The following is a 72,089-nucleotide window of genomic DNA, read 5'->3' as shown; positions in this document are numbered from 1 at the left end:
ATATAATCAACATGTATCAATTCACAGTCATCAAATGGATCATATGCTTAAAGTGTTACTAAACCCACAACAGTAATATCAGTCTGTATATGCAGTAAAGTATGCTTGTTATACTCACTGTGGAACCTAAGGGGTTAATCCTCCGCATTGTGTAAAAATGCTGTTTGAGCCTGACTTCTCTGCTCCTCCTCTTGTTCAAATGTCCATCTGATAAGACAGACTGAACCCCTAGCCACATGCACATGCTCAGTTTAGTGTGTATTGCTAGAGAGGATTTGTTTTCCCTTGGAGAGTGCATGTGATCAGCACAGGGCCAATCAGCACTGTTCAGACAGAGGGCAGGGGTTTTGCATCATCCTATAGCAGAAAGAAAACTCCTCCTACAAGTTTTAACCAGTGCTCTGCTGAACACTGGTAGAAGTTATAAGACTGCTCTAACTGCTGATGAGAAAAGGTATTTAACAGTTTATATTTACTAAAATAATTGCATTTCCATGTTCTGTGTACTGTGGGAGACCAGATATAGTGAATGCAGGGTCCGGGCAGAGCGGATATAGTGGATGCAGGGTCCGGGGAGAGCAGATATAGTGAATGTAGGGTCCAGGGAGACCAGATATAGTGAATGCAGGGTCTGGGGAGAGCAGATATAGTGAATGCAGGGTCCGGGGAGAGCAGATATAGTGAATGCAGGGTTCAGGGAGAGTGGATATAGTGAATGCAGGATTCGGGGAGAGCGGATATAGTGAATTCAGGGTCCAGGGAGAGCAGATATAGTGAATGCAGGGTTCGGGGAGAGCGGATATAGTGAATGCAAGGGTCCGGGGAGAGCAGATATAGTGAATGCAGGGTCCGGGGAGAGTGGATATAGTGAATGCAGGGTCCAGGGAGACCAGATATAGTGAATCCAGGGTCCTGGGAGACCAGAGGTTTTGCATCATCCTATAGCAGAAAGAAAACTCCTCCTACAAGTTTTAACCAGTGCTCTGCTGAACACTGATAGAAGTCACAAGACTGCTCTAACTGCTGATGAGAAAAGGTATTTAACAGTTTATATTTACTAAAATAATTGCATTTCCATGTTCTGTGTACTGTGGGAGACCAGATATAGTGAATGCAGGGTCCGGGCAGAGCGGATATAGTGGATGCAGGGTCCAGGGAGAGCAGATATAGTGAATGTAGGGTCCAGGGAGACCAGATATAGTGAATGCAGGGTCTGGGGAGAGCAGATATAGTGAATGCAGGGTCCGGGGAGACCAGATATAGTGAATGCAGGGTCTGGGGAGAGCAGATATAGTGAATGCAGGGTCCGGGGAGACCAGATATAGTAATGCAGGGTCCGGGGAGAGCGGATATAGTGCATGCAGGGTCCGGGGAGAGTGGATATATTGAATTCAGGGTCCGGGGTTTAGTAACACTTTAATCATATTCTTTATCAATTATAGTAAAATATACATTTTGTACAGCATTATTTTTTATTGAGAGCAAGTACAGTATAAAGACATTTAGATACAAAAATCTGTGGTCATAAATATATAGAAAAGAAGGTACTGGAATACTTTGGGCAGCAAAATTAGTAGCTTATCAGTTATAAAATAGATAACTTGTGTAAAAAAGTAAAAAGAGAAATGATACATAAGTAACAATATATATATATTGTAAATCAATAGTATATCCTGTAAGGCTCGGTTAACACTGCTGCAACCCCTTTGCCATGCGATTTCCAGTGTGACCATGCAGTTAGATTTGTGACATTTATTCGACTTGAGGACTCTATGGCATTCAAGACACATAAAAGTCGCATCAAAGTAGGGCAGGAACCTTTTTAAAAGTTGCTACGACTTGAGTCACATTGATTGGAATGGACGCAATTAAAACAAATGGGTTTTCAATTGTCATGCGACCAGGGGCAGACTGACAACTCCTGGGGCCCCCGGGCAATAGGGGATCATGGGGCCCCTGTGTCCTTGCCCAAACTCAAAAAAACCTATGAAAAAGGTACCAGGGGCATGTCATGGGGCCCCCTACTGACCCCGGGCCCTCGGGCAGTGCCCGAGTTTCCAAATGGTCAGTCCGACCCTGCATGCGACTTTATGTGTTTAATTACTTGCAGACCAGTCACATACCTGGTACATCCCCCGTCTTCAAGTGATTGTACTGCAGCTGCCGGAATCATCCCGGTACCATTATATAGTGCCAACGGTCGGCTTTCTTGTAATAGCTAACTAGCTGCTCGATCACTATTACAAGTAGCGGGAGGGGCAGGGGCAGACTGTCAACTCATGGGGCCCCCGGGCAGTAGGGGATCATGGGGCCCCTGTGTCCTTGCCCAAACTCAAAAAAGCCTATGAAAAAGGTACCAGGGGCATCTCATGGGGCCCCCTACTGACCCCGGGCCCTCGGGCAGTGCCCAAGTTTCCAAATGGTCAGTCCGCCCCTGGGGAGGGGATAACCCCCCCTCCCGCCACCTTTCACCGCTTTAACGGGATCTCTCAGCTTATCAGGAGTCCCAGTCGACCAAACAGTGCTGCCGCCGACTGATCATGGAGCCGAACAAAGCCGATCTGGCTCCATTAAATAGTAAACCAGAAGCATTGACCTGACATCACTTCTGGTTTACTCAGAAATACACGGCACCAATTTTTAAAAAATAAGAGCAATCAATCACCCATCTTGGTGTGATTGAATGCTTTTAAAGGCAGAGGAGAGATTTGGGGTCTTATTGACAGATTCCTCCATAAAGAGTACCTGTCACAGCCCTAATGCTGTCACGGGATGTTTACATTCTTTGTGACGGCAATAAAATTGTTGAAAAAATTTTTTTTTAAGTGACAATGTAAAAAAAAAAAGGCCTCCATCCGCCGTGCTTGAGCGTAGAGGCGAATGCACGCGTTCGTGTGTGTCACAAAACTTAAACAGCATTTTGTTTCTGGCAGGCAGTGCCTCCACCGAATGCAAGCAATGCAGGGCCACACTGCAACCACACCACAACTGCATGCAATGGCAACATGGTCATATGGCAATTATGAGGTTGAATCAGGTGGTGAGGAGATGACCTGTCACCTCCTCACTGCCTGTCAAACACCTCTGAAATGTGATCCAAGCATGGATTACTTTTCAGAAAAGTGTCAGTACCTGCTCCACACATGAAGGAGCCCTTAGGCTGCGCTCACACCTGTGCATAGCCAGAACTTGTGTTTCTGCTCATGTTTTGGAGCGTTTTCGCTTGTCGTTGAACAAATGCCCCAAAGAAGCTCCAAAACCTTTTTTTTAGGCAGAGTGTGGAATACTTTTTTCACTGTGCATTTTGGTCCTTTTGTAGCGTCTTTGCTGCATGACAAAACATGTGCCTGCTACCCACGCTTGGGGTGCCATTAACAATTAATGGCACTGCAAGTGGGACATGCGTTTGCAGAGCATTTCCGAAATGCATGACGAAGTTTTAGGCTGGGTTCACACCTGTTTATAATGGGAATATGTGTTCCAACTTGAGCTTTTTTTTTTTTGCATTGTCCACTGGAGCATTGCCCATTCACTTGAATGGGCTGCCATGTGGGTGGCAAATGCCCCAAAGTAGCTCCAAAACTTGTCTTTTCACTGCATGTTTTGGTGCTTTTGTAGTGCATTTTCTGCATGACAAAACACACAGCAAATATGCACCTGCTACCCATGTTTGGGGTGCTATTAACAATTCATGGCACCACAAGTGCGATGTTCATTAGCAGCTCATTTCTGAAACTCGTGACAAAGTTTAGGCTGGGTTCCCACCTGTGCATAACAGGAACTTGCATTCCTGCTCACATTTTATTTTTCTGAGTTTTGGAGCATTTCTGCTTGTCGGGCATAGGGCAGCCCATTCAAGTGAATGTGCACCTGCTGCCCACGCTTGGGGTTCCATTAACATTTTCCAGAAATGCCAAGTGTAAATGGAGCCTTAAAGTGTTACTAAACCCTGCACCCTGAATTCACTATATCTGGTCCCCCCACAGTACATAGAACATGGAAATGCAATTAGTTTAGTAAATATAAACTGCTAAATACTTTTTCTCATCAGTAGTTAGAGCAGTCGTGTGACTTCAGCAGAGCGCTAGTTAAAGCTTGTAGGAGGAGTTTTCTGTCTGCTCTAGGAGGATGCAGAACCCCTGACATTCTGTCTGGACAGTGATTGGCCCTGTGCTGATCACATGCACCCTCCCAAGAAAAAAAAAAACCTCTCTAGCAATACACATCTAACTGAGCATGTGCATGTGACTACGGGTTCAGTCTGCCTTATCAGATGGGCATTTTTGCAAGAGGAGAGGCAGAGAAGTCAGGATCAAATGGCCTTTTTACAAAATGCAGAGAATTAACCCCTTAGGTTCCACAGTGAGTATAACAAGCATGCTTTACTGCATATACAGACTGATTTTACTGTTGTGGGTTTAGTAACACTTCAACTAAAAAAAACTTAGATGTGAACTGAGTCTAAAATATAAAAGTTGTGACTTTACGTACAGTTTTACTGTTGTGGGTTTAGTAACTCTTTAACGCCCGTACCTGATTGATTGGGTTTACGGACACTTTAAAAATGTCTTGCTCCACCATCGCCTTGATCAGACGTGACGCATCCCTTACAACGTCCTATCCAGTGATGATGAACAATCCTCCTCCATTTGCATATACCTGAATTGCATTGTTTTGTTTTCCTATGACACAAGTTACAATGTTCCATTTGGCATGGCCATGCGCTTTTCAGTGCTAATTATTTTCCTATGTAAACAATTTGCCGTGAAGTCTTCGTAAGAACAAACAGGATGACTCCACGCTCTGATCGAGGCTTGTTCTACCAGCCTTGGATAATGGGGACACCCTAAGGTCATGTTCGCCATTAATCCTTTAATGCGAGCGTGGAAGGGGTTAATTGTACAACGTTGCTTTTATCAGCAGCCGGGATTATTTCCATTATTATAGAAGATCTCCTTTACCAATGCCCCCTTCCCCTACCCAACTCCCCCCCCCCCTCCTCACCCTCAATATAATCTCTATTTCCTTAGCTTGTCCTCTGATCCCAGATGTTAATAACCTCGACCCCTCCTCATTAGGCTCATGGCACACAGAACAGGCCCCGGCGGTGTATTTCATAAATCATAATTAGCTCTAAAATAGAGGGATTTATTTTTCCGAAAGACATTAGGCGTTGTAGATGGATCTATGGCGGCGTCTTCGGGGAAGGTATCGATTTCGACTTAAGATGTATGTATAGCTTTATGTAGCTCAGAAATAAATGTGAAAGAAACCCGGGCAGACCATTACTCTAAATATACACCTGTTGGCTGCATGAAGTGTCAGTCCCTGGAGAACGCCGATCAGACCTGAGAGAGAGGAAGAAAGAGAGAGAGAGAGAACCTTTCTCCGACCATTCATAATCCCCTCCTTTATTATCCCATTAGAACCTGGTGGAACGATTGTCACTCTTTATTTCCCTTTACAGGAGCAAAATGAATCCATAGGTCACATGCTGAGCCGGGGACGGACAATATAATACGCCGCCAGCGCCTAGAGGAGGACATGGACATGGTTATGCATTGGAACTGAGACCTTCTAAATGGAATTCCATTAAAGATAATTATATTTTATTTCTTAAATGTATAAACCCCCAAAATAAAAATGTAAACCAGAACTCCAGGATAATCAAATGTTGCCTAGATATGAGAGTCATATGTATTCTTCAATGATTCTTGGTGTGCTTTGTGTATTTCTTCCAGATCTGGGCAGGGATCCAGTGTGAAACATTTCCTTCCTGTAATAAAGACCGTTCTTTGCTGCTTTCTCTCCTTGTGCAGGGTGACTGGTCTTGGCTCCGCCCCTCCTGTAGTTTTCTGCAGGCAGCCTGTAGTGGGTGGGCTTGCTGAGCCCCTCCTACTCTCTTTTCTCTGCACAGGCTATGTATAGCAAAGTGATGATGTCACTGCTAATTTTACAAGGTAGAATCTGGGTTGGCAAAGGCATCTAGGGCAGACAAAGTGGATTTATATAATTTGTGACTATTGAAGAATATATTTAAATGACAGTTTTTGTGCACAAAGTTCAGCTTTAACAACTTGCTGACCTGCCGCAGTATGTTTACTGTGGCAGGCCGGCACGTACAGCCATAATCACAGCTTTTTTCCTGGTAAACAACACAGGGCTCTCTACAGACAGCAGCGATGTTCCATTTTTCTTCTCCCTGCAAAGCAAGGAGTAAAAACCAGCACAAGGTGCACACATCGGTAGGCACACATTTAACCCCTTGATTGCCCTAGATGCTAACCCCTTTCCAGCCAATGCCATTAGTACAGTGAAAGTGTGTATTATTAGCACTGATCACTGCATTAGTGACACTGGAGATGTCAGTGGCAGTTAGTCAGTTCCCCCCAGCATCAGTTAGTGTCAGATTGCCCTCCACACTATCACAGTCCTGCTATAAGTCACTGATCACCGCCATTACTAGTATAAAAAAAATGCAAACCAATTAATATACACTTATTCAGAATCTTTTATTACCAAAGACATGTAGCAGAATACATTTTGGCCAAACTTTATAAAGAAGCTTGATTTTTTTTATTGCATATGTTTTAGAGCCGAAAGTAGAAAATATTGGGAGGGGGGATTTCAAAATACCCAGGTGCTCAAATACCACAAAAAAAGCTCTATTTGTGGGAAAAAAAATAATAGAAATTTTGTTTGCATACAGCATTGCATGAGCGTGCAATTACCAGTTAAAGTAGCGCAGTGCTAAATAGCAAGAAATGGCCTGGTCATGAAGGGGGTAAAATCTTTTGTAGCTCAAGTGGTTGAAATGGTTCTAAGTCAAAATATTTTTTTTTTTGCATTCTCTGCATTAAAGTGGTTGTAAACCCTCACATATACCCAGTGAAGTGACTGGCCTCAGGTGATACATAGATAGAAACAAATCCTCACACATAAGTTGTACCTGTTTATTTGCAGCCTTCTGTACATTCGTTCAAAGTGCCAAATTTATACAGCTTGTCTAAGCTTTCACAGAGTGGAGGGCAGGGAGCTAAAGTTACACACTGCAGAGCTCATTGAGGAGAGCTGAGAGCTGATTGGAGGGAAAGAACACACCCTCCCTCACACAGCACACAGGAACAAAGCTGAGTCTGTCAATCACAGGCTGTGTGCCGGAGCTCCTTTCCCTGTCATCATTTTTTTCTTGGTGTCAGGAAAACTTGTCAGAAGGGATTCCTAAAGATATCAGAGGAATGGAGCAGTAGACAGAAAAGACACATTGGGGATTATTTACTAAAACTGGAGAGTGCAAAATCTAGTGCAGCTCTGCATGGAAACCAATCAGCTTCCAGATTTTATTGCCAAAGCTTAATTGAACAAGCTGAAGTTAGAAGCTGATTGGCTGCCATGCACAGATTCTGAGTGCTCCAGTTTTAGTCAATCTCCCCCTTTGTGCTCCTTATTCAGAGAAGTATACACTGTAGAGGGATATGCTTTGCTCATATTTCAAAAATATGAGCTATCAATCTTTCCCTCTGCCCTAAACGCTTTCCTCCTCTCACCGATCCCGAGGTGTCCCAACTGCAGCACCACTCTCCTCTATTACTGGCCCTTGTGTCTCACAGGAGACACAAAGGGCAATGGAGCCATTGGCTCCTACTGCTGTCAGTCAACTCCTATAAGGAGGGAGCAGAGGGATGTAGCTTACAGGCACTATGTGTATCTATGGGCACACACATCCCAGATTGGGAGCATGCTGGCACAGGTGCCCCCTTAGCACATGGATTGCTGGGGGGGGGGGTGCACTCGGAGGAAAACAGAGTAGACATCATCAAAGAGGAGGTAAGGGACCACTCTGTGCAACAATATTGCACAGAGTGGTCCCCTACCTCCTCTATGACGATGTCTACTCTGTTTTCCTCCGAGTGCACCCCCCCCCCCAGCAATCCATGTGCTAAGGGGGCACCTGTGCCAGCATGCTCCCAATCTGGGATGCAATATTGTTGCACAGAGCAGGTAAGTATAAGCTCTTTTTTATTTTAACACAAAAATGTAATTATACTATCACTTTAATATATTGCATCCCACCAGTCCATAGATGTGGTGGCTGTAATAGTTTTATTTTTTCAAGCTTTTCTTTCCCCATAATTTTCACCTGATCATCCTATCAATAACACAAATCCTGTCCTAGGGTGACAATTCTCACTCTCCATAGTCTATCTCCTAATGTGGACTACAACCCCCCCCCCTCCTTCTTCTCATCCATATTACATACAGGGCAGTTATTTTGTAGTTCACAGGGTACATATGGAAAGGCTATTAACACTGTTTGAGATTTGAATTCAGTGCACAGAAAGTGACAAGGACACAAGATTTCTAGAAGGATCAATAGGAATTATTCTGTATTTGCAAAAGATGTACTTGTCCTGAAAGAAAACATATGCAGCCATCACATCTAAGGCTCCATTTGTCCAGCACAGCCGGCCATGGTGTGGTTAGTATACTGTGGATATCTGTGGCCGGGAGCCCTGGTGTTTGTGGAGGGCTACAGCCAGGAAGCCTGTATAAGTCAAAGAGTATGACAGGAGCTGCGGCTGTCTGCCACTGCAAGTATGTATGCACACCGCAAGCACTGCCAGTTAGGCATAGTTCATCGGTCCTTGACAGAACTGTTTTCCGGGGCTGATCATGTGTGATTAGGGTGCATTTACACTATTACAGGCATGCATTTTTGTGTGCTGCATTAGGGCACATCTGCACCAAGACTTACAATGAAATAATACATCTGCACTGCTATTTTCAGTGCACCACAACCAGGGGTGGACTGACAACTCATGGGGCCCCCCGGGCAATAGGGGATCATGGGGCCCCTGTGTCCTTGCCCAAACTCAAAAAAGCCTATGAAAAAGGTACCAGGGGCATCTCATGGGGCCCCCTACTGACCCCGGGTCCTCGGGCAGTGCCCGAGTTTCCAAATGGTCAGTCCGCCCCTGACCACAACACACATAGGATTCACATCTGTGCATTGTGGAGCTCTTTAACGTAGAGGCATTTTTTATTACTGTTAATATGCATTGGTATATGTATATGCAGCAAAGCATGCTTGTTATACTCACTGTGGAACCTAAGGGATTAATCCTTCGCATTGTAAGGCTGTTTGATCCTGTCATCTCTGATCCTCCCCTTCTTCTACTGTCCCCAATCCATCTGCCATAGTACAGAGCTCTAGGAATCACTCTGCACATCCTCAGTTTTGTGTGTATTGCTAGAGAGTTATTTTTTTCTTGGGAGGGTGCATGTGATCAGCACAAGGCCAATCAGTGCTGTACAGACAGAGGGTCAGGGGTTATGCAGCCTCATAGGACAATCAAGGGAGAATGAAAACCCCTCCTACAAGCTTTAACCAATGCTCAGCCAGACACTAATATAAGTCACAAGACTGACACTGCTGATGAGAAAAGATATTTAAAAGTTTATACTTACTAAAATCATTGCATTTCCATGTTCTGTGTACTGTGGGAGACCGGATATAGTGACTGCAGGGTCCGGGGGAGACCGGATATAGTGAATGCAGGGTCCGGGGGAGACCGGATCTAGTGAATGCAGGGTCCGGGGGAGACCGGATATAGTGAATGCAGGGTCCTGGGTTTAGTAACACTTTAAAATGTATGTTTTGGCCTATGTCATCATCAGGCTGTGTGACAAATTCCTTGGCAGATAGATAGATATTCCATGAAGACTACTAATACACACTAAAGCATTTTATAGAGCATCAAGTTGACACCATCTATTTGCAGTAACGCATGGTAACACACACTGTATATGTTGGTGTGATATGGTGCCATTCATAATGAATGGCACTCCAACACAACAGTTGATGGACATGCATTGTGGTACAATGTAAAAAAATACTATATGTGCTGCAGTGCGTGTCCAACGGCAGGTCCCTGTTGGTGTGAGAATGAATGGCACCATATTAAACCATCGCACTGTGTTACTACAGATAGTGTGAACGAACCCTATGGGCTCTTTCACATGGGTGCTGTCAGGCAGCAAAGCCAGGTGATTGAGATTCGTTTTTGGGTCACCTCAGCCACCTGTCAAAACCAGTCAATGGCCACTGGACAGCCCCAAACACATTGCCATTCCAAAAAATAGGGAATATTACATTCAGCAGGCAACACCAAATACTGCATGGGAGCTCAACCTGTGGTCCTCCAGTTGTTGCAGAACTACAAGTCCCATAAAGCATTGCAAGCCACTTGTCAGCATGACTCCCAAAAGGAGTCTGCAACATCTGGAAGGTTTTAAAGCTCCTCAAATGCCTATGCAAATGATACTATGGACAGCACACAGTGCTGTTCACATTATCAAAACATGAAGCGTAAGCGTCACATCACCACTTCAAAATTGAAGCATCGCATTAAGTCTGGAGGAGTATAAAGCCTTTCAACTCCTCCCATTAAAGTCTATGGTGACACTCCACAAACATGCTGGCAGGCGTTTGCGGGGTATTTGCAGTGCGGTTGCGGCACGTTAATAACATTACAGTTTATTATAGGCATTTGTGGTGCGGTATTAACGCTTGTAAAACACTTATAAAATGAATCAAACTCATGCATAGGGAGTTTGGGGAGCATTTTTAATGCTTGTAAAATGCTAGTCTAATGCCTATACTAAAGCTCATTAATGTCTCTCTAACGCCCATACTAACCCTATAGAAGTGTTTGTTAGGAGTTGGAAATTTAGTCAAGTGCGAACAAGCCCTAAGTGTGAGGCCACTGCACCGAAAAGGTCCCAAAAATTTGGTGAGTCTCAAAATTTGTGAGCTGGGGTGGAAACGCATGTGCATTGCCACCTGTGGCATTACCCCGGTTCACATCTGTGCGGGTGGTACCACTGATCAGCACGAAAATCAGTGCAGCAGCACCGCCCACACAGAGGAATGTGGACCCGCGGGTGGGTGCCATTAACTCTAGTGCCACACTGCCCGCAATGGAAATCACAACTCTACTGGGAACCAAGGTTCCTGTGCGGGCTGCGTTTTGAGAAGAAGTGCAGGGACTTCTTTCCTGCATGTCCCGGGGCACGGGAGTCCATTCAAATGAATGGGCTCTCATGCCCGGCCCACAGGAATGCGGAGATGTGAACCTAGCCTTAATCTGCACAATGCAGTAGTGTAAATGGACCCTAAAGGGAACCTGTCACATTCCATGGCCACTTACTATCAGGTAGAAATTTTTGGACAGGACCTTACCCACAGTGAAGCTGAGTATGGGTAGGAAATGGGAGCAAATCTCCCCAATGGGGCCAAAAAGGGGGAAAAAAACTGCAACAGGTTCTACCCCTCCCCAGCACTACTTGGCTGGAGATAGAATTTGAGGGCCAACTTTACACTACAGTCATTAGTTACAGTGTGCTAATGCAAATGTGTTATTAACATTTGTTCTCTTAAGGTAAGCTATTTATTGTGAATCGGCTACAAAAGCATTACAGTGGATGAAAAAATGCACTTGACCCCCCTTTTTTTTTCAACCAGCATGCAATAACACATAGTATATGCAGTTGGGTGTGCTGCAGTGTGCTGCGCTCTACTGTACAATGCATAAGGGTGGCAATCACAATGAATGTTTTACCATGCATTGTGGCAATGCATGTTAATGTGTTCATTTGCTGCAACAAATGTGAATGTGACCCCAAAGATGTCATTTAGCAGGGTGATAATGGAGAAATCTCATATTGGGAGCTGTTGTTTGCAGATGATTCCAGGAAACCAACAACTGATCTGTTTGGAGGGAATTTACATTAAAAAAAAAAACCTCCTTAGGACCCATTCACACATGGAATGCACACTTTATTATGCGTTGCCCCAAAACATGGCAATGCACTTGTTCTAAGTGGGGTGTGTTCAGGGGCAGACTGACAACTCATGGGGCCCCCGGGCAATAGGAGATCATGGGGCCCCTGTGTCCTTGCCCAAACTCAAAATAAGCCTATGAAAAAGGTACCAGGGGCATCTCATGGGGCCCCCTACTGACCCCGGGCCCTCGGGCAGTGCCCGAGTTTCCAAATGGTCAGTCCGCCCCTGGGTGTGTTGCAGTGCCATTCATTGTCCACAACAGATGGGAAACCCATCGGGTTGATTTGCTAAAACTGGAGAGTGCAAAATCTGGTGCAGCTCTGCATAGAAACCAATCAGCTTCCAGGTTTTTTTTGTCAAACCTTAATTGAACAAACTGAAGGTAGAAGCCGATTGGCTACCATGAACAGCTGCACCAGATTTTGCACTCCCCAGTTTTAGTAAATCAACCTCCATGTGTTGATTTTTCTAGAGTCTGGGGCTTTAAATTGTGCCACCAAAGAGCTTCTGCAGCAGCTGGAAATACTGCAAACCAAGCGCACCTGCTTCCAGATAAGAAAGGTAAAATCAACAACGTGTTTGGTGAAATGAAAGCAATTTCATCTAAAAAATTCCATGGGGAAAACATCTGCATGCACAATAAAGGCTCTTTTAATATCAGAATGTCAGGCTCAGACCAATGCAAGGTTAAAGAGTAGATGAGAAGGAAGACATCTTGCATTAAAATGGAAATACAAAATGTGTGTTATGCACATGACAGGCACCCAGTAAAGTGTGACCGCTCTCCGTATTGGAGAACTATCTTGTTTAGAACACAATATGATTGACTGCTCTAATTACTAATCTCCTGCTCTCTCATTCATCTCCAGCACTTAGGGTCAGTGGCATGGGACGCTGGCTCAAACCTTCATCTTGACAATGCTCCAAAGCCTTGAAATTGCCATTTGGCAACCATTCAGTGTATTGAATTTCCAGTATGGGGGGGATGGGACATTAGGCCAGGGCACAGAGTGTACTCCATTGAAAATAATACATCCTCATGCAGTAATCTGGAGTGATCCTGGGAATTACTTAGACAAATATTGTGAAAACGTCTCCAGCAGCCCATAACACTGGAAGCCTTTTGTGTCTGGGAGTCCTGCCTTGACAGTGACAGCAAGCTCCAGGAACCATCATTAACACTTCATTTGCTGGGCAGCCTGGTGCTTTGGGTTGAAATCCGGACAGGCGATTCTCTCGGGGTATCTAGCCAAGAAATTCTACACCCTTATTCTGGAACCCCATGAACATGAAAAGCTGAACATATAGGCAGGGGTACTAGTGAATTGACCAACTGGACTGTCATTTGGTTGATGAGCAAATCCACTATTGACTGCATGTTTGACAACCTGGTGGTTTGTGTTGAAATCTGGAGAGGTGATTCTTCCACAGTGTCTAGCCAAAACATTCAGCGCCTTTATTCTGGATCCCCATATACATGGAAAACGGAACATATGAGCAGGGGTGTGCCTGAATGGACCAGCTGGTCCTTCATCTCCTTGATAGGCAAATCCACTATTGACTGCATGGTGGACTACCCAGTGGTTTGTGTTGAAATCTGGAGAGGTGATTCTTCCAGGGCATCTAGCCAACAAATTCTGCACCCTTATTCTGGATCCCCATATACATGGAAAACTGAACATATGAGCAGGGGTGTGCCTGAATGGACCAGCTGGTCCTACATCTCCTTGATAGGCAAATCCACTATTGACTGCATGGTGGACAACCCAGTGGTTTGTGTTGAAATCTGGAGAGGTGATTCTTCCACGGCATCTAGCCAACAAATTCTGCACCCTTATTCTGGATCCCCATATACATGGAAAGCTGAACATATAAGCAGGGGTGTGACTGAATGGACCAACTGGTCCTTCATCTGCTTGATAAGCAAATCCACTATTGATTGCATGTTGGTTAATCCCCTGATGGCCTTGTAGGTAAGGTTTTGGAGCACTAGGTTCTTTACATTCACCTCTGTTTTCTCAGATTAAAAAAAAAAAAAAAACCTGCCTATTAACAGCGTTGCTTAAGCACTTCTGTGGTTGATTTTTCGGTTGGTCGAATAAGACAAAAATTGGTGCAAAATCTCCGAACACAAACATTACTGAAGTCCTATGGGTTGTACATGCTGCCCTGTCAATGCTAAATGACAGATTCTGGCTGCGGCAATTTAAAGTGATTGTAAACCTCAGACATGAAATATGAGCAAACATATCACTCTATAGCAGCAATGGGCAAACTATGGCCCGCGGGCCGTATACGGCCCGGCGGACCTTTTAATCCGGCCCGCGGAGAGTGATACTGTCAGGATGGCTGTCAGGATGTGTGTAGGCGGGGCAGCGTGACAAACGTGAGGGGAGCTAGGCTCCTCTCACAGTCCGCCCTGAAGACCGGAACGGCGCGGGAACACGGCGAGAGGAACGCGCGGAGCAAAGGTAAGTAAATTGACACAGGGGGGACTTGGCTTACTACTTGGGGGGGAATAGTACTATGGGGGATGAAATACTATATGAGGGATGAATTAATATGGGGGATGAATTAATATGGGGAATTAATTACTATAGGGGGGATGAATTACTATAGGGGGGATGAATTACTATGGGGGATGAATTACTATATGGGGGATTAATTACTATGGGGGATGAATTACTATGGGGGATGAATTACTATGGGGGATGAATTACTATATGGGGGATTAATTACTATGGGGGATGAATTACTATGGGGGATGAATTACTATATGGGGGATTAATTACTATGAGGGATGAATTACTATGGGGGATGAATTACTATATGGGGGATTAATTACTATGCTTACTATGGGGGAATATTACTATACTTACTATGGATGACACATACACATCATTCATCTACTCTTGGTCCGGCCCCCGGGTCCAATATATGAACCCATTGCGGCCCTCAAGTCAAAACGTTTGCCCACCCCTGCTCTATAGTGTGTACTTGTCTCAATTAAGAGTACTAAGTATCATTTCTGTCTGCTGCTTTGTTCCTCTGCTATCTACATGAGTCACTTCTGACAAGTTTTCCTGACACCGAGAGAAAAATGGTGACAGAGGATGGGCTTCCATAAGATTGACAGCCTCATCTTTGGTCTTGTGAGCTGTGTGGAGGGGGGGGTGTCTCTTCCCTCCAATCAGCTGTCCTCACTGAGCTCTGCAGTGTGTAATTTCAGCTCCCTTCATCCTCTTTCTGACAGCTCAGACAAGATTTATAAATTCAGCACTTTGGACAGATGTAGAGAAGAGAATACTGTAGATAAACAGGTACAAGGTCGAAGGATTTGTTTCATCTCTGTGTATCCCTTAAGGATCATCACTTTATGGGGTATATGCAAGGGTTTACAGCCACTTTAAATTTATTTCCAGGAACCTCAGGTGATGTCATTGACCAGATTTGGTCAATATCACCTGGTATTTCCCATGGTAAATTTAAACTACTGTAGCCAGGAATCTCTCATTTAGCAGTGGGAGTGTGGTGCTTACAGATCGGCAGGTGACTGGTCAGCATGATTGATGTGGATCACATTGTTGGATGCTGTGACTGATGCTGGATTTACTTCTGGGGACAATACTAAGCTATATTTTAAAAGCCGTTAAGTATGTTTGATTTTTTTAATTAAATGTTTTTTATTATTTGTTTTTTTTAACTGTTTGTGTAAAATGGTAAGGTCTGTACTCATTTCCCTGGGAAGGGCTTCCAGATTTCACCAAAGGTCCCCCCTTTTCGGTTGGGCCAATGGAGGTGGGAAGAGGCCCTTGTTCCTCAACATTGCAAGAAGGGTACTTTGTGTGGGGGATGCTGAAATGCATGTGGCTTGGTATGTTAGAAGAAAGGAGCTGCACATTATTAAGTTTTCTTGCATGGCAAGACCACTTACTGTTATCTCACATATATATTCTTATTATTATAGCCAAATTTACCACCCTAACTCCTCCCACAGTTTTTACACTACATAGACAGTAATATACCAAAACGTGCAGATTGTTCCCGATTGGTGTGCTATTACTTTGTGGAACGTTTCGCCGAAGGGTTCACAAAATATCTGCGTTTTTGTGGTCAAATTGGTCCCTTAGGAATGAATGTTCAAAGCTAGAGTGTGAGCTGAAAAATCAGGACATGATTTCTAAACTGCCATCACTCCCTCATTTTCAAGCCCACCTACACAAATCTTATATCAAAACGTTCAGCTATCCCTGCTGCCACTAAAAATGCCCACAGCTAAGCCATAGTCCTGATAGTTTTCACAATATGACCATTTGTTTGCAACTCATGCCGCCCATTGACATTCATTGAAACTGCACTCTAGCCACCTCAAATTTGAAGGGCAATTTCTAAACTGCGACTGTACCTTCATTTTTAATATTTCAAAGACATACTATGCATCAAAATGTAGGTCTGGGTCTTGTGATTCTCACAATATAAAGCTCTTCGCTGTAGGATTTATAGTTTTTAAAACTATGACCATTTGAAGACGCCAGTGAAGTGAGCAATTTGGAGCAGTTTGTTTTTAACCGCTCTTCTCTGCCCCATTTGAAATCTAATTTTGAATTTGTGACAGTTTGGCCGGCTTCTGGTTAAAGGTTTGGAAATAAGTTTTCTACAGTAGAGAGTATTTGAGGTGATAATGTTGCTAATGTTTTTATAAATGTATGTTTTAACCTCCTTGGCGGTATTCCCGAGTGTAGCTCGGGGTAACATTTCAGTACCAAAAGCGGTAACCCCGAGCTACACTCGGGAATACCATGCGGCGCTGCTCCGGCATGTGTTCTTCACTTACCTTACCCTGCGCTCCCATGATGTGTCCCCTGCAGTGTCCCCGGCCATCTCCTCCGGCCGATGCCGGCATCCGGCTTCTGTGTCCTGTCCCTGTGACGTCGGGACGTACGGGCGCCGCCGCCGCCGGCGGCGGGAAATTTAAAAATTTTAAAAAATGTCTTTTTTTTTTTTTTTCATTTTACACAGTAAAACATTGCTGTTTCAACCAATTTCACATACATATTGTCCCGAGTGCTTTGTCCTGCGCCCTGCCTGCATTTTGTCTGTTCTTTCTGCCTGGAAACTGAGAAATGTCCATGGCGTCCAAAAAGTGTCCCTTTAGGTCAAAAGCGGTTTAGATCAGCTAGAGAACAGCGATAGTAAATCAGAACCACTTACAGAATTGAGTGATAATGATTCGTGGGGGAAATTCGTCATCAGAAACTGAAAACGATTTTGCGACTGAGCTCAGCAATGTGCTCAGCAATGAGCTCACCAATGTTCACATTTCAGTGTTTTTGGTTTGATTATATTATTGAATTAAATTTTTTATTATTTTTATATTATTTTTATGATTATTTATTAAATTATAATTTATGATTTTGTGTTTCAAATTTTATCATACCCGGGATGTTTACTAGACTCTTGTTCGGACAGATTTCAGTGAGTTTTTCCTAAAAATTACAGCCTACAATAAAAAAAATACATATTTCCATGCAAAAAAATGGTACCGCTTTCAGCACCAAAAATCTGAAATAATCATACCGCCAGGGAGGTTAATGTAACTGTGAAGCGCTTTGGCCAACAACATTGCAATTAAACGTGCTATATAAATAATTAAAAGTTGAAATGCATTTCTCACTCTATCAAGCTTGCCATGTGCACTTTTTAAATTTGATCAATAAATTGGTTAGTGCAATGTTTACTATCTTTACTCACTCCAAACAATCCATAAAGTTACTCTGCCCAGTCCAACCTTTTCAGTTACTCCAACCATACAACAGTTACTCAAGCCACTCCACCCAGTTACTCCGCCCACTCCAGTTGTAGACTACTGGTGGAGGCAAGAACACTTCACACAATTTCCCCAGAAATTGTAGCTTTTCTAGCTATTAATATTATTATATAGGATTTATATCTCGCCAACAGTTTGGGCAACACTTTACTATATAAAGGGAGACTGTACAATTACAATACAGTTCAACACAGACGGATTAGGAGGGCTCTGCTCATGGAGCTTACAATCTAAAATGCACATGTGCTACCCTCCCATTAGGGCTGGTTCACACTTTAGAAACGTGCCCAGATGCGTTCCAGGTGTGTTTCTGCATTCGCATTTTTTACACGTTTTTGATGCGTGCCAGTGTGTTTTTGATGTGGTTTTTATGCATTTCAGTTCATATTTTCCCCTTTCTTTTTCTTCAATTTAATTCTTTTTCTTCAATTTAAATAGGGACATGTGCCTTCCAGTGCATTTTTGGTGTGTTTTTGTGCGTTCAAGTACATTCCAGTGCTTTTTTTATGCATTTTACCACGTTCCAGTGCAGTTCTGTGTAGAAAAAATGCAGCTTGTTCTACTCTTTTTTCTGCAACCGGAACACACTGGAACTGCAAGCACTGATTTGAACTATGACTTTGACAACCATATAACCTACTTTCTGTGTGTTTTGGATGCAGAAAAAAAGCAACTGAAATGCATGTAGTGTGAATTAGCCCTTACTGTCTACTCAGGCTGCATGTCTATATGAGGATCAGGTGGAAATATTAAGAGGAACTCCATGCCTTTTTTTTTTAATAGATTTGTACTGCCAATTTATTTTTTAACATTATCTGACTGAAAATTCTAGGGAATCCCTGGCTGTAAATTTATGATGACTGATGGTATCACCTAGGGATCCCTAGATTCTCCAGAGTCGAATAAGGTTTTAAAAAATCATAGTTAATTAATAAATGACATTAAAACTGCCCATACACTGGTAACAATCTGGTTTTACAATCTTTTAGATCCACCAACAACAGTGCCTTTCTGTTTGGATAAGATTTAAACAAATGCTTAGACAGGCCCTCTACTGAAATAGGTTTGGTAAATTAAAAGGTGATCTGATTGTATTGTATATGGCCAGATTTAGTGTTTTCTGAAGCTGATGAATTGTTGCCAACAAAAAGATCGCTTGTTTGAGGTGTTAGGAAGCCGCTACAATCCTATTGTAACCTGTATGGCCAGATTTACACTTTAACAGCCCAATTACCGCAAGTCATTCTCCTACCGCTTACAAATATCAGACCTATGGTGGGGAGCCTTCTTTAACCCTATCATAAAATATTAATAGAAGTGAAGAGCTCATTCTCTGATCATGGTGTTCTTTTTATCTGTTGAAAATCAAGAATGTCTGTCTTACGTCTGAGGAAGAAGAGCGCTGTTTTTTATTATCATTGCCAAATAGCTATTTCCTTGAGTGCTGTCAGATTTTTTTCCTCCTAAATATCAGGAGGTTTGCTCTATTATCATTACACAAGAGCCACAATGTGCCAGTCCCAGCAGCTAGCAGGAATTGGACAGCTGGAACCCTACAAGGGGGCTGGAGCTAATACTCCACTCACAGGGAGAGGAGAGGGAGAGGGATTCCTCTTTATACCATTACACAATAATGTCTGGATGGGGCCACACATAACACAAGCCTATTTCAGGCACGCACAACAATTCTGGTTGCTTGGAAGAAAGACATCAGCAGGATTGTATCCTCACCCACATGGCTAATTATAGGATCCAAGCTGCATATGTGTGTGTACATGTTATGTAATATTGTTCTTTATGACTCAGGACCCTGAAAATGAAACAGGGTTACTTGGGTGTAAAGTCTTGGGGGGCAACCAGGTATGGGGCATTGGCTGCTGGGGCAACATCAAGGACAAGCATCTAGGGGAGTATGGGCAGGAGGTGACATTAGAAACTGACCTCACTAGCTGCTGCAGAACCTCTTGAGGGGGATGAGCTGGTTCTGGATTTGTAGCTGTGACCCATGGGAGGAAGAAGTAATATGTTTATATTATGGGGCTCACATGGCAATTGAGACCAATTAGTCCAAACTAATTATGTATCACATATACACACGATCCAAACACAAATAAATATCTATCTATCTATCTATCTATCTATCTATCTATCTATCTATCTATCTATCTGACAGGTTTATAGATACAGACATACACATAGATGACCTATATATATATGTCTGTGTGTGTGCAAGTATAGTACATATATACAGTGTATGATATATATATATATATATATATATATATATATATATATATATATATATATATATATTGTGTGTGTGTATTATCGGTTTACATATTCCACACAATACATCTCATTCAGGTCTGTGATGCCTGTTCACCTAACCCCCTAGCTGCTGCAGAACCTCTTGGGGAAGGAGAAGATGCGATTTCTTGGGTGTCTCCCAGCATGGGGCAATGACTACTGTGACTACTGGGGCCACTTCACGGACAGGCATCTGGGCAAGAAGGCGCAGGAGGTGCAATTCGAAACTGACAGCAGTAGCTGCTGCAGAACCTCTTGGAGATGGGGGGGGGGGTATATATTTCTGAATGTGTTGCTGTAATTTACAATAGGAATATGTAATCTACTGATGCTGTGGGACCTTATTACATCTCTGATCAATTAGTCCAAACTATATAATAATAATTATTATTAATATTATTATTATGAGTTAATGTTGACAGATATTATACAACATTAAAAGCTGTCAGATGACGTGTGTTTCAGGCTTACCCGGGTCTCTCCTGACATGACCCCTAGCTGCTGCAGAACCTCTTAGGGAGGACAATGAGCTGTCACAGGCTGTATATTATTGCTTGTGGAATTCCACGCTGGGGGTGGCCACTCGGCCCAATTTAGCGACTCATCCATACACATATACTGTATAGGTAGAATACATATCATCCATAGATAGGACAGAGGTGTGATCGCTCACACATCTGGGGGGTGGATACAATGTAACAATGATCCCTCTTGGGGGGACACTGAGCTGTCACTGGCTGGACTCCAGTCCCTATGGCGGTGTACACTACAGTGGAGGCAGATCAGCCCATCCAGTATCTCAGGCTCTCCCCCATACACATATAGAAGTGGACGTTCAGGTGACATGTCATCCTTTGTGACTGGTTACAATGTATCAATAGTAAGACAATCAGATCAGAGGTCACACATGACCCAGACACAGGGCAGACGTGTGATCGGATACAATTCTAGGATCAGGCAGAGATCTCCTGAGCCATACAGAGAAGTGATCGGATACAATGTAACAATTCCAGGATCAGGCAGAGATCTCCTGTGAACCATACAGAGAAGTGATCGGATACAATGTACTAATACAGAGGATCGCACACCAGCCCGGCCGGCTCCTGCCCCCCCCCCCCCCGGCTCTCACACTCTCCCCCGGTGCCCCCCCCCCATACACTCACACTATAGGAAGGCTCCACTCGGAGTGAGAACCCGACTCGCTTCCCACCTTAAACCCAGCTCATTGCTGTGACGTCACATCGGAAATTTACCAAAAGCCAGAACGGGCCAACTGCACGGAGTGAGCGGGCCGGGGCGCTCTGTGATTGGACGGCGGGGCGCTGACGTCGGCTGACGCTAGCCGCATGTAGTGTGATAGCAGTGGAATAGTCAGCCCACATAAACAAAGGCACATTGGAGAGGAGCTCAGAGCTCTGCAACTAGTACCAGGGACTTGTCTCCGCAGCGGGATGTACCGATCACCCCTGACTGCCTAGAGGAGCCTCTCCGCTCTGCACCGCCGGTAAGTGCACGCACCGGGAACACCATCATATACTGGATCTACACTGCTCCCATTCACTGCAAAAAGTACACCCGGCTCCACAATACACCCCATAGTACAAACACCCCAATACACCACATAGTACATAGACACCCCAATACACCCCATAGTACACAGACACCCCATAGTACACCCCCCCCCAATACACCCCATAGTACATAGACACCCCAATACACCCCATAGTACATAGACACCCCAATACACCCCATAGTACATAGACACCCCAATACACCCCATAGCACAAACACCCCAATACACCACATAGTACATATACACCCCAATACACCCCATAGTACATATACACCCCAATACACCCCATAGTACACAGACACCCCATAGTACACACACACCCCAATACACCCCATAGTACACAGACACCCCAGAGTACAGACACCCAAATACACCACATAGTACACACACACCCAATACACCCCATAGTACATAGACACCCCAATACACCACATAGTACACACACACCCCAATACACCCCATAGTACATAGACACCCCAATACACCACATAGTACACACACACACCATAGTACATAAACACCCTAATACACCCCATGGTACACACACACACCCCAATACACCACATAGTACACACACACAACCCAATACACCCCATAGTACAAATACACCCCATAGTACACCCCCCCCCCAATACACCATATAGTACATAGACACCCCATAGTACACACACACCCCAATACACCCTTTAGTTCATAGACACCCCAAAACACCCCATAGTACATAGACTTCCCAATATAGTACATATAATTCCCAATATAGTTCATAGACTCCCCAATACACCCCATAGTACAAAAAAATCCCATAAACATTCCAATATAGTACTTCCAATATACTCCAAACTACATAGACTGCCCAGTACACCCCATAATTCATAGACTCTCCAATACACCCCATAGTACACTGACTGCCTAGAAGTGTCACTGCACTGAGCAGATGGGACAAGCCATGGCTGCGCTCTGATCACCTACCTATCACTTACCTGGGGAGCCTGGAGCTGCTGGGTGTATGGAGGAAAGTTGTTGATGATATGATGAATTATAGAGAGTGAAAGCACATGTGTCATCTGCTGGGAGATACGTCTACAGATGTGTGATAGGGATAGACTGTATATATATACATAGATATACAATATGTATCCCTTTCTCTCAGTAGTTTTCTCTGTCTGCCTATTTATCTATCTTTCTTTCCATTTATCACCGATCTCTTTCATTTTCTTTATTACTCGATCTCTGGCAGTATTTCTCTTATATTATCTATCTATCTATCTATCTATCTATCTATCTATCTATCTATCTATCTATCCCTCGCTCCCTTTCTGTCTTCCCTTCTATCTACAGACATGATCATACACCGTGCTGTCTATGACTGCCCCCCTATCCATGTGGTTTGGGGTGACCTACCCTGCCCCCCTATCCATGTGGTTTGGGGTGACCTACCCTGCCCCCCTATCCATGTGGTTTGGGGTGACCTACCCTGCCCCCCTGTCCATGTGGTTTGGGGTGACCTACCCTGTCCCCCTATCCATGTGGTTTGGGGTGACCTACCCTGCCCACCTGTCCATGTGGTGTGGGGTGACCTACCCTGCCCCCTGTCCATGTGGTTTGGGGTTACCTACCCTGCCCCCCCCCCCAGGGCTCTCCATGTGACTTGTCTATAGCTGCCTATACATGCTGACTCTCTGGCCCCGCAGTGTCCTTGCCCCGGCTGGTTGGCCCAGGGGCTGATGTTGCGCCCTCCTGGCTCTCCTGATCGCTGTAGCTGTAGGAGATGATGCGAATCCATGGATCTGGAAGTGATCTTGCCTTGCTTGGACACCATGTAACTCACTAATAAGCAATATTGCAGGAAGCCCCCCCTCCCCCGGTGTCATGTAATCCTCAGAGGCTGCTCCTCTGGATGCTGGCAGAGGTGTCACCCAGACAGATGATACATAAAGTGCGCTGCTGTCTATGTTGGTGACATGTGGACAGGGCTCGTGTTGTACTTTTGGTAGGCAATGTTGGTTTCATTTATGGAATGAGATAAAAGTGATGTGAAGTGGTTTGTGAGCCTGGCTTGTTCCCAGGCCTCTGGCTGTGGATGCTGTAGTAGGGTGCTATCACAATGGAGGTACCTGTCATTGATTATTCGGGCACACTTATGGAGTGAACACCCACTCGGAGCCTCTAATGACTCAACCGTCTGCTGTGTTTACAGTCATTTCCACTATCCAGGGAAAGGGCTTCCTCCCTGACTCAGCCACAATCACCGCTACACATAGGATTCAGAATTCCATGTTCTCCATTCTGGAATGTACAGCCACACACCGCCTGTCATTTGTCATTGACGCCCATTAACGTCTCCTTTCTGCCCGCAGGAACCTATGCTGACCCCCTGGGTGCCCCTCCACTGACCCATTTACATTCTGGAAATTTGCCCCGACAAGAACTACAACACTGTCCTCCTTTACTTTCATCGAAAACGTCCGCAGCCCGGCTGAAGGTTTGTTTCTGTTGATTTTGGAAAGCAATAATAGGGTTTGGGGGGAAGGGGGGTGCAATTTTGGGATACCGAGTGCCAAGACAACCTATGGACGAAAAAATAGCATCTGTGAGCTTAGCATTGTCATAGCTTATAGAGTGATAACCGTAGAGTTGGGAATACATGGGCGTTTGGAAGCGTTTTTAAGCGTTTAGAAAGTGTTTTGAGAAATTTGAATGTCAGCCTTGCAGGTTGTGATAAGCTTTGGCTCTCCAGACCACCAGCTGAGACTTGTAGTCCCACAGCACTCATGAGAGGTCTGTTTTTTGGGGGGGTGGGGTGGGCATTTGATATTTTTTATGGGAGGGGGCGGCATGGATGAAACAATGGTCCAAAAAAAAGGGGGGGGGAAGAAGTATGCAGTTGAACAGCTTGGGTATCTATTTAATTGTCTCATTTACAGCCATGCCCTGTGTTCAGGCTCAGTATGGGTCGTCGCCACAAGGAGCCAGCCCAGCTTCCCAGAGCTACAATTACCACTCATCAGGAGAATACAGCTCCGATTTCTTAACTCCAGAGTTTGTCAAGTTTAGCATGGACCTGACCAACACTGAAATCACTGCCACCACTTCTCTCCCCAGCTTTAGTACCTTTATGGATAACTACAACTCCAGCTACGACGTCAAGCCACCTTGCTTGTACCAAATGCCAGTTCCTGGGCAGCAGTCCTCCATAAAAGTGGAAGATATTCAGATGCACGGCTACCAACAGCACAGCCACCTGGCCCCCCAATCAGAGGAGATGATGGCACATTCAGGCTCAGTCTACTACAAGCCTTCTTCACCCCCAACCTCCAACACCCCAGGCTTCCCAGTCCAGCACAGTCCAATGTGGGATGATCCTGGGAGCCTTCACAGCTTCCACCAGAACTATGTGGCCACCAGCCACATGTTAGACCAGAGGAAAGGTCCTGTCTCCAGACTGTCCTTGTTCTCTTTCAAGCAGTCCCCTCCTGGGACCCCGGTGTCTAGTTGTCAAATGAGGTTTGATGGCCACCACATCTCCATGAACGCCGAGACCTCTGGTGTCCACCATGTGGTGGATGGACAGACTTTTGCAGTTCCTAACCCCATCAGGAAACAGGCGGCCATGGGCTTCCCTGGACTTCAGCTTGGCCATGCCTCCCAGCTCATAGATAGCCAGGTCCCTTCACCCCCTTCCAGGGGGTCCCCATCTAACGAGGGGCTCTGTGCTGTGTGTGGAGACAATGCTGCTTGCCAACACTATGGAGTTCGCACGTGTGAAGGGTGCAAAGGGTTCTTCAAGGTGAGTAGAAGGCTTTACATGACACCATTTCAGGTCACAAGCCTTGTCATATATCAGTGAACATTCCATGGGAAATGCTTACAGAGTAGGAGGTGTATCATTAGCCATATCAACACATTAGCACATTGATACATTGTTACCAGGAACTATTTAGCATAATGTAAAGAAACTCCCTTGATACTTGGATACATTACATACAAATATTGATAGATCATTAACAATAGCACGACCCATACGAATGCACTCTGCCTATAGAACGTCAGTGCATTATGAACTTGACATGACAGTCTACATAAACTACATTTGTAAGATTGATACATTGTTATCAGGAACAAGGAAACAGTAGCACAATGTAAAAAAGACCTCCCTTGATACTTGGATACATTTCATTCTCACCTTGATAGATTATTAACAGTAGCAAGAACCATAAAAATCCACTCTTGCTATAAACCGTGTGAACTTGACACGATAGTCTATGTAAACTACATTGGCAAGATTGATACATTGTTATCAGGAGCAGTAAAACATCAGCACAATGTAAATAAACTCAATTGACACTTGGATACATTACATTCACACCTTTATAGATTATTTATTAACAGTAGCTTTAGCCACAGGAACCCACTCTGCCTATAGAATGTTAAAACATTATGAACTTGATATGGTAGTCTATATAAACTACATTTGCAAGATTGATACATTGTTATCAGGAACAATAAATGTAAAGAAACTACATACGGACCTTGATAGATTATTAACAATAGCATGATCCACAATTGTTATAGAACGTTGACACATTATGAACTTCACATGATAGGCTATATAAACTACCTTTGTAAGATTGATACATTGTTACCAGAAACAATACAACAGCAGCACAATGTAAAGAAACTCCTATGATATTAAGATACATGACATCCGTTAACAGATTATTAGCAATAAATAGCTTTATCTACAAAAACTCCCTCTGCCTATAGAAGGTTGATACAAACTTGATACGACATTCTTAACGAACCACCTTTGTAAAGGTGATACATTGTTATCAGGAACAGTAAAACAGCAGCACAATGTAAAGAAATTCCCTTCATACTTAGATATATTACATACATACGTTGATACATTATTAGCAGTATATAGCATGATCCATAGGAATCTACTCTGCCTAAAGGACGTTGATACATTGTGACTTTGATCTGATATTCTAAATAAGCCACTTTAGTAAAGCTGATACATTGTGAATTTGATCTGATATTCTATAATAACCACCTTGGTAAAGCTGATACATTGTGATTTTTTTCTGATATTCTAAATAAGCCAACTTGGTAAAGCTCATACATTGTGATTTTTTTCTGATATTCTAAATAAGCTACCTTGGTAAAGCTGATACATTGTGAATTTGATCTGATATTTTAAATAAGCTACATTGGTAAAGCTGATACATTGTGAATTTGATCTGATATCCTAAATAAACCACCTTGGTAAAGATGATAGATTGTGAAAAGGAAAGGCAAAGCAAACAAGAGTACAATTTAAATCGATTCGATTTAATGTTCTTACATTATTAACTATACATGTAAGCAACTCTACCTATAGCAGATCACTCTGCAACAGCTGTTAATAGAGTATTGATACATTGTTAACTATTGATACAATGCTAAAGTTTATGGAACAGCTAATAGTACAGTTTAAGGCAAGCCATTTGATACATTGATATACAGAAGTTGATGCATTACCATTCACAACAGTTCATTCTGAAACACCTAACTTCGGAATGTTGATACATTGTTAATAGATAATCTGCTCTCTATAGAACATCGATACGTTAAAAAGTTCAGTATATGTAACATCGTTTATAACATAGCATCCCAAAACATCTGATCCATGGCTGCAGAAAGTGTACTTAGCATCCCCCATAAGACCACCTATAAAACCGATACTTTGTTACACTGCTCTCAGCAGCACATCCTAATGAGGCTTATTCCAAAACCTTCACACTCCCTGTCATATTTATTCATGGAAGACAAATGCCATGAAAGCCTTGTCACATGAACAGCTATATCCCCAACAACACATTCCAATGCAAATGCCTTTAGATACATTGTTACAATGTCAGCAACATAATGATACATAATAACAAAGAGATTTAAAACTGTTTATATATATTTTTCCTGTTACTAGATGACTTTATAATGGTGACACAATAATTGCCAATGTATTTTATCACCAGCACCTGCTAAACAATAAACAATGTAAACCTTGTACTCGACTTTTTATACTAATGCCTTTAGATGGAATTTCATGTATTTTTATATCACTTGATCAAAGCTTTGAGTTATAGTAATCAGTGATAGGAAACATCTTGTCGTCAATAAGCTATAATACTACTAATAAAATACAATAATAATAATAATTCATCTTCTAAATGATTACAAGCGCAGGACAATTTTTTCAGTGCTGAGTATAATGAGGGCAATGAGTGTCATTTTAATTGGTCCCATTTTTGTCCCTAAGAAATTAATAATAGATGCAAGATGTGGAAGCAAAGCCTTAACACTTTAATAATCCTGAAAAGACAAGCCAGTGATGACATATATTGGGAACAATTAAATCGTGCCTGAACCCCTTCCAGCAGATCTTGCTGCATTTTTTTTGCTCTGCTTGTGTTTGGGTGAACACAGATCTGTTTTGCATGTGCTCCCAGCAGCCATCCCCCTTTTCAGATTTAAATTGCTTAGGACAGAGAACCGTGTCTGAACTAACCAAGTGGAACAGAATTCCCTATGGTGAAATTAAGTGATCTCTTTATTCCAGCGTCCTGATTGAATAATCTTATCATTTGAAATAGAGCCCTCTCTGAGGGATGTAAATAATATGAATGCTCACGGAATTGTATTTACTGATCGTCTGCTCCCTGTCTTGCTTGGCATAAGAGACGCAGCCAAGAGCTGCCAGGACGCCAGCGCACTTTTCTGCCTGGTAAATGCCCCGTGTGCACACACCGACCCCCCACAGAACAGGGACCCCGGCAATCACGCGAATGACCCCGATTTCTGGTGATGACGATGAAGCCGGTGAACTCATCGCACATTCTTCTTTCTCTTTTTTTTCCAGCGCACTGTCCAGAAAAATGCCAAATATGTTTGTTTAGCCAATAAAAACTGCCCGGTGGACAAAAGGCGGAGGAATAGATGTCAGTATTGCCGCTTCCAGAAGTGCCTAGTTGTTGGCATGGTCAAAGAAGGTACATCATTCAATCCGTACAGTGCCCGCACCGGTCTATGTGGGCGCCATGACTTTGAATGAATGCAGATTCATGTATTAAACTTTGTATGCAATTTCTGCTACTTTGTAACTGTGCTTGTATGGGGCATTTATTTGGATGGGTTTAACACAGGACTTTGCTTATAGTAGTGCAAATTATGTGCACAGAATAGATAGATAGATAGATAGATAGATAGATAGATAGAGATACACACTTTAAATAAATCAATTAAAAAATATATGCTATAAATAAATATATGCATATTCGGATAGATAGATAGATAGATAGATAGATAGATAGATAGATAGATAGATAGATAGATAGATAGATAGATATTTTTACATAGGTAGAAAGATACTTTTACTTAAAATGATAGGAAGATAGATTAATACTTTTATACAGATAGACAAACACAAGGACTGTATTATATATAATATTATATATTTATAATATAAATGCATACATATACACATGCATATTTTTGGAAAGAAAGAAAGAAAGAAATAGACCGGTCGAGATGAAAGAAAGAAAGAAAGAAAGAAAGAAAGAAAGAAAGAAAGAAAGAAAGAAAGAAAGAAAGAAAGAAAAAGAAAGAAAGAAAGACAAACTGGCAGACAGAATGACAAATCTTTTTACTTAGATGGTTAGGTAGATCGACAGATAGGAACATAGATAGGCAGGTAGATAGATACATACATGAAGATATGTAGATAGACAGACAGACAGACAGACAGGACAAATACTTTTGCTTACATAGTTACATACATACATAGAGACAGACAAAGACAGACAGATAGATAGATAGATAGATAGATAGATAGATAGATGATAGATAGATAGATAGATAGATAGATAGATAGATAGATAGATGATAAACAGACAGAGGGACAAATACTTTTACTTAGATACATACAGACAGACAGACGGATAGATAGATGGATAGATAGATGGGTGGATAGATAGATAGATAGATAGATAGATAGATAGATAGATAGATAGATAGATAGATAGATATATAGATAGATAGATAGATAGATAGATAGATAGATAGATAGATAGAAAGATAGATAGATAGATAGATAGATAGATAGATAGATAGATAGATAGATAGATAGATAGATAGATAAACAGACAGACAGAGGGACAAATACTTTTACTTAGATACATACAGACAGATAGATAAACAGATAGATAGATAGATAGATAGATAGATAGACAGCCAGTTTTGTACAGATAAATAATAGATGGGTCTATTAGGCACTTGTACCGATGAGATCACACACATACATTGGATGGAATGACCTCCTGATCGGTGGTGGGGTTGGGGAAAGCTCTGATTGTTTTGCAGTAGAAGAATATTTCTCGTGTGTGGGCAGCAGGGATGGCATCGGCCAGATTTCGGTCCTGAGCTCCAGTTGTATTGTTGTGAAGGGTGCCTTTGTGATGAGGCAGAGGGCACGGCGTGCCAAGGAATGTGAGTGGGCACCGACCGACTCCTGAGCCCTTCCATCACACTCTCCTCTCTTCTCTGGCAGTGGTCCGCACAGACAGTTTGAAAGGTCGGAGGGGTCGCTTGCCATCCAAGCCCAAGAGCCCTCAGGAGCCGTCGCCCCCCAGCCCCCCGGTGAGTTTGATCAGTGCCCTAGTGAGAGCCCACGTCGATTCCAATCCGGCAGTCAGCAGCCTGGACTATTCCAGGGTAAGTGGGCTGTACATGGCAGCCTTTATAGGGAACCCTTACATCTCACCCCTCTGTCTGCACCCCCTAAAGTGACCACGGGACGTTAAGTAGAGGCCTCCGCTGCTTTATTACACTTGGTGACACCACGTCTGACTTTATACTCTCACCATATGTCTGGCCGTGATCGTATACAACCGCCTTCACCTTAACTACTGCAAGCATATTGGTCTTTTCAGATGTTTGTCCCCTGTGAGGTCTGCAGGACACGCAGCGACTAAAAAGTCGCAGCGATTTATAGACAAACGTCAGAAGTCGTACTATGCTTCAGTCAGCAGGGACCTCATGTAGTTAATGACCATAGTACCTTTTATTTCATTTTGACAATACACTTTTTACAGGACGTTCAGGTTTTAGTTTGTAAAATATCAGACACTTTTGTAGGATGAAAATGGAATCTACAGAGGTAGCTCAGCCCGAAAATTGATTGCTGCTCTTGTGGTTCCTGTGATTGAGAGCCATGACTTCTATGCGGTAATATCCACATATATTGGGAAGAAAAGTGTTCTCCTGGCTGCAGGAATTTATAGACAGACTCAACATTTGAACCACAATCTGAGCTAAATTTTCTCTGGTGGCTTGTCATTCTCCATGTTCTCATGAAGTTTTATTTGTTCGTTATGAACTGGAGATACTCCTACAGATGTGTGGTGATAGGGATCGATTTCTATATCGATCCATCCCTCTATCTATCTATCTATCTATCTATCTATCTATCTATCTATCTATCCATCCATCCCTCTGTCTATCCATCCCTCTGTCTATCCATCCCTCTGTCTATCCATCCCTCTGTCTATCTATCCATCCATCCATCTATCTATCTATCTATCTATCTATCTATCTATCTATCTATCTATCTATCTATCTATCTATCTATCCCTCTATCTATCTATCTCTCTATTTATCCATCCCTCTACCTATCCATCCCTCTTTCTATCTATCTATCTATCTATCTATCTATCTATCTATCTATCTATCTATCTATCTATCTAATTCAAATAAGCTTTCTTGGCAGAATCAAATACATTTTTAGCATTGCCAAAAGCATAGCCATTTATCGATATGTATATACCCATAGATAGATAAATAGATAAAGTGAAAATTGGACTAGGACCTCAACCATTTTCTATGCCATCAAGCTTTTTTGGACTCAATGTCTGTAAACACTAATAGTGGTCATACATGCTTCCATAAATGACTAATTTTCTGATTGATCTTCCACAATAGGAATAATCAATAGTCGACAACCCCATTGATCATTTAATGGTGGCCATACATACATGCTTCCATAAATGACCAATTTCTCTTCAGATCAAAATTGTTCAATAGGAATAATCAATCTATAGTCAACAACCCAATCGATCATTAAATGGTGGCGATACATGCTTCCATAAATTACCAATTTATTTTCTGAATGATCTTCCCCAATAGGAATATTCAATCTATAGTCGACAACCCAATTGATCATTAAATGGTGGCCATACATGCTTCCATAAATGACCAATTTATTTTCTGAATGATCTTCCCCAATAGGAATATTCAATCTATAGTCGACAACCCAATTGATCATTTAATGGTGGCCATACATGCTTCCATAAATTACCAACTTTTCTTTAGATCGACCTTATCCAATAGGAATAATCATTCTATAGTCAACAACCCAATAAATAATTTAATGGCGGCCATACATGCTTCCATAAATGACCAATTTCTGTTTTGAATGATCTTCCCTAATAGGAATATTCAATCTATAGTTGGCAACCCAATTGATCATTTAATGGTGGCCATACGTGCTTCCATAAATGACCAATTTATTTTCTGACAGATCTCCCTCAATAGGAACAATCGATCTATAGTCAACAACCCAAATGATCATTTCATGGTGGCCTTACATGCTTCCATAAATTATAAATTTATTTGAATGATATTCCCCAAAAGGAATAATCAATTTGTAGTCGACAACCCAATTGATCATTTAATGGTGGCCATACATGCTTCCATAAATGACCAATTTCTTTCCTGATCGACCTTCCTCAATAGGAATAATTGATCTATGGTCAACAACCCAATTGATCATTTATTGGTGGCCATACATGTTTCCATAAATGACCAATTTCTCTACAGATCGATTTTATTCAATAGGAATAATCAATCTATAGTCGACAACCCAATTGATCATTTAATGGTGGCATCATAAATGATCAACTTCTTTCCGATGGATCTACCTCAATAGAATAAATCTTCTACAGTCGACAATCAAATCGACTATTATGCCACACACAAGGTGAGTGGATTTTGATCCATAGTTGGATTGCATGTTACCAACTGCATCTCTGTTTGCATTATGCAATATTTTGATTGATTGAAATACAATCAAATTCTTGACCAATGCATCTGGGTGCTGTCGATCAGTATGACACAATTGTTCATTTTCTGTTCGTCTCAGTTAGATCTTATTCGATGGATTGAAAGGGAAGTTATAGCTGTTGGAATGTTTGATCACTTTAATGGAATTGCATGCCAATTTGATAAAATCAAAGCTTGTATGGCCACTCTTCCAAGCAGAAACTAGGCTGATGAAGGCTTATAGTGCTGCCGTACCGTTGGTCAATGGCCTTGTTCAGTTCCTGTAATTGATTGCACATGTTTTCCGACATTCTGCACATCTCTACAGGGGCTCCCAGACACAGGTCACACGTCTTGTCACCATCCATGGTTAAATTAGCAGCGTTGGCCTCTTGTCCCTTGGTGGTCACAGATCTGAATTGTTCTTTACTTTGGCAATTACGCCTTATGTAATGGGGAAGCTCATTAATTTTTATCCTTTGTGTTGTTGTTTTTGTTTTTTTTTCAGTTTCAAGCTAATCCAGACTTCCAGTTGAATGGAGATGACACTCAACATATACAACAGTTTTATGATTTGCTGACCGGTTCTATGGAGATCATCAGAGGATGGGCTGAGAAGATCCCAGGCTTCTCTGAGCTCCACAAGCAGGACCAGGACCTTCTCTTTGAGTCGGCTTTCCTGGAACTCTTCGTCCTGCGGTTAGCATACAGGTAATTACCGAATTAGGTTTTAATTGTTATATAAGCAACCCTCTTTTCAAGGTCAATTGATTTGCATTTTATTGGCTCTGTGGTAATTAGGAGCCTTTTAATCGCCCATTTATTATTCTGATACTAATTAGTTTTTGTCTTTTTTTTCTGATTTTTTTTTTAATTAACTCCAGATCTAACCCAGCTGAGGGCAAACTCATCTTCTGTAATGGGGCAGTGCTGCACAGGTTACAATGCGTCCGTGGCTTTGGCGAATGGATCGACGCCATTGTCGAATTCTCCTCCAATTTACAGAGCATGAACATTGACATTTCAGCCTTTTCCTGTATTGCTGCTTTGGCCATGGTGACAGGTAAGCATTTTTTTTGCAAATATTTTAGTCTGCTTCTTTCCAGGGCTTCATGTTCTTGAGACACATTCTGCGCAGAATGGATTAATTTGCGACATTTTTTAATTTTTTATTTTTTTGTGCTTTTGCTTCTTCAGAGAGACACGGGCTTAAGGAACCCAAAAGGGTGGAGGAACTCCAGAACAAAATCATCAACTGCCTCAAGGACCACGTGACTTTTAACAATGGGGGCTTGAACCGCCCCAACTACCTTTCCAAACTTTTGGGGAAATTGCCTGAGCTCCGCACACTTTGCACACAGGGTCTCCAACGCATTTTCTACCTAAAACTAGAGGACTTGGTACCACCCCCGGCTATCATTGACAAACTTTTCTTGGACACTCTACCTTTTTAAAACAAACAAAAAAAAGACATTTCAATGGACTCTACAAATAACTTCAGACTAAAGGGACTCTACCTGTGAAAAAAAAATATATATGCAGTTTGGGTGCCAAATTGCCAACAGTGAACTTATGGTACATGTGCCGGTGTCAAGCAGCTAGCACTGCAGGATCCACAAAAGAAAAACGGACTCAACCTGCTGTCCTCATCACGTGACATCATTCCTACACATCTCTTAATTTCTTGCTAAGTGCATCAAAGAATGACCTCAGTCAAAAGTATTAAGGTGACCAATCGCATTGCCCCTCTCTAAAGACTTACAATATATGATTTTTTTTTATTATTTTATTTTTTATTTTTGTTGTTAAAAGAAAAACTGTAATATATTGTGAAAAAAAGAAAAACAGTTCAGTGGATGGCATGAAGGATACAAACGTTAAAAAAAAAGGCTTGTACATGTATAAAATACAATTTAGCTATTTTTAATCATTTTGTGCCTATTTATGAATAAATATTAAACCGATTCTACAAGCTGTGTTTGCAAAAAAAAATTATAAATATGAATAAAAAAAAATATTGCATAAAAGCATGTTTATACAGTACTAGATCGGAAAAAAAACCTTTATAGGCAATTGCTTCTTCAGTGATGTCTATATTATATAAATAGTATACAGACACTATGTAGTCTGCTAGATTTTATAAAGATTGGTAGTTATTCGAGCGTCAAAAAATAAAAACATTTTCTCAATTGTAAAATATGTAGGCACAAGTATTACAGAAATACCAAGACACAGGACACAGCATTGTTTGGAAGTGTCCAACATTCCTTGTTTGTAAGTGTTGTATGTACTGTTGATGTTAATACAAAATTTATACAGTATCTTCCTTTTTTTGTTGTCTAAATTAAAAACTTGCATGCAACAGCTTTTCAACGGTTTCCAAGGGTATCCTACAAGAGCCCAGCGGAAATGAATGAGCACTTTGATTTTTATTTTTTATTGTCTCCAAAAAAATGTCAGTTAATATATTATTTCATTGTTTGGAAGTAAAATTTGTAATACTGCCATCATCACCTCTAGTATGTTTGTTTTTACGGTCTTCTTCTGCTTTTCATCATAGAACGTTTGGAGCGTTTGCAGCGTTTTGTTATGAAGTGTTTGTACTGTAGAATAAGTATTTTAGAAAAATTACAGTTTGAGCTTTTCAGATCAGGGGGTGATACATGAATTCAGGTATTTGTATTTATTTATTACATAGATAGAATTTTATTTACAGATTGTCGGTTTTAGATCTGTGAGTTATCTAGTTGCAGTATTATGAGTAATATCAAGATGAAATTACAGGATGACATAGATCATTGATGAGAGTTTTAATAACCGTGTAAGTGACTGCTTATATATGATAAAACATTGAGAAAGCACACGTTTATTATATATTAAGAGGAATTTTAGGTTAGTGTATATTATTTTTCCATAAAATATTGCAAAAAATATGCTGTATAAAACCAGTATATAATAAAACTACTACAACTAATAAATAATAATAAAAATAAAATAATAATAATAATAACATTAATAATATGTTAGAACAGAAACGTATTAATTCAACACATAGATAAATATAAATGGCATCCATTCGGCATTAGGATTAGTACTGAACCATTTTGTATTTGATAATCCAAAAAGATTATAATGTCCTAAAAACAATATAAAATCTATTGCTTGCAAAAAAGGCTCATGGTCTTTTTTTATCACTTGCAAGCAAATAAAACCAGTATTCGCTGTGCTTTTTCTGTTTATTAAGTTTTATCAAAAGGAACAATAATGATGCCCTAGAAAAATAAAAAGCACATTATTAAAAAAAAAAAAAGCAAAAAAAAAAAGCTATATAAATGTAACCAGATTTTAATCCTGGTCGGATCTCTTTTCTTTTTATAAGTTTGTTCGTAATTTTTATGACGCCCTTTTTCTTTTTTTTTAAAAAGAGGAATAATTTTCTATTTATTATCAGCATTCAGCAAAACCGCTTGCCATCCGTTTCATCAAACGGCGGTTGCGTTATGTTAACGCTTGGGCTAACGTTTTCCTATTTTTTGTGTGTCAGGTGCATGACACCCCGATGGTTTAGGGATAGGATCGATGGAATAGTAATGTCAGTTTAGAAAAACGTTTCTAAAATCTGCAAGAAGGCAGTTACAGAATTGCTATTTGAGATTTTTTTTTTATTTTCTCATTTTGTTTTATATTACATTTATCTTATCGATCCATTTCCAGTTCTTGCCGCCTGCCCATTTCCTTCTTCATTTCTCCAGCTCTGAGCCCTCTCTATTTGGAAAGGAAGAGATCAATAGCCATGATTGAATACAAATATTTACCTGGGCGCCCCCCAGCCCCCGCAGAACTATTAAAGGGTCCAATTTAGGCTCTAATCCCCTTTGAGGACAAGTATATAAAACATCATGAATCAGTTTTATCCCCAGATTAAAGATTTTTTTTGTCTCTCCTTTGTACTCTGGGAAGATCCAGAGAGAATTTTAGAACTGAAGAAAACTTAGCATCCACTTACTACTGCAAAGCCCAAACTCCCCCCAAAAAAGCCATTTAACTCCAGCGATGTATGAAAGTCATTGCACTTGTTACAATCATTATTCTTTGCAGCTTGCACATTTGAAGAAAATATTAGTAAATACACACTTCTGCTGCTCTGTTCAAGATGAGCTTGAGCAGCTGGTGGTAAAATAGAACTTTTGACGCAACGGGTACGTTTTGACGCAAAAACTGAAAACTGGTGCAAGTTTGATAGCTATTAATAAAGCATAGCAGAGACGATTCTTTTTATGCAGTTAATTTCCGATGTGACATTAGAAAACAAACTCGTTTAAATGGACTCATTAGCTCCATAGGGCTGAATAGTTTTAAAGATCTATTAAACTCAAACACAAAAATGTAATACATTGCATCTTTCAAATCCTTTTATGTGGTGGCTGCTTTAGTTTTTTAAGCCTTTTCCCCCCCTTTACTTCCACATGGTGATCTGGCCAGTTACACACTATGGGGGTCATTTATTAAAATTGCGTGGTGCAGAATCTGGTGCAGCTCTGCATAGAAACCAATCAACTTCCAGGTTTTATTGACAAAGCAATTGAACCAGCTGAAGTCAGAAGATAATTGGTTATGATTCTGAGTGATCCAGTTTTAAGCCAGCTATACATGGGTCGCATTCCAAAAGAATTTTCTTCCAAAAATCTTTCCTAAGAATTTTCCTTCGAATTTTGCACCATTAGTGGGCCACAGCAACGGACAATTTTTGAGCGACCAATCGAATTTGAGTGATCGTGCATGTTGGAAATTTTTTGAAAAATTAACAAATTTCTAATCAATGATGTGAGATTTGTGCGATTAATGGAATCGAAAGGCTATGTTCACACTAGCCTTGTTAGCAAGCGGCAGACAGGCAATTGAGAAGCTTTTTTACTGTTTCCGAAACGCCTGTAAAAATTCTGCACATTGCAGCACATGGTGCTGTTCAAACGGGAGTGTTAGCTTCGTGTTGCGGCAAAATGGACGCCTCTGGTCGAGTCAGGAGGAGTTGAAGCCTCCTATTCAAGTCTATGGTGCCGGTTGCGACGCAGTTGCAACACGTTTGCGGAGCGTTAACACCATTCATTATAGCTGTTTGTGGGGCGTTTTTAGCATTTGTCAAATGCCTAGCAACCGCCGCTAAACCATGCATGCGGCATTTGCGCAGCCTTAAAAACACTCCGCAAACGCCGGACCAATGCTTGTCAAACGCTATAGGGGCATTTGGCAAGAGTTGGAAAAACAGTCAAGTGTGAATGAGCCCAAAGAGAAATGAGCATGAGCTGTGACCTGGAAAGAAAAGGAAATTCTTTGCCACAAAAATTCTTTTCTGTAGCAACATGAGGTGAAATTAAAGGCTTGATTGGTCGGTCGTATTTTGAAATCAATGGTGGCAACATTGGATTACAAAATGCATGAAATTTCCAATTTTTAAAGAAAATTTGTTCAGAATTTGACCCACGTATGGCTTGCATTAGGGAGTCTCCACTTTGGATGGAGGATCAACATGCCACCATTGGACAGTAGCTTTCTCAATCTGGGGGGAGGGGGGGGGATTGGAATAGATGGCCATACATGCTTGGATTTTTTTTACCTGATTAATGTGCAGTTGGATTAAGATGGAAAATTACCCATAAAAACTTGATGAAAATAATGTTCTTTAGAAAGAAACAAACAAATGAATATTTCTGATACCAAAATTAGTGTGTGCTGTAAATTGTCTCCAGCATTGCTCTTGTTTCTTCTTGCTGGAGGCTGCCATTTTGCTGAAGCCCAAAGCCCCTGAGCAGCAGTAAATCTTTAGTCTGTCAGCAGATCGGACTCTACAAATTCAGCACTGTGCCTAAAAATAGAGAGCAAGTGAGCATGTGCAGAGCAGGGTGAGACATTGTATTACTGGATTTTAAACAGTATAGATGCTTATTTTTAATCTTTTACATAGCTATACCTGCAAAAAGGGCCAATCTGAAGTGATCTAGTAGGACCTAATTTTATGTCTAAAGTTCCCCTTTAAAATGATTGAATTGGCTAACAATCGAAAAGTCATAACTTCCCTCTCAATTTATACTAGTTTTATATCCGACTGGATCAAATGGATTTGATTGTCCAGGAAAGAGAAATTATTGACTGCGTGGCATCGGTTGGCAATACTGAGATTATTTGATTATGAATTGGGATCGATCAGATTATTGCATGGTGAATATAGAAATGCGATCAATACCTTATGATCATATGCTATCTATTGGAATCCACTTCCCTGTATTTGAAATATCTATTAATTGTCAAGTATAGATTAATTAGTCCTATTGGCAGAGATTGATCAGAAAATAAACTGATCATTTATTGAAGAGTGTATGGCTACCATTAGATGGACTAACAAATTTAGATGGACTTGACTAACAAATTAAAGCTGAATTCCAACTACCACTTTATAAGCAGTTACAGGAAGAGTTTTTTTTCCTTTAGGGAGAAAGGCTTTACATAAGTAAACAAAAGCTGATCATTGTAAGCACCCCTGTCAGTGGTAATGGTTTGTCTCAACTCTTTAACTGCCATTTTTGCTGGACAACCTTGCTTTGTTAAAGGTAAGATTCAATATAACAGTTTTGTTATTGGATTTAAAGTGAGACTTAGGGCCCTTTTTGCACTGCTCTGTAGGAAAATCAGAGTAAAAATGCGTATGTGGTTTTGCCGTGATTTTGTTGTGTTTCAGATGCATTTCCAGTGCATTTCTGGTGGGTTTTTTTTATTTTGCTTGCACCTGTGAAAAATGGACTTGTGACTCAAAAATGCACCAAAAATGCTTTTTTGTTGTGTTTTTGACACATTTTCCATTCATTTCAATGGAGAGCTGTGTATTTGGTGTGGTTTTGAAAACCGCACCAAAGATGCAGTGTGCAGGAGTTTTCAAAAACCATTGCACTTGCAGCATATTGGTGGGAAGAATCCCATAGGATTTAAACATGTTGCCTGCGTTTTTAATTCAAGGTAAAAATGCAGGGAAACATATCAGTGTGCAAGGATATTCTAAATCTCTAGGAATAATCCATACACATCCACTATTTAAAGGCCCTGTAATCTATTTTTCATGATATAATTTCTCACGGTGTCTTTCTGCCTCCTTGTAACATCTCTGGCTTCAGGAGCTCCTGTGCCTCTCCATCACCCCGCACTTCCATTTGTTTGGAAGGAGGAGTGCACTTAGTTGCGGTCACATGCACTACTCTATACACACTACACATCAGAGAGTCCATTTTGGTAGAGAACAAGAGAGGGTGGCTACATCCCAACATACAGTGGGACCATGGAGAACAAATGTAGCTACCTTGTAAAAGGATGTTGAATCACAACAGCAAAGAAAAAAAAAAGAAAAAAAGTAATTTGGAGATTTGAATAAGGCTAAGAACAAAAGAAGGACCTTTTTGAGTTAAGATATACTAGAAAATAATTTGTTTTTTAACAAGAGTTTAAAGTATATGCAAACTCTCACTTTGTAAAAAACCCCCATTCAGATAAAAACCTCCCAAAACATTATAAATATCTTCCAGCCCTTTTTTTAATATAAGTAATCACATACTCTCTGTTCTCAGCTGCATAGCAAGGTGAGGGTGGCGAAACAGCAGTACACTGGTCTTCCCAGTGAATGGCTGTGTGGGGGGGTCAGCACAAGTCTGATCATTGGAGACGAGAGTTCCCAGCACAGCTAGAGAACTGACCACACTGTGCGTTCATGCCTAGTGTTGTCAGTTTTTAAATGGAAAGCAGGAACACCAGGGATTTCACACAAAGGAAGCAATACAAAGAGAACAGGACACTTTTCCATATAAATACACGGTACAGCAGGCACATATCAGGAAAATATTGGCTTTACATATTCTTTAATACTGCTTTAATAAAGAGGTAACATTTATATTGCTTATACAAAAATTGTGTTTAGTTAAAAAAAAAAAGAATACACAGTTTGTGTTTAAAGGAATCAATCACTACTATTTGGTTTTGCAGCAATCTAGACTGTGAAATCTTGTACCTGATTGGTTCTCACAGGCCCCACAGTCTCCTTTCATTAACCTTCTCCCTTTTCTGTATATTCTAGAGACTCATAACCTGTGTTGTATGATTATCTGGTGTCTGATTATCCCAAAGAGCTTACACTCAATCACTCCTGCAGCATGGATATACATCCTAGACAGCTCTGTTCTTGCTTCTATTACTCCAGGGTTGACAGTCTATTGTGTAACTTCCAGTTGAGTTCACCTATCAGTTTTTTTTTGTTTGCTTTTATCTAGCTGTATGTTTTAACTCCTTCACTTGAGTACAGAGTCAAACCACTGCCTGTTCAGACTTGTAGCTTCTGTGCAGTTGTATCTACATTCTACAACACAGTACAGACAGAAGAGGCTGAATCCTCAACTGTGCCTGCTTTGTGATAGGAAATCCTGATTGGGGTTCTCAAATGCTTTGTAGTTGATTTACTAAAACTGGAGAGAGCAAAATCTGGTGCAGCTCTGCATAGAAACCAGCTTCTAGGATTTTTTTTGTCAAAGCTTAATTAAAGAAGCTGAAGTTAGAAGCTGATTGGCTGCTGTGTGCAGCTGCACTAGATTTTGCGCTCTCCAGTTTTAGTAAATCAACCATTTTCTAAGTTAATTGCAAGTAGATCTGCTATATACGTGTAAGTAATTGCAAGTATATCTGATCACCTTTCCTTGAGGGATCATTCACATCAGTTGCGTTGAGCTGTGTTAATCAGCATTGATCAAAGCAGGATAAACGCAAAGGATGCAGAGAAAGCATTTGTTTTCTCTGTGCCTTGTTCAGGTGTGTTGGTGTGTACTGAGTAACAATGCAGCATGTCTGCATTGTTAAAGCAGAGCTCCACCCAAATGGGGAAGTTCCACTTTAAGCCTTTTTCCCCCACTTCCGATTAAGGATTGGCACCTTTGGGGAGTGGGGGGAGCGGGTACCTGAATTTGACAGGTACCCGCTCCCACTTCCACTGCAACTGCCTAGGCGATCGGAAGCAAAAGTTGTCCTCCCCCTTTCTCTCCCCGTAGTCTTCTGGGACATGTAACAGGTCACAGAAGACTACGGGGCCATTCAAAAAGTGCAGCACTTCTCGTGCATGCACAGTGGGCACCCGGTTGTGAAGCCGCAAGCTGTCACAGCCGATTGCCCAGACTGAAGATGCCCGTGCTGGGGAGAGAAGACGGCCGCTGAAACCAGCCGTGGAGAGGACACCGTGGGATCGTGGGACAGGTAAGTGTCTGTATTTTAAAAGTCAGCAGCTACAGGTTTTGTAGATACTTACTTTTATATATTTTTTTTCAGCTGCAACTCTGCTTTAAGTATTGCAACACACAGCATTGCATTACAAAGTAGAACAATGCACTTCAGCATGTGGCAATGCCAGGGGCTGACTGACAACTCATGGGGTCCTGAACAATAGGGGATCATGGGACCCCTGTGTCCTTGCCCAAACTCAAAAAAGCCTATGAAAAAGGTACCAGGGGCATCTCATGGGGCCCCCTACTGACCCTGGGCCCTCAGGCAGTGCCGAGTTTCCAAATGGTCAGTCCGCCCCTGGGCAATGCACTGTTATGGATAGAGCTGAATACAGTGTAATTCTGTGACATTTTAATAAAGTTAAAGAAAAAAGTAAAGAGTGGGATGCGGTGTAACATGGCATTGCATCGCTCTTCACAACACCCACCAGCACATGTGCATTATATGGAGCCTAACACATGCAGGCTGGTGTGAACAGGCCCTTTAAATAAAGCTGATCCCTAACTGGAAGACATTGGAGTTAGTTTCATAATTGTGCAATTTTCATGTGCACTCCTTGTTCCAAGTCCATTGGGCCAAAATGTTGTACCAAAAGAAGTGTCTTCACCTTTTTCCAAGTCACATTGAAGTGCATTGCATAGGTGTAAATGAGCCCTATAGACAATAATGGGATTCCTCTTGAGCATTGTTTTGTGATGACCAAAGCGCAACAAATCGCACAGGTTTGTTCCAGGGCTTAAAGTGGTTCTAAAGCCTTAAGGTTTTTTTACCTTAAGTCTAGGTTCATACCTATGCGTTTTCTACAGCATTTTTCGGAAACACACAGTAGTCCATTTAACATGATTTCCTATGGGAAAGGTTCACATCTCCATATTTTCACCCAGTGCTTTTTTTGGAAAGGGTCAGGGACTTTTTTAAATGTAAAAAGGTTACATTTTTGTTTCTGTTGACTTCAATGGAGACACTGCAGGAAAGCATGTGGTGCATTTTTTATGCGTTTTGAAATTTAATTTGCCCAGCAACATGCAAAACGCATCAAAAACACATAAAAAAAAGCATGTGTTAAAATGCAAAATGCACTGACAAATGCACTGCAGAAACAGATCAAATGCAAGCTGCATAGGTGTGAACCAAGATTAATGCATTCTATGCATTAAATGAAAAAAAATCTTCTGTGCCTGGGATACCCCCCAGCCCTCCTTTTTACTTACCTGAGCCCCATCGCAATCCAGTGCTGTGCATGAGAGAAGTGTGTCTCTCTGCTCTGTCTCCCCTCACAGGACAGATCACAGAGCAGATCCAGAGCAGTTGGAGCCATTGGCTCCCACTGCTGTCAATCAAACTCTGAGACAGGGAGAGGGGGGCACTTCTCCCCCGATTGCTAATTTTGGCCAGGCAACCAGCTCCGGAAAGAGTCCTGGTTATGCCAAACATCTTCCATTTGAGAGTTATGGAGGCCTCTATGCTCTTCAATGCAAAAGAGGTTTTTTTGTAGCCTTACCTAGGACTAGGCCTTGCAATAATCCTGTCTCTGAGCTCTGTAGACAGTTCCTTTGACCTCATGGCTTTGGCTCTGATACAGTATGCATTTACAGCTGTGAAGCCTTTTATAGAGAGGCATGTGCCTTTCCAAATCATGTTCAAGCAATTCAATTTACGACAGGGAGAGTCCAATCAAGGCTTAGAAACATCTCAGCAACAATAAAGAGAAATGGGTGGCACCTGAATTAAATTTCAAATGTTGCAAAGGGTCTGAATACTTATGTAGATGAGATATTTTTTCATAAATTTGAAAACATTTCTAAAAATCTGTTTTCACTTTGTCATTATGGGGTACTTAGTGTAGATTAATGAGAAAAAAAAAGAATTTAAACAACTCTAGTACCAGGCTGCAACATAACAAAATTGAAAAAAGTGAATGTACTCTATGTAGATAGTGTGTAAATATATGCATCCATAGATCCATATATATATATATATATCAGAAATAGCATTTACATATATGATGGTATCATATCCCCTGGACGAAGCCACGTGACCCTGTGGCGCAACGCGTTGGGAAGGGGCATTGATGTCACCACGTACCCGGACTCCTATGCACGGCGAGTACAGGAAGTGTGTGTCCACACGCCGTTCTGGCTGGACACATCACATACTAAAAGTGCTTTGATGTTTTTAAATCTGTAAGTGCAAAATTGGCACCAATAAATTCTTATGCTCACTAAGGATAAGGCACTATTCCTTTCTCTTTTTCCTCTGGCAATACGCTGAGTAACAGGGAGAAAGTATACAACAACTGTTGGAGGGAAGACCTTACCCAGGATCTATTTACAGCAGAATAGTAGGAGCAAAGAGGAGAACCATTCAGTTTTCTACTTATAGAAGAACACACTAAGTAACTAATTTCATTTTGAGCATTTTTATTTGGAATTATGTGAACAGTTAATTTTTTATTTTAAGTATATATATTTTTATTAATCAATTTTAATTATATATTTTTTTACTTTTGATTATTTTATTTATATAATTTGGATTTTTTTTTCACAATTGATGTATTATATACCTTTACAATAATGAGTTGCACATTTTATATTTTTATATTTTGACAAATTAAGGGCAATTATTTATTATTTAACTACTGAATTAATATTTGTTAAAAATTTATTTTATTTATTTATTCACAGTTATAATATAAGGGCGCGGCACCATTTTTATTTTTAAATTAGCATTTACATATAACTGAATGGTTGAACTGGATGGAATTTTTTCTTTTTTCAGCCAGACTAACTATGTATTCTACACTTAACAATGACTTTACAATTGTGGGTCTTCCAGCTGTTAACAACCCCTGCTACTATTCAGCCTATAGGTATCGCTGTCATGGGTAGCTGGTTATTTGGAACTACAAATCCCAACATCTCTTGCATCTGCAAGCTCAATCATTCCATCATGTTACTGTAGACTTGCAAGTTCCAGCATGGCCTATACCTACTGCTCATCTAAATTTGTCAGTGCCCTCTGTTGGAGCTGTGGAACTACACATCCCAGCATTCCCTCTCCCTATTTTGGAACCTGGCAGTGTATGCTGAGACAAGTAGTACCATAACAACTGAGATTCATAATTACATGTAGACTGTGGAAGATTCTGGCTACTGTCATTAAGCCTTTGAGATCTTTACATGCTCTGCAGATCCCAAGGCCAGATTATTCTTCTGGGGTGACCTGATTGGCTCGTTTGGAATTTCCTGGCTATATTATTACGATTATTTGTGCTAGTATTATTATTAATATTACTACTATTGTTATTAGTAGAACTACTACAATTATTATTGTTATTATTAATAATAGTACTGCTATTATAAATATCATTATTACTACTAATATTACTATTATTATTACTACTACCAACATTATTAATAATGCTATTATTATTACTACTACTATTATTACTTATTATTACCACTATTATTACTGTTGTTATTATTACTGCTACTACTAAAATTATTAACAACAATAATAATAATATTAATGTTATTATTACTACTAATATTACTATTATTATTACTACTGCTATGGGCAGCACAGTGGCTAAATGGTTAGCACTTCCGCCTGGCAGTACTAGGGTTGTTGGTTCAAATCCCAGCCACGGCACCTCCTGCATGGAGTTTGCATGTTCTCCCTGTGCCTGCATGGGTTTCCTCTGGGTGCTTCGGTTTCCTCCCACACTCCAAAGACTTACTGCTAGGTTAATTGGCTTCTCTCTAAATTGTCCTTAGTATGAATGTGAGTTAGGGACTTTAGATTGTACGCCCCTTGAGGGTTAGGGACTGATGTGAATGTACAATATATATGTAAAGCGCGGCGTAAATTGACAGTGCTATACAAGTACCTAAAATAAGCAAATACTACTACTAAAATTATTAATAATACTATTACTTTTATTATTATTACTACTAATATTACTGTTGTTATTATTATTATTATTACTACTAAAATTATTAATAACACTATTAATATTACTACTACTAAAATTATTATTATCAATATTATTATTATTATTATTACGATTATTATTACTACTACTAAAATTATTAATAATATTATTGTTATTACTACTACTACTACTATTATTTATTATTAATAATACTGCTACTAAAATTATTAATAATACTATTATTATTATTACTACTATTATTACTATTATTATTGGTACTACTACTACTAGTATTATTAATACTACTGCTAATATTATTATTACTATTATTATTTGTATTACTAATATTATTATTATCATTATTATACAGAACTTATATAGTACCAACATGTTTCTCAGCGCTTTACAAAATGAAGGAAGACAGTACAGTTACAACACAATCCAATACAGAAGGGTTCAGAGGGCTCTGATCGCGAAAGCTTACAATCTAAATGATTTTGTTCTATGAGCTAAAGCCAGTTACTGGGGTGTCATGCACAGTTAGTGGACTAATCATCCATCTTTTTTGCACCTCTCTGTGAATATAAAATGATTAGGTGGTTGGATTCTGCTCACACACCCAGCTGCAGATGAATGTCTGTTGGCAGGGTGAAGTGCTGAGTATGACATGCAACTGTGTAGACAGGGGTGTGACTGTCCCTATTGCTATGATACAGAATTTGCTTGCAGTGCTCTTGGCCTGTATTGAGTGGATTGTTGTTGTTGATTCATTCAGTTAAAACTCCATTGTCATTTGTGCCAGACAACATTGTGTTAGTATGCTGCAGGCACCGGGTACACGGAACGTCAGCTGGTCAGAGAAGGCTTGCACCTGTTCCAGGCTATGTTTAGTGCCTATGCACTGTTGTGAAGTGTCCGGAATGCAATTTAAGGATTAGCGCACTGTTATAGTTATTATGTCTAAGAAAACAGGGATGGTCTGTCTTTTTATCTGAGTATTAACACCCCTGTGTTAGTGTAAAGGATTTTCAACACATGCAACACGTGTGCTGCTCAAAGAGCATATTCACTTACATTGCTCTACAGTCCAGCTTGCAAGGAGAATTCACTACTAGTGAGGAACTGATCAAGTTGGATGTATTTTAAAGGTGGACTCCAGGAATTAAAAAGCAAAACTGCTTTTCAGTGCACATCCCCCCCCCCCCCTTCGTATATGGCAAAGGTTAAATGCTCATTTACTCTAGGGGTGCATCCCTCAGTCTGGCAGGATCCAGCACTGTTCTTTCTGCCCAGAGATGTGGCCTGTGTGCAGTCACTTGGCCTCATCATGTACAGTGCAGGGCTATTAACCATGCATTGTAAGGCCCCTGTCTGTTTTTCATCTGTCTGTTTATGGATGAAAAACGGATACACATAGTTACATAGTTAGTCTGGCTGAAAAAAGACAAAAGTTCATCCAGTTCAACCATTAAAAAAAAAAGTTATAATCCTACCCCCACAGTTGATCCAGAGGAAGGCAAAAAGAATCCAGCAAAGCATGAACCAATTTGCTCCTGCAGGGGAAAAAATTCCTTCCTGATCCCCCGAGAGGCAATCAGATATTCCCTGGATCAACTTTACCTATAAATGTTAGTAACCAGTTATATTCTGTGTATCTAAGAAAGAATTCAGGCCTTTTTTAAAGCAATCCAATGAACTGGCCAGAACCAGCTCTTGAGGGAGTTTATTCCACATTTTCACAGCTCTTACTGTGAAGAAACCTTTCTGTGTTTGAAGATTACATTTCTTTTCCTCCAGATATAAAGAGTGCCCCCTTGTCCTCTGTGATGACCTCAGGGTGAATAACTCTACACCGAGTTCACTATTTGAACCACTGATGTATTTATACATGATGATCATATCCCCCTTATCATATCCCCCTTATGTATTATACATGAAGATCATATCCCCCCATCATATCCCCCCTTATGTATTATACATGGTGATCATATCCCCCCTTATGTATTATACATAGTGATCATATCCCCACTTATGTATTATACATGGTGATCATATCCCCACTTATGTATTATACATAGTGATCATATCCCCCCTATCATATCCCCCCTTATGTATTATACATGGTGATCATATCCCCCCTTATGTATTATACATGGTGATCATATCCCCCCTTATGTATAATACATGGTGATCATATCCCCCCTTATGTATAATACATGGAGATCATATCCCTCCTATCATATCCCCCTTATGTATTATACATGGAGATCATATCCCCCCTTATGTATTATACATGGTGATCATATCCCCCCTTATGTATAATACATGGTGATCATATCCCCCCCTTATGTATAATACATGGAGATCATATCCCTCCTATCATATCCCACTTTAATCTCCTCTTCTCAAGAGAAAAATTCAGTTCCTCTAATCTTTCCTCATAGCTGAGCTCCTCCACTTCAATATCAGTGCCAAAATTTCACAATTTCTGCCAGGGTATACAAACTTTTGAGCACAGCTGTATATTCCGGTACCAGACAATTTGGGTTGATTTACTACAGAAATAGAGACTTGTCACTTTACATATTGATGGTTCACTAAAGTTGGCCATAGATAGATCTCTTTTTTTTTTTCATCTGCTAGCAAGCTGATCAAAAATAACCAGATTCCTCCATCCACACAAATGAGATGGAAGATGAAATCCTTCAAGCTGTGTTATTGTTTTCTGAAAGCGAGACTAATCTGCTTTCAGAATACACTGATCAGTGCTGCAGCTAATTGGCTGTTGGCTGATCAACTAAAAAGTTCCAACATTCCCTTTCAAAAGAAGCTGATTATTAGATCAACTTCTCTAGTGTGAATGAATCGAAATTCAGTGAAACTGTTTTCACTTTAACTATTGAATCAGATGTGAAGGACATATTCACAAAAAAAACGTAATATTTGCTTGTATGGGATTGAATGGTTGAAGTGAGCACAGCCTCAAGCTTCATGAAAATTCCCAATCTCAAGTTCTTTAGTAAATCAGTCCAGGGGGTACATTTTGTTTTCGTCTAGTGTAGAGCTATCCAGCCTATGACAGTTAAGCCTAGTACACACTAATATTTTTTCAACCCACTGGGTTGAATGAAAAAAAACTTGACAGCCCAGGAGGAGCCGCTGTACTAACTATCCGATGTACTAACTATCCAATGTTAGTACAGCAATCTCGTCCGCTCTGCTATTATGTTCTGACAGGGGGGATGTCCAGAACACTCAGTACTCTCAGCCATTGGTGATGATCGGGAGCCAATCGGCAGACCTTTTTTGGTCATGCCCAGTGGTGTATTTAGGTTTCATGCTGCCCTAGGCAACACATAAATCAGCCCCCCCCCCTTGGAGAGACCATGACTCTGAGAAACACCCCCCTCCCCCACGATAAGAGCCTGACATTGACCAACAACACCCCCCCACCCAAGAGAGCCTTCCACTACCACCACCCCCCATACACTGGCAACCCCCCCACCCCCCCACACCCGAGAGAGCCTTCCACTACCACCACCCCCATACACTGGCAACCCCCCCACCCCGGCAGGAGAGAAGACACTCACCTTCACAGCTCCAGACATCTCCGGGAACAAGAGTCGGGCTCTGCATACACCATCAAGCAGCCTGCAGCCTCTCTCAGATCCTACCTGCTCCCCATGCTGCATGTGTCCCTCCTTCCATCCCTTCTTTTGGGGAGCAGTGCTGTCCCCCTAAAAAATGTTGCTGCTCCCCTGAAAAAATGCCGCCCTAGGCAAATGCGTTGTTTGACTTGTGGTAAATATGGCCTTGGTCATGCCTTTTCCACAGAAGCTGGTCGAATGGCCAGCTTCTGTTGGACCAGCTGCCATACACACAGGGTGAATGTTGATATTGAACCGGCCAATGCTGCCTACCATCTGGCCGTGTGTACTAGGCTTAAGGCTAGGCATATATAAGGGGTACACACACACATGAATCTTTATCACCACACAAAGCCACTCATCCAGATGTTCAGAGCTGAAAATGGCACATGCCGCTATACAGTTTTTGCGCTCTCCTTGCAAACATTTAGCACCCTTCGTAGTCAAGTTGAAAATAGGGAAAGTGAAAGAAGGCTCAGCATGTTCCATCAATGTGCAAAGTGATGGCGACAGTCTTCTGGGATTCCAATGGTAAGCTGTCACCATCACTCTGCCCGCTGATGGAACACTCTAAGCGTTCTTCCGCTTTCTCTATTTTTGACTACAGGGGGTGCCAACTGCAAGGAGCACACACAAACTGTATAGCCCACATGCACCATGTTTAGTGCCCAACATCTGAAAGAGTGGCTTAGTGCGGTGACAAAGTTTCATGTCTGTGTGGTCACTCCTTCTGTGCCGGGTCGTGAACTTTTGGGATGCCCCTTGTAGACTGCCCTGTCCCCCTGGTGACTATTGTATTCATATAGCCGGTACTTGCAGCTGTATGAATACCTGTACAGTGATTGCTGAGTCTCTGTTCGGACCAGGGGCGGACTGACCATGTGGAAACTCAGGCACTGCCCGAGGGTCCAGGGTCAGTAGGGGGCCCCATGAGATGCCCCTGGTACCTTTTTCATAGGCTTTTTTAAGTTTGCTGACAACTTATGGGGCCCCCCGGGCAACAGGGGATCATGGGGCCCCTGTGTCCTTGAGCAAACTTAAAAAAAGCCTATGAAAAAGGTACCAGGGGCATCTTATGGGGCCCCCTACTGACTCACTCTGAATACCCAATCATGCCTAGGGGAAAAGAAAAAAAATGTTATCACCTGATAGGTTGACTGAAATAAGCACATTTTAATTCAATTACTAAGCTAAGACAATTCCAAAATCTTTAGTAAATTAACCACACCATCTTCCAATCTTACACCTGCCATTTTTTGATGGATTCATGCCAAATCTGCCAAAATCTGAGCCATGGGTGGCTCTTTTGACACCACCTGGCTTGATAGGCTTCAACTGACACAGGGGCCCTATGATCCTCTATTGCCTGGGGGCCCCATGAGTTGTCAGTCCGCCCCTGGTTCGGCCCACAATTTTCCACCTAGCTCCGCTGCTTTTTCGGTTGAAGTTTGACAAGCTGGGTGGTACCAAAAGGGCTACCAATGGCCTCGAATTTTGGCCAATTCAGCATGAATCTGGCACCTGTGGTTGTCTAAATACCTGAAGAGTGACTGCATCTGATTGGACTGCGGTCACTGTTCGTCCAACAAGTTTTTACCCAGCTCCTTTGATTTCTCAGTTGAAGCCTATCAAGCCAGGTGGTGTCAAAAGAGCCACCCATGGCTCAGATTTTGGCAGATTTGGCATGAATCCATCAAAAAATGGCAGGTGTAAGATTGGAAGATGGTGTGGTTAATTTACTAAAGATTTTGGAATTGTCTTAGCTTAGTAATTGAATTAAAATGTGCTTATTTCAGTCAACCTATCAGGTGATAACATTTTTTTTCTTTTCCCCTAGGCATGATTGGGTATTCAGAGTGAACACAGGACACAGATTCTTCTTATTTACTAATTTTCTGTTTGCAAAGTAAACATTACTTTTGTTAAGTGAGCAGTCTCTGCTGCTGTAGTAAATCAACCCCGATATGTCCATAGACCTTCATTGAAATCTTGCCAACCCATCTCTGGAAAGGCTGAAAAAGATTATCTCACCTGTTATAAGGTAAGTGCTTGGGCTGTCTGTACAGGAAATAAACATTAAAGAGTAACTCCACTTTTGTGGGAAAAAAATAGCAAAAAAACAAAAAAAACATATACAATTGCTACACAAGTCATATTGTAATTGAATGTAGTTAAAAATTCTCTTTCCCTTTCAATCTGCAGTGCTGTAATTTTTTGAACATACAATGCAATATGGCAACCTGGAGGCATTCTGTACACAGAATGCCCCCTAGAAATTTTATTTCCTGCTTGTGTGATTGGCTCTCTGATTTTCCCAGAAGTTTGTACTAAGATACAAGTCAGATTTTGAGCATCCTCTGCAACAGAAATGTCTTTTTTGGTGAGATATTACCAAAGGGAAATCACATCTAAAGGGATGCAGACCCTGACATTTTATGAAAGTGCAGCAGCTGATTGATAACCATAAGGTCACAACCATTCACATTCATTTTGCACATGGACACAGACAAACAAATGGCTAGTTCTTCAGAATACCAATAGGTAAGACTCTGCAACAACTCTGCAATGGGCATTGATCACCCAGAGTGGAATGTTTTTTCTCAACAAAAGTGGATCAAACAATCAAGCATGATAATTCCACAATTGCTCTATAGAATGAATCCCTTGTGTGCCCATAACTAGCCTTACTTAAACTAACATCCTCAGATTAAGAGATGTTTTCTGTGCTGCAGCACACTTAGCACCCTTCCCCCGTCTTTCATATTTGTGATCAGAGAAATAAAATGTTCATAAGATAAAAAAATACAAGGTCTGGACTGATGGAGAAGATGTACATTGAGATGAAATGGGAAATAGAGATGGTGAATAGAAGCAGAACCTGCACCGGCTGTGACCTGACAAGACCCTAATGTATTTTATAGCCTCGGGTGCTTTGTCAAGGCTTTCTGTTCCAATGCATACATTTATGTAATATGCAACTGAGTATGTCCACAATCTGTAAAAACCATTTTCCTGGGAGAAAGGGCTCGGAGGAACTGGAAATAAGACGACAGTTGCACAGATATTACAGTTACATATTGTATCAAGAATTTGCTGTATCCCTGGAAATTGGATTATGCGTACGGCTTGATTTAGGAAAGGAAACACGAATGGCTTTTTCAAGCTGAGTCATCATAGAACTGTTTGTAAATCGCTAGCACAATGGTTCCAAAACTTTTTCAGGATGCCAGTATTTGCCACCCATGCCAGATCCCATTTTTGGTATGAGGTCTACTGCAAATTTCAAATAGCAACTACTAATCTAACACTAGAAACAAGGGTATATATTCCAAAACTAAAATTTAAGTGTATAGGACAGCAATGGGCAAACTACGGCCCGCGGGCCGTATATGGCCCGGCGGACCTTTTAATCCGGCCCGTGGAGCGTGGCAAACATCGGCTGTCAGAATGTGTGTAGGCGGGGCAGCGTGAGGAACGTGAGGGGAGCTAGGCTCCTCTCACAGTCCGCCCTGAAGACCGGAACGGCGCTGGAACACGGCGAGAGGAACGCGCGGAGCAAAGGTAAGTGAATTGACACAGGGGGGACTTGGGGACTTAATATGGGGGATGAATTAATATGGGGAATGAATTACTATAGGGGGGATGAATTACTATAGGGGGGATGAATTACTATATGGGGGATGAATTACTATGGGGGATGAATTACTATGGGGGATGAATTACTATATGGGGGATGAATTACTATGGGGGATGAATTACTATATGGGGGATGAATTACTATATGGAGGATGAATTACTATGGGGGATGAAATACTATATGGGGGATGAATTACTATGGGGGATGAGTTACTATATGGGGGATGAATTACTATGGGGGATGAACTACTATATGGGGGATGAATTACTATATGGGGATGAATTACTATGGGGGATGAATTACTATATGGGGGATGAATTACTATGGGGGATGAATTACTATGGGGGATGAATTACTATATGGGGGATGAATTACTATGGGGGATGAATTACTATATGGGGGATGAATTACTATGGGGGATGAATTACTATATGGGGGATGAATTACTATAGGGGATGAATTACTATATGGGGGATGAATTACTATGGGGGATGAATTACTATATGGGGGATGAATTACTTTATGGGGGATGAATTACTATGGGGGATAAATTACTATATGGGGGATGAATTACTATGGGGGATGAATTACTATGGGGGATGAATTACTATATGGGGGATGAATTACTATATGGGGGATGAATTACTATGGGGGATGAATTACTATATGGGGGATGAATTACTATGGGGGATGAATTACTATATGGGGGATGAATTACTATGGGGGATGAATTACTATATGGGGGATGAATTACTATATGGGGGATGAATTACTATGGGGGATAAATTACTATATGGGGGATTAATTACTATGCTTACTATGGGGGAATATTACTATACTTACTATGGATGACACATACACATCATTCATCTGCTCTTGGTCCGGCCCCCGGGTCCAATATATGAACCCATTGCGGCCCTCAAGTCAAAAAGTTTGCCCACCCCTGGTATAGAATATGAGTTAGAACTGCTATCAGGCTTTTATTGCTGTCTATGTCTCTATTTGGGAGTTTCATCCTTTCCATTGTCCCCAGCACAGAAAATGATAGGAAATCCCCAGGTGGCACTGGAACAGGCACTGGAAGGGATTATCTTTTATAAGGAAACGTTTTCAGATGACAACTGTTCAAGACTCTTCCTGTTGGAGATGCCTCTTCCTATTACTGTGTCTCTGCGACAGGAACTTAGAGGGACTATCTCTGATGGGATACAGGCAAAAAAACTTGTCAGGAACCATTATCTATTTCGGAAGATCCAAGAAAAGCAAAGCCTTGTCTGGGAGCATCCAGGTGGACAAGAAATACAAAGCCCTGTTCAGGAGCTCTTAGAGGGAGGTCCAAGTGTACAAGCAACACCTGGGACCTCCTAGAGAAGGTTCAAGTAGATAAGCAACACAAAACCCTGCCTAGGACCTCCTAGAGAGGGTCCAAGTGGACAAGAAACAAAAGCTCTGCCATGGACCGCCTAAAGGGGGTCGAATTGCACAAGCAGCAGAAAGTCCTGCCTGGGACCTCCTTGAGGGGGTCCAAGTGGACAAACAACACAATCCCTGTGTGGGACCTCCTAGAGAGGGTTCAAGCAGACATGCAGCCCAAAGTCCTGCCTAGGACCTCATAAAGGGGGTCCAAGTGGACAATAAACACAAAGCCATGTCTGGGACCTCCTAGAGAGGGTTTAAATGTACAAGCAGCACAAAACCCTGCCTAGACCCACAAAAAGGGGGTCCAAGTGGACAAGAAACACAATGCCTGAGTGGGTCTCCATAGAGAGGGTTTAAGCAGACAAGCAGCACAAAGTCCTGCCTGGGATCTTCTAAAGGGGTCCAGGTGAACAATAAACACAAAGCCCTGCCTGGGACCTCCTAGAGGGGGGTTCAAATGGGCAAGCACCACTAACCCCTGCCTGGGACCTCCTAGAGGGAGTCCAAATGGGCAAGCAACAACTCTGCCTTTACACGTACATGAACTTCAATGGCATCCCAGTCTTAGTCCGTAGGGTTCAATATTGAGTTGGCCCACCTTTTACAGCTATAACTGCTTCAACTCTTCTGGGAAGGCTGTCCACATGGTTTAGGAGTGTGTCTATGGGAATATCCAGAAGCTCATTTGTGAGATCAGGCACTGATATCAGATGAAAAGGTCTGGCTCGCAATTTCCACTCTAATTCATCCCAAAGGTGTTCTATCGAGTTGAGGTCAGGGTTCTGTGCAGACCAGTCAAGTTACTCCACCCCAAACTCTCTCATCCATGTTATTATGGGCTTTGTGCACTGGTGTGCAGTCATGTTGGAACAGGAAGGGGCCATTCCCAAACTGTTCCCACAAAGTTGGGAGCAGGAAATTGTACAAAATGTCTTAGTATGCTGACGCCTTAAGAGTTCCCTTCACTGGAACTAAGCGTCCAAGCACAACCCCTGAAAAATTACCCCACACCATAATCCCCCCTCCACCAAACTTTACACTTGGCACAATGCACACAGGCAAGTAACATTCTCCTGGAAACCGCCAAGCCCAGACACATCGACCAGATTGCCAGACAGAGAACCGTGATTCGTTACTCCAGAGAACACATCTCTACTGCTCTAGTAGGTGTGCTTTACATGACTGGCGTGCTTTACACCACTTTATGCAACGATTTGCATTGCACTTGGTGATGTAAGGCTTGGATGCAGCTGCTTGTTCATGGAAACCCATTCCATGAAGCTCTCTATGTACTGTTGTTGTGCTAATCTGAAGGCCACATGAAATTTGGAGGTCTTTAGCTATTGACTCTGCAGACAGTTGGTGACTTCTGCGCACTGTGAGCTTCAGCATGCGCTGACTCTGCTCTGCCATTTTACGTGACTTACCATTTCATGGCTGAGTTGCTGTTGTTCCCAGTTGCTTCCACTTTGCTATAATACCACTAACAATTGACATGGAATATTTAGTACAAGGAAATTTCAAGGATGGACTTATTGCACAGATGGCAACCTATCACGGTACTAGGTTTGAATCCACTGAGCTCCTGAGAGTGACCCATTCTTTCACAAATGTTTGTAGAAGCAGTCTGTATGCCCAGATGCTTGATTTTATACACCTGTGGCCATGGAGGTGATTGGAACACCTAAATCCAATGATTTGGAGGGGTGTCCCAATACTTTTGGCAATATAGTGTATATATATGTATGAATTATGTATGAATTTGCACAGATATATTTATCAATGTATACAGATTTGCACTGATGCATGTTAAGTGCTTCCTTAAATGTCAACCGGTTTCTGTTGAACCGGCCACTACTGCCTGATATTTGACCCATGTATACGGGGCTTTAAGCTAATCAAACACTGCTAGAATTTCGTTCAAAATTACATTTTAAGAACACTTGTTCAGTTTTCTAATCATGGGGTTAAATTGATGTTCATTTTTGACCATAGGCCAAATGTTAGCCAGTTTCTGTTGAACTGGCCATTACCGTTTGATATTTGGCATGTGTGTAGGGGGGTTTAAGCTAATCAAACACTAGTAGAATTTCATTCAAAAATACATTTTAAGAACACTCATTCAGTTTTCTGGTCATGGGGTTAAATTGATGTTCGTTTTTGTCCACAGTGATGGGAAAATTTGAAGGAGCAGGATGGCAATTTTTTGTGAATTAATACATTTCTGATGTTTAGAAAGTCCATTAACTCCAAAATTGAATGTTAAAGCAAATTTTTTTAAGTACTTTTGAAGGACATTTGTCATATGTCTGTAGCACTACCCCCTTAGGGGTTGCTGTTGATTTTGGGTCCCCTATAGTCCTGCACAGCCAGTCATTTAGCATTTCTTCACACAAGCTCTCATCAGTAGACAGATATCAGTCTTTGGCGGGCCGTATCAGGCCCACGGGCCATAGTTTGAGGACCCCTGCTTTAGAGCAACAAGAACCAAGTCCCTTCACAGAGAACTAGATACACTAAGCTCTTAAGAACACCAGCCACTGTTCCTTTAAGCAAACACACTGCTGAGTCTCTAGCACAAGAGGGATGGCAGAAGCTGTGACAATCGCGGCATCAGACCCCAGCCCTTCTCACCAAGCTCGTGATCGAAGGACTAGCCAATCTAAAACTGCGCTGTCATGTGCGTAACAATGCCACGCCCAGCTGCACTCTGCACAAAGATTTTCCAGCTAATGGACCACAATCTGTGTATCTGCAGCCTGGGAGCGATTGTTACTGGGTCAGGTTAATTACGCAATTAACCCTTCACACTGCCACCACCTCCTTTTTGTACAGAAAAAGAGGAAACTCGGCAATATCAGCAATAACACTATGATGTTTGAATAATCGTCGGTATACCACTGTCACCGCAGGCAGAGATATACCAAAGTTTAAAACACACACACAGTAGCGCTCTTCAAAGGCAGGAATTCATAGTTTGCATTAACGAGCGTTAGAAACAGTTCAACACTTTCAGAAAGTAAGATTTATTACTAAAAGGTCAAAAGGGTGCAATAAAAATATTCACAGAAAATATGTAGCCAATATATATATAAATATACAGAAAACAATAGCACAGCAAAGAGATAACAGAAAGGAGTTTAGAGGGTTAAAGTACTTGCCAAATGTCCTGGTTTAAGCAGATCAGGTTTCAGAGCCAAAAGGTTGTTTTTATCTCCCACTGTTAGTTCCGATGTTAAAAAAGGAGATTCTTCAACTCTCACACACCTCAACTCAGCCTAGCCTAGCTTTTTCTAGCAACTCCACAGGGTGTCTCCCTGGAGCAGTAAACCAAACGCCTCATTTGGGGTGGGAGTTGTAGGTGGAGACCTCAGGCTATGACCAAAGCCTGCGCAAATTATATTATGGTTCATAATTTACCCTGGATACATACAACATCCTATCCACGAGTAGATTATTACGCAGAATCACCTGCTGAACGGTTAGACATGAAACACGAAATACCTGCTTGAATGGTTCAGGAGATATAATTTTCTGCTCTCTGGTATATGTCAGATAGGGGGTGTAACATATCAGGAGGCTGATCTCAAAGTGAGCCGTCCGAATATGGGCTCCATGTTTGAGTAAGTCTTTCATAATCCAAGATATGTAATCATAGGGGAAAATGGATGTTGAATGTGGTGTCTGGTTTATGACTTATCTGGAATGTCTTTGAACTCAGTGAAGGACATGGTTTAGGCCTTACAATTCCTCCTCTAGCAAGAGTTTCGTAGACAGAGGGGCACCTAGTTAGTGAGGTTTATAGCCATGACACCCTCCCAATAAGTTTGTTGCCTGTGATCTCTGCAAACACACACCAACCACATTCCTGAGGGGGGGGGGATTGGAGGAGGAAGCCTGCTTTGGGAGGGAGAGAGATGATACAACATGGAAGATTCTTAACAAGATGGATGACTGTGTCCATCTCTGTGTGCATGAGTGCTACAGAAGCCAAAATGTCTCTAAGATCTCTCACAGCAGTCTGTACTCTTATCATTTCCGGGGACAGTTGGATGCCTCCTTCTATCTTCCAAGTGACACCTTTCTCCAGTGATTCCAGACTAGATCTTCAGCAATCAGCTCTTTGTAGCTTCAGCATCCAGGCCCCTAGGTCGCTCACCCAAGCCTCTCAAACAGCAAGCACATGGCAGTGTTGACTTGGAGGGCAGTGGCCCTCCAGACTGGACTAATCCTCAGCAGGAGGAGACCCAGAGCTCAGTCTCTCAGAGTATTTATGCAGTTACCCAGAAGTCTTCAGGGCCCTTCTCCCTGGGATTGGTCAGGGCTGCAAATATATTCATACTGCCATTTGCATAGCTCCACACCTATGTTCCATAGAATTGTACAACTGTCTGGGAAGCAGATAGAGCTATCAGACTAGCAGCAGCTGAGAACACTGAACTGATCTAATTAATCAGTTGCAGCCACATGGGTTACAATGAGGCTAACTAAACTTAGGCTGACCTTACATTATACAATTATCTTCCAATTTTGTGCCCAATTTCCTTTAGATTTACCTTCAACTGTGTAGTGCAAGGGCCCACTTAATTGGATACAACTGAAAGTGTTGTTTAGGTTTGTCCTCCTATTATATGGTTTTTGGTAAATCTAAACCAAAAATCTCCAGATAATTGTATAATGTATGGCCAGCCTTACTGACAAAAATACACCCAGCTCCACTTATCTAACTGATCCCAGCACCTATCTAGGAGGGTGCTACATTCATTTTTAGCGAGTTGTAAAATTAGTCAATAAAATTTTATATAAACTTTAATATGTTTATATTATTATAATAATAATTCAAGATGTAGAGCCAACAGTTTACACAGCACTTTACAACATAAGGGCAGACAGTACAATTACAATACAATTTAGTACAGTAAGAATCAGAGGGCCCTGCTTGTTAGAGCTTACAATCTAAGAGGGAGGGTCAGGAGATACGAAAGGTCATAACTATGGGGGATGAGCTGATGGGGAGAATAAATGTACAGTTGTTAGGTGGGCGCAGGATAGGCTTCTCTGAAGAGATGAGTTTTCAGGGATTGTCTAAAAGTGGACAGAGTAGGAGATAGTCAGACAGATTGGGGTAGGGAGTTCCAGAGGATGGGAGAGACTCTGGAGAAGTCCCAGAAGCAAGCATGGCAGGAAGGGACAGGGGAGCTAGAGAGAAGGGAATATTGTTTCAAAAGTCATTTTCAATATTTTTAAATCTGTGGTTTACATTAAAATAATACCCAGTGATCCTGCCATGTCACACTGGAGACTGAAAGCAGCTGAGCTAACACATCTTACACAAGCATGACTCACTGTTGTCACCATCAGTAAATCCACCCTGAGAACTTCCATGCAGTTTTTGCTGGAGTGAAGGAGACAGGAAGTAGCTACAAAGAGGCTGCAGGAGATCAGGAGCACTGAGATGCAACCAAGGATGAAAAAAGTAGAAAGAGCATTTTATTAAACAAACAAATATGGAAATTGTTGGATACACTGTACCTTTGCAGACACAGGCCACGTTTACAATGGGTGGCTGGGGTATGGAAAAATGGTTGCTTTACTGCTCCCCCAATCGCCCAGCCCCAAGTTACCATGACCACTGGTCATGTTAGCTCACACTGGCACAGTTGTGTTGCCCCCCCAATCACCCAGCTCCCCCAATCACTCAGATCCAAGTCACCATGGCCACTGGTCATGTTAGCTTACACTAGCATGGTTATGGTGCCACCCCCAATCACCCAGCTCCCCCAATCACCCAGACCCAAGTCACCATGTCCACTGGTCATGTTAGCTCACACTGGCATGGTTGTGGTGCCCCCCCCAATCACCTAGATCTCCCAATTACCAAGCCCCAAGATACCATGTCCACTGGTCATGTTAGCTCACACTGGCACGGTTGTTGTACTCCCCCCCAATCACTCAGCTCCGCCAATCACCAAGCACCAAGTCACCATGGCCACTGGTCATGTTAGCTCACACTGGCACGGTTGTGGTGCCCCCACTCCCCCAATCACCCAGCTCCCGCTCTACAGGGACCCAAAAGCTGGCCACAGATGGATTGAAATTTTGCCAGTTCAATAGGGACTGATTGAATTTCAATCCATGAGTGGCCTTTCCAGCGCTTATAAAATTCGATTTAATGATTGATTTCTGTTAAATGGGCTCGGTAGAAATTTTTTCTTGATCAGTGGCTGCAGCCATTGATCTGTATATTCTGACAGTGGAGAGTTCCCTCTGTCAGAATACAATATCTCTGTGGGCAGGATTCCTCTATCTACTGCAATTGTGTAGATGGGGGAATCCACTGAAGCCATCTATGGGCATCCAAAGGAAGGGGGGCAGAGCTCTTCGGCACAGCTCGGCAAGCACTAGACTAACAAAGATGGTGGAACCAGAAGAGGGGCAAGGCCAAAGGTAAAAGGCACTGAAGTTCCTCTTTAAGTATTTTAGTTAAATAGTGGCATTTAAGCATCTGAGAACTTCTTGAACCCTGATAACGTTATCTGCCTTCTCCTACCTGGAACAAACCATCAGCATAAAACAATGGGGTAGGCCATGGGAGATCACATAACAAGTTACACTCTCTGACTGCTGCGAACCAGCAGTTGATAATAGGATTCACACATCCACAAGAGAACCGTGGTTTCATAGCAGTTTATAGGTGTTACAATCCATCTCACATAAAAAAAAAATACCACATCTAGTATTTTCTCTTTAAATATTGATTTAGCAACATTCTGAAAATTTGCAGGTGCAATTTATCTGAGGGTGACTGGCAGCCTATATAATTTCAGCCTTCAGAGTAGAAGAATAAAATAAGAACACGATGTATGTTGCAATGTTTGTTTTTCAACATTCATCATACACACAATAAGGGGCTAATTGTAATTTCCTATGACACCGCCGTAAGCGCAGCAATGTTTTCTGTCAGAGGAGTTGAAATTCTCAGCACCGTTTCAGGATCAGACACATATCAAAGGCTGTCATACAGCAAATGACATGAGAGGAACTTGCAGTGTTTCCTTAGTATTTAGCAAATTGGTTTGTAAATGTCTTGTTATATTTTGTGTAAGATGGGATCACACTTTTCATGGGGAAAAATAGACTAATGTTTGTCAGGATGAGAGGAGAATGTTAAATGATTTGAAAGTCAAATTAAAAAAAATGTTAGTTGTTTGATGACGGTGGCGGAGGAAGACAACTCTGGGGAGTTTGGGTGATTTTTAAATGCTTGAAGCAGTATTAAACCCATAACAAAACATTTAATATATTCCAGTTTATAATAATCTGTTGTTTTTCAAAAGAACAGGGATGAGACAATCCATTTAACACTGGCAAGGGTGCTTACAATGATCAGCTTTTTTAAAAAAAATGTAAAACCTTTATCCGAAAAGGAAAAAAAAACTGTTTGCTGTAATTGTTCAAATAATATTAGCTGGCTACCTTAACCCCAGGTTCACACATAAGCGTTTTCTGCAGCGTTTTGCAGAAACGCAGTATAGTTCATTTAACATGATTTCCTATGGGACATGTTCACACCTGTGCGTTCTCAACCGGTATGTTTTTTGGAAAGGATCAGGGACTTTTTTGAACGCAAAAAGTTGCGTTTTTGATTCTATAGACTTCAATGGACACATATATTGTGTTTTTGCTTAGCAACAAGAAAAATAAAAAAAAAAATAAAAAAAACCCTCAAAACGCAAAACACATCAAAAACACTGCAAAAATGCGGCAAAATTGCAAGTGCAAAAACGCAACGCAAAATGCAATTCAGAAACAGCTCAAACGCAACCTGCATAGGTGAGAACCTAGACTAAAACGTATCACTCACTAGTATTACATTCCGCTCCGCCTCCATTCTATTCTGTTCCCTGCAGTATCTAACACTTGCTTCTGTGGTTGTCCTACACTAGGCTCATTCATTCACATCTTTTGGGACTGTAATGTAGTCACTTCACTTTGGCAACGTATTTGTGATATGTCCTCTGAAATCGCAGGTCACCCTATACATCTGAATCTCTCTAATTTGCTCCTATTTTGGGAAGCCCACCTACTATACAAAGGTTGATTCACACCTTTTCTGTAGTCTATGTGTGCATGATAGCTGCTAACTGGACATCTCCTCATCCTCTTCAATTCCATCATGATAATGGAACGTGTTTTCCATTCTTGGCATGACACTATCCCAAGCTTTTGACGCTAGATTGGACCCCTGGAAGGTCATCCATGACCAATTACCCTGAACTCTCGGCTATCAGCACAATTTCCTATACTTTCTAATATACAGTGCATATTTACCAAGATTTGTTGATATGCAGTAATTTTTTTTTACATTCTTGTGATACAGTCATTGCATTATATGGCTTTGAATTCTTGTTTCTGATTTGAGATCCTTGTTTTTCCACCTGTTTGTTTTTCTCTTGGCCATGCACTCATTCCTATGTCAACTGATCATTTGTCACACAAAAAAAAGAAAATGTAAAACCTCTCTATTGGATATTGGCCTGTATTTTGTATTCCTTTCAGTAAACCGTTTGTAAATGAAAAAATATTAGCTGGAGTTTGGCTTCAATTTATTACTGTATATAAATCTGCTAGTCTATCTAACACTCCCCTCACCTCAGACTGACAATACTGTCTGCTGTGCCCCCTGTGCTCCTTTTGAGTTTAATACTGCCTTAAGATTAATATAAGGCTAAAATTCCAGTTTCACCTTTCTAACCATATTTCATTTTACACCCATATTTAGGGTGTAATATACTGTATAACATAGTGCCATTCTGTAGCACTCCCCCCACTCAAACTGCCCCTCTCCCTTACCTCAGTTCATCTTCCAAAGGCATCTTGTGTTTGTTTTAAATTTGGTGTGGCTATGCATGGCTCTTCTCAAAGACTATGAGTAAAGGAGCACTTGAAAAAAACAAAGAAAATGCAAACATCAGTAACTGGTGATTAACTATTTTATTAACTCTTTATTTTATTTATTGTTATTTTATTTTTCATACATAAACCTGCAAATTATTGGTTTGTAAATTTTCATAAGTTAGAACAGATTAATCTAGCTATAGATATGGAATGGAAATCAGAAGATCCATGCATTGAGACATCCTTTCCAGGAAATGAATCATCCACTGAAACTTTTGAGAAGATGAACTGGCCAGGAGGCATCTGCTTAGGTCCCACGGCAACCATAAATCTTTAACTGTTTTTTTCAGACAGGGCACCTAGTAAAGAACAAGTGACAAAGCTGATGTGGTGTATAGCAAAGGATATATTCAAGGCTGCAGGTAACAATACATATGAGTGTTCTGTTGGAATCAATCTTGAACATCTTGTTATATGGTCAGCAACACATGTATTACAATGTGGATGTAGACTTCTGTAGGTCTGGCTTCTGAGTTGGAAGAGTTTTGAGATGACCTAAAGATTGATTGTGCAGCCACAGCCAGTGATAAGAAACCTTCAGCCACAGTATGTAAAGATTGTGGTAAGTTGCAGCAGTGGGCTGCAGGAATGTAAATATCTGGGGTAGGAAAGACTGGAATACATTAGGTTAGAGGTGCTAGGCAGGATATGTCTAGGTGATAGTACGTCATCTTTTAAGCTGTACACAGCATGCTCTGTAGGCAGGTACAGGCTGTGGTATCTCTTCCAACCTGAATGTGGTATTGTGTTTCTTTAGATTGGTAGTTCAATGGGGAGGAAATGTTTCCTATCTTGGGCTCCAGACAATGATCTTTGGGAGGACATGGATCCTATTGGATGTCAAAGTCCATAGAGATTTAGGCGGTCATCTTGATGAAAGTCCCCATAAATATAGGGGACCTATATCATTTTGGCAACCACAGTGAGGCAATAGGAAAAGAAGGAGCTCCACTGGGTAGGGAAAGTGCAGGTGCTCTAGTAGGGAGAGGTCCTGGATGAGTAGAGACGTGTAGGCTTCCCTTTAGGATGTTCATGATACCCAATTCTGGGGCAGTTAACCTCTGGCTGCCGGAAACCACTGTGACCTGTCAGAATCCAATTACAGTTTATGTGATTACCACCCCTCCAATGGAGCACTTCTCTTGCACTGTGAGAAGTGGAACTTGTTTCACTTTGACGTAAAGTCTATATCCTTATCAATATTCTGCAACCAAGGTAACAGTGCATCTCACAGTTTTTGTGGTGCCCATTTTATTTTTGAGTGTTGGGCCTTGTTGGTCAACTTATGTATTCTGCTGAACTCTTTATTATAAAAACTGTTCAAAGCCACACTGTCTCTCTGTTCTTCCATAGGTTCGGTACACCATTTAGGCCTTGTCTTCAGCCCAATCAAGAAAAGTAATGCTCCTAATTTTTACCATTGCTTACAACAGTCAGGGTGCTGTTGCCTGATAGTAGTCATATGGTCATAGGCATTCAATATCCTATTCAACAATCTCACTGTGAACAGGACTCAGACTTTCACAGAGAACAGTGACAGATCCATGTGCTCCTCACTGTCAATGTTGGTCAAGGATGGCAGTGACCTGGAGTCTAGAATGAGTCATGTGAGGACAAGCACTGATCTCCCCACTCACTATTCTCAATCTGTGGCCAACCTGAAGAGCTAAGCATGTCTGAAGTGTTCTTGACTGTTTTTGCTCCAGTTGCCTCATGTTTTGTTTACACTCTTTAGTAGCGGTGTTTGCTGATAATGGTTTCCCTTCTCTCACTGCCCATCATGGATAATTGCAGTCATACTCCCGAGGGGACCACTGTAATTATCTTAAAGAAGAAATCTGTAGATCGTGTGAAACAGGGAAAACTGGCAAACTCTTTTGCAATAAAGAGGCTTAAAAAACAGTCCCCTGTGACAGAGGTAAGGATGTTTCCTCACAGTCCTATGTGCAATAGTAAATGAACAAATCTCACAACGCAGTTCATAAAGACAAGCAGCTGCTCCTCACAAATATTCAGGTTTTATTAACTAAGTTTATCCCACATAGCAGGCATGACAAACCAGCATTTCTGGGCCCTCTCAGCATTTTTGCAGCTCTGAGGTTTGAGAATTTAAAGCTTAATTCTGGAAAACTGGAAAAACCCCCACCAAATAAATGTACCCACACCCTCCAGCTAATTCCCCAATTACATTTTGCACATTTACAAACAAACAAAATATCTCATTTACTTTTTTACATTTATTAAACTCCAAAGTCAAGTCTTCTTTCTTTTAGACCAGCCTCTTTCGACCTTTTTATCCGCAAGGACCCCTGAAATAATTTTCAGGTGTGCAAAAAACCCTGCTAAAACCAATTCATCAGTGGTCAGTGGGAAAAATGCCTCTTTACAGCTAAACAGATCATTGGTGACATACTATTGGCTCTTTCAAGTGGCATTACCCCCAGAACTATGCAGGCACCATCAAATGGGAGGTCAGTCAGCCACAGCCCAAGGAACCCCTAGCAACCTCTGGAGGAATCCTAGGGTTCCATGTAAACTTCATTGACAATAATTGTTCAAGACTGCCAAGTGTGAGGGTGCTTCTTCAGGTTCCCATATCACTACTTAGTGACACTGACTCTTTGTTTTGGCTGTCTATCAATGGGTTCTCACCATATCCTGAAGATGGCAGCAGCATGTTGAAGTCATGATGAGGGGCAGCAACAAACGTCGGTGGTGGGCTTGGACCACAGTGGTGGATCACCAGTCTTCACTCCTGGAGGAAGTGCTGCAGAGATTTATGAGTCAGGTTTGTAAAAAAGGCCTTTGGATAATTTTTTTCCCCCAAAAAATGTGAATGGGTGGGAGGCATGGAAGGAGTTAAACATTTTCCTAGAAATGGGCTTTTCTTCAGTTTTTATGAGCTGTTCTCCAGTTCTCTCATCTGTTCTCCAGTTAAAAAAAAAAATTACACTTGCACCTGCAATTTTGAAAATCACTACTTTAGGAAGTATATTAAGGTTTCTTTCCTTAAAATAAAATGTTGTAAGATCACAACTGATACTTTAATTTTAAACTTCACTCTTCTGGGTGAACGAGACTGTATGGAAGGTGTGTATAGGCATTGTAGGGGGAGGTGATATTAAGTAAACCTGTTGCTTTGGCCTGCTTGAGCAAAACACAGGTTCACTTTAAATCAGATTTCAAAGAATTATCCTCTGAATTTAATTGGATGCATAAAACAAAAATAAAGTGACAATTACTCTCACAATACTTATTCTCATGTTGGATTCTGTCTTTGGAGTTTTTTTTTTATTTTTAATTGCATACCTGCTTTCCCACCATATTAATTTCTGTGCATTCTGTAAACGTTATAAGCATGTTTCATCCTCTTTCATTATTTATTATTGCATAGACTGTAGCAGGCAAACAGCTGATAGATACTGCCATTGGGCTCAATTTGCTAAGATTCAACAGTCCTTATTTGCCAAGATTCAACAGTCCATATTTGCTACAGCAAACAATATATTCATCAATGAGAGCTGAAAATACCAGTCACATGTCTGAAAACAATAATCTTTATGGCAAAGTTGTCATTTAAGGGTTTATTTATGAAGTAGTGAATTTGACAATCACCAAACATTCACTACAGGTGAATTCTCCTGGTGAATGTGTTTTGCATGGCAGTGGTTAATTCATCACTAGGTACTGTATGGTTAAAATGATCACTAGGGACTATATGGTAAAAATCATAATAACTAGTAAAAAAACAGTAACTGGAACAAAGTGGCTGTAATTTACAGAAGCAATCACAATTCATTTCTACAGCAGCCGGACCAGTAAAAGATTCTGGTTGGTACATGCCAGGGGCGGACTGACCATTTGGAAACTTGGGCACTGCCCGAGGGCTCGGGGTCAGTAGGGGGCCCCATGAGATGCCCCTGGTACCTTTTTCATAGGCTTTTTTGAGTTTGGGCAAGGACACAGGGGCCCCATGATCCCCCGTTGCCCGGGGGGCCCCATAAGTTGTCAGTCCGCCCCTGGTACATGCTATACCTCTTCACACACTCAGTGTACAATTTTTTCAATGCCAAGATGAATGAACTACTTATGATGTGTGGGAGTAATATCATCTTGGTCTGGCCAAAGAAAATGGGACCATTGATGTCAGCAGCCGGCGGGGAGCTCCGTGACACCAGCTCTGGAGTGAAGGTGAGTATAGTTCAACTTTAGACTGGTTGTGAGTCTCTAAAATGAAAAGTGAACAAAGCATATCCTTTTATAGTGTGTACTTGTCTCAGTCCAAAGCATGAAGTGTTATTTCAAAGTACTGTCTTATCCCTCAGCTATCTGCATGAGCCACTGATAATATTTTGTGCCGACTCAATAACATCTTAGGTCCCATCCCCACTTCTGCACACAGCAGGTGTCTGACAGCCGCAGCTGCATATGTTTACCTATGATTCTGTATAGAGAGGGGTGCGTCCATTCCCTCCACTCAGAACTCAGATTACGCTGAAGCTCTGTGCTCTAGATGGACAGTGTGTGATGTCAGATCTTCACTCTCTGCCTTCTACTGCTGGGAAATAGCCTTTGATCTGTGTACTTTAAACTGATCTGGAGAAAAGAGGGCTGCTGATAAACAGGTATAACTTATGTAGTAGGATTTGTTTAACCTTTGTGTATCAACTAAGGCCAGTCACCTCAGTGGGTTTATGTAAGGGTTTCCAATCACTTTAAGACCTCATTCACACTGGGATTTTTGCCCCAAAGACATCATTTATGATGAAACACATCAGACGGAGCCTGTGTCATGATCACGCTTTCCGAAAGTATGGCGGTAATGCTATTTGCATGTTTGGATGTTTTGTACAGTGCTGTTCAGTAATTTAATCTTGTAAGTGCATTTTTAATTGGTTTTAAAATAAAATATATACAGTTTTCACACTATGTGGAGCATATGATCTTGTTTTGGGGACTTACAGTACCTGCATGCACTGAGTTGTGGTGGACTACACTGAGGAGTCATCTAGAGGAGAGAGAGTGGTCTTTTAGGGATTCGTGTTCCAAGGCAATGACTGAGATGACCAGTGGGGGAATTTTTCCTTAATGCAGTTTAGACTCTTGAGAGTCAATAACATCTAGTAAGCAGATTTAGATCTCTTGGTGGTGGTGGATCACAGTGGAGGAAGCCTTTCTTTGGAAGTCTATTGGATCTCTTTCATAAGAAACTTTGGGATTGATTTATTAAAGGCAAATAGACTGTGCACTTTGCAAAGTGCAGTTGCACTCTGCAAGAGCTGTTGCTCCAGAGTGTAGTAAATGAGGTAAAGCTTCACTTTGCAAAGAATACCCAATCACTTGCAAGGAAATTAAAAAAAGCAGCATTTTTGCTTGTACATGATTGGATGATGGCAGTTAGCAGAGCTTCTGCTCATTTAGGGCTCGTTCACACTTGACTTTATTTCTAACTCTTGCCAAACGCCCCTATAGCGTTTGACAGGTGTTAGACAGGCGTTTGGGAAGCATTTTTAACACTCCCCAAATGCTCCCGACATGCCCTATGATTGGTTTTGAGGCATTTGATAGGTGTAAAAACCGCACCACAAACACCTATAATGAAGTTAAATGGTATTAACGCTCCGCCAACACCTCGCAACCGCGTTGCAACCGCCCCGCAAACACCTGTCAGGCATTTGAGGATCTGCACCATAGACTTGAATGGAAGGCTTCAACTCCTTCTGACTCGACATGAGGCGTCAGTTTTTCTGCGATGCGACGCTAACGCTTCAGTGTGAACAGCACTGTGTGCTGCCATGTGCAGAATTTTCATAGGCGTTTGAGAAGCGTTGACAACGCTTCCCAAATGCCTGTCTGACTCTTGCTGACAAAGATAATGTGAACTGAGCCTTACTAAGCTCTAGAGCAACTGCTCTTGCAGAGTACAATTGCACTTTGCAAAGTGGACATTCTATTTGCCTTTAGTAAATCAACCCTTTTTTGCACTGATTTTGATTATTATTTCCCAAGAGACTTTACAAATTGATAATTATATTACTTCACAAAAGATTTCACAACTATTTATAATATGCTGTACTAATATTGAGTTTATCACTTTTTGGCATAAATATAGCACGGCACATGGCATGATTATATATTTAGAACCGGGAACATGAGGTCCCGGTGCTTTGGTGTGGGTGGAAGCAGGGGCGGACTGACAACTCATGGGGCCCCCGGGCAATAGGGGATCATGGGGCCCCTGTGTCCTTGCCCAAACTCAAAAGAGCCTATGAAAAAGGTACAGGGGCATCTCATGGGGCCCCCTACTGACCCTGGGCCCTCGGGCAGTGCCTGAGTTTCCAAATGGTCAGTCTGCCCCTGGGTGGAAGACACAAGCACACTGTTCAGCACACCGTCCAGCCCAGCCTGTAAAACTGCAAGGGTGGCTGAAAGCTGCTGCGGCTGAAAGGCATTCCAGATGTTGCTAATGTTTAGAGCACTGGGCATTCATCCCTGGCCTCCCACTGCCCTAAACTTTAGAACCACTTTGTACACTGTCTAGGCCTCTCCGGCTGCAGCAACTTTTAGCTGCTCATTTTATAGGTTGCTGGCAGTAGGGCTGAAAGGTAAACCTGTGCCGTTCAACGCAACAAAATTCCTGTATCTCCTGGGCTGAAATGTCATGTGTGCATGAGGCCTAAGTGACCGTGTCCCTCCATAGTGATGTGGATACTTTCCATTGGCTGAAATAGTCTATCAGTGGGGTGCTCACAAGGGGCCAAAGAACAAATTGGCAAAGTGATGATGCCATGATGAAAGGCATAAACAAGACTGGTCAGCAGTGGGCCTGGACTGCAGCAGTGGATCACCACCCTTCACTACTGGAGAAGGAGCTGCATAGGGTCATGTGACAGTGGTGAGTAATAAATGGTGTTAGAGGGTTTTTTTTTAAATTTGTGAATGAGTGGAAGTGATTGAGGGGGGATTGTTTTTGCCTCGGGATGAACTGCTTTTTCAACTTAATCTATATCAATATGACCCAATTTTATTTCAGACAAAATTTAACTCAGTCTTTATAACGAGGTTCCAAGTGGCACCCCACCTTATTTACACCAAATTCTCCAGCAGCTGTATTATCACTAAATGTTCTTTATTTCTCATGTACAAGTTCAGATGACATTAAAATAGCAATTTAAGGGAGAAGCCACAATTATCTTTCCTTTTTACTAGCCCTAATTAAGGATATCCTCCTCTGTACTTAACGGCTAGATGGAAACCTATTTTAAGCCTTTTAATAGCCTTTTGAGTAATGAGGACAGGAAATCATCTTGTGTCTACTAACACCGAGAAGTGTTCATGTTCTCTCTCAGAATAAGCGATAACTGACTCATGGTTCTAAAACGATGGAAGGTATGCTACGCGTGTGTTTTAGCCACAGGAAATAGCTGCTTTTAAAAAGTACCTATCCTAGCAACCTGTAGGTTGGAACCTATGAATGCAAATAATAACTGATTTACAGCTAAATATTTAATTCTGTTAGATTATTTCATGCACCACTGGAAGTAATAATTTCTAGGCACTTTGATGCTGGGCCAGTGTCTGAAGTTGCACTAAATACTGAATTTTGGATCCTAATAAATACAATTATAATTTATCTGAGTGAAATTATTATATTATTTTTTATGGAATGAATGACACCTTCCAAAAATACTACATTAAAGTAGATCTAGGCTCAAGTTTGCAAGTTGATGTAAGTTCAAAAATAGTTTTCATTATTAATAAGTAGCTTTCATTAAAAATGATTCTGCCATTACAGTCTTTGTGGAGGCAATTCCAGTTATGGGTTAACAACTGTCTTTCAATGGTGCCCCTGGGTTGTCACCCTGAAAAAATATGTCCCTAGCACATCTAGAAACTTGTTACAAAATTCATAGCCTTTTACTGAAAGATCGCATAAGAGTGCAACGGTTTAGGGCCATGCAGGACCCCTTCATCACATGAAATCTGATATTTCAATAAAAAGCTTTGCATTTTGCAACAAGCTCCTAGATAGGCTGGGGACATCATTTGTTTATGTTCTACACCTGTACCAGTCTGGATGTGCTACAATACCCTGTAAACTTTGGGATATATTCTCATATGGTGTGGAATGGGAAAATATTAGCAGAAGTAGAATTCCAGCCCAAACCTAACTAGTCTGAAAATGTTCCCTCCCCCCTCCTAACACTTATGCTGAAGAAAAGTTTATATACTTACCTATTTTCAGCCCAATTTGGTTTGGTCACATGATCCTGCTTCCCAGTGTCAGCCAGTGGTGACTGCAGGGGAGAGGAGGGAAACTGACAATGGCTGGGACATGGGAGCCCATGGGTGATGTCACTGTTCTTGGATTTCCAAGCCACCGCCAAGTGCTCTTTCCTCTCCCCTGCTGTCACCGCTGATTGACAAAGGGGACGCTAGAGGAGATCAGCAACACTGAGATAAAAAATTAAAAAATAAGTACATTAACAAAAAAAAGTATATATAT

General features: G+C 41.5%; 1 protein-coding gene and 1 long non-coding RNA gene across 4 annotated transcripts; both read left to right on the top strand.

The window, feature by feature from the left end:
• Nucleotides 1-4,261: 4,261 nt before the first annotated feature.
• LOC149470765 (uncharacterized) lies at nt 4,262-5,804 on the top strand. The gene is made up of 2 exons (XR_016308000.1): nt 4,262-4,362; nt 5,468-5,804. It is a non-coding gene; the product is annotated as an uncharacterized LOC149470765 (long non-coding RNA).
• A 15,544-nt stretch (nt 5,805-21,348) lies between these two features.
• NR4A2 (nuclear receptor subfamily 4 group A member 2) lies at nt 21,349-35,198 on the top strand. 3 transcript variants are annotated; one of them, XM_089659662.1, is made up of 8 exons: nt 21,349-21,483; nt 23,910-24,034; nt 24,655-25,339; nt 28,451-28,580; nt 30,137-30,300; nt 33,194-33,396; nt 33,570-33,748; nt 33,883-35,198. In XM_089659662.1, the coding sequence occupies exons 3-8, from the start codon at nt 24,668-24,670 to the stop codon at nt 34,137-34,139; spliced, it is 1,605 nt and encodes a 534-aa protein (XP_089515788.1). In that variant the 5' UTR covers nt 21,349-21,483; nt 23,910-24,034; nt 24,655-24,667; the 3' UTR covers nt 34,140-35,198. The 3 variants fall into 3 exon arrangements, with proteins under 3 accessions (XP_089515788.1, XP_089515781.1, XP_089515775.1); XM_089659655.1 differs by having other exon boundaries at nt 24,477-25,339; nt 30,137-30,225; XM_089659649.1 differs by having other exon boundaries at nt 24,477-25,339.
• The last annotated feature ends 36,891 nt before the right edge of the window (nt 35,199-72,089 follow it).

This window comes from Staurois parvus, unplaced genomic scaffold, assembly GCF_062004578.1.
Source record: "Staurois parvus isolate SC_StPar_1 unplaced genomic scaffold, SC_StPar_1.0 ptg000031l, whole genome shotgun sequence".
Classification (NCBI taxonomy): domain Eukaryota; kingdom Metazoa; phylum Chordata; class Amphibia; order Anura; family Ranidae; genus Staurois; species Staurois parvus.
The sequence above is the reverse complement of the archived record's forward strand: the minus strand, read 5'-3'. Positions and strand labels throughout refer to the sequence as shown.

Excerpts from the sequence above, each read along its gene's own strand:
- NR4A2 (XM_089659649.1), top strand. The coding sequence starts at position 24,479 with ATGCCCTGTGTTCAGGCTCAGTATGGGTCGTCGCCACAAGGAGCCAGC. Across the intron at positions 28,581-30,136 it reads TGTTGGCATGGTCAAAGAAG|TGGTCCGCACAGACAGTTTG; the intron begins GTACATCATTCA and ends CTTCTCTGGCAG. Across the intron at positions 33,397-33,569 it reads GTCCTGCGGTTAGCATACAG|ATCTAACCCAGCTGAGGGCA; the intron begins GTAATTACCGAA and ends AATTAACTCCAG.